Below are 55,317 nucleotides of genomic sequence, written 5' to 3' on the forward strand. Positions count from 1 at the left end.
TTTTAACCCTGAAGACTCAAAAAACATAACCATAGCTGTATGTTGTGCCATCGTCCTTTTTCCACCTTAGAATAAGCAAATATGAAAGATAAAAATACTCCTAGTGAGCTTGTAACTCAAAAACTTTGAAGAGCAAACACCTCATAGAAAACTGATTCGCTGGAGAGTGATTTGCTTCTATAGTTCTTTTCTCTAATTATTGCGGACATTTATACAGAAAAATGATTGTTACTTAGATGTTCATCTGTTGGCTGCTGTTTATGCCACTCTTCAAGTGAATCCTTGGGTTATAACTGTACTATTAGTCATAATGGATGTTGTATTGTCACAACAACTTTGGACTTTGTGTGAGAAAAACAGCAGGAGCAGATGAAGCAAACAGCAAGATCAATGTTTTCATATAAATATCCCTAGAAACAAAAGCAAAGGCAACCCAAAAGTAAAAAAAATAGGTTAGAGACAGAATGAGCTAAAGATAGTGTTTCAGAGAAACACAAGCAAGTCTTTAACGGAAGTTATTAAAGCACCATGAGAAATATTACCAAGTCTTTAGTTTGAATTAAGAGGATAGTCAATGCTATTTAGGAATAGCTCTGAAATGAAGTTACCCTGCTTTACTGAAAGCAAAGCTAAGATCTTTTTTCTCAGGTCAGAAGTGAACCAGCTTTCATTGTACATATGTTCAAAGAGAAGGCACAAGCTTGGAGTATAAAAGACTGATAATCATTTTATAAAAACATATGTAATTGTTTATGGTTATAACTTACATATACACTGGCGCTTACAGGGATGAAATGCCTGACCATTTCAAACAGATTCTGAAAAACATCTCTAATGCATACTAAACTTTTATACTGATTGTAAAAGGGACCACAATTGAAAGTAGTTTTATTTATATATAAATAAAAATGCAACATTGCACTGCAAACTAATCAAAGTACAAAAATAGATTGTTTAAACAAAAAATACACACACTTATATAAAATACTGTACATAACTGTAAAGCCACATAACCACAGTAAACAAAAGCCTACACTGATATTTCAAGTAATTTTATATGATTGTTTTTTCATGTAACAGTCTCAAGTCACATAACATTGAGAGAGCACAAAATGGATAAAACCCACAATTTTCTAGAATAATAGGTTTTTCGCATGCCCCAAGTTTGCATTGAAATACATTAGTTTCTTCTAAACTAATGTTTGAAGAATTATTGATGTTAATTCAAGTTAGAAAGTGGGCTATCAAAGCCACTATCTTGCTGAAAAGATTTGGCATCCAGTATCAGTTTCCTTGAATGTTGGTTATAGCCTTTTCCTATATTCGAATATGGGGTTGCATTGCGTTGTTGAGAGACATCCGAATTTGATTTCTCAGCATTCCTGTATGAATTGTGTCCTGGGTTTACGTTCAGTTGCTCATTACTGTAAAGTATGGCTTCACTTTTTGCACCAAGAATCTTGGCTTTGCTGGTAAGTTGCCTACAAAATGTACCAACATTTTCATCTGCATTAGGAAACAAGTTGGTCATAGGAAACTGTTCACAGGCCATATGTTGTGCTTCTGCATTGGAACTTGCTTTTTGCACAGGATACAAGAAGGGCATATCACCACTATCCAAATGTAGACTCCCACTAACTGAACTCCAGTCAGCAGAGCTTCCATCTTCCCTTACTGGAGTTTCTTGAATATCAAACCCCTGAGTTCTCTCAGATGTTGCCTCCCCATACATATTTGGCTGGTTACAGTTAAACTTGTTTAAGACTGGTCTTTGAATCTGGTTTTCAAACATTACATGAGCTGGCCCAGAGTCGGAAAAGCTATTTATAGAGCTGGGTGTATGCGTGTTTCCAAACTTCACCTGAGGAACACAGGAGGATGCCTTTTGAAGTGCTGTAGTGCTAGCAGTATTTGTCAGACCTTGGTCTGTATTTGAGACATAGCCATTTCTATGCCTTCCTCCATCTTCAGCAGGACAAAATTCTAACATAGTGTCTCTTGAATTATCAGCTGGCTGTTTAGAAGTGCTCCCGCTACTTTGGATATTTGAAGTCACTCTTTCATAAAGCCCAAACTGTGTTTCAGCCTCTACTGCATCAAGCTGCTGTCTTAAGTTATAAGGTACACGTTTCTGAACAACTTGATCGCTGGCTTTTTTGGCAATACTTTCACCACATGATTTGCTTTCCATATGGGCTAGCCTAGTTTGATGAATGTGATTTCTTTTTGATTGCTCAACTCCAGTTGGCAGTTCAGAATTTAGTGGCAGGGCTAAGAGAAGAAGGGGGGAGAAAAAAAAAAAAGATTAATTTAAGGAAGCATTAATGTTGGAAAAGTCAGTTTATATAAAGAGAGTTGTCAATACTAGTGCTGTTAAATCAAGTGGTTCACATTTTTAAGTTACCGTCTATGCAAATGATGGCAAAGCAAAGCAAAGCAAAGCAAAGCAAAAAAAAAAATATTTCCTCCCACTGTCCACCTGCATTTTCACTACTAAATGGATTAAACCTATAAGAGGGGGAAGGAAGGGAACCAACTTGTCACTCCAACTTACTTGAGTGGGCATTTTTGTTCTGCGGTGTGCTCCGAACAGGTGTTTCAAGCACTTTTGCCATTGTAGCAAGCTTGCTAGCAGCATTCATTATTTTCTTTTCAGCCCTGTTGAGAACCCCAGAATATTTAAAATCAGTAAGTTTTTGAAGCTAACTAGCTTTTCCTAGGCCGTTTTGCCAGTCTCACTGACAGCTCTTGTAGTACAAAATTTTATACCCTTTCCCCTTTAACTAATTGGCCATTTATTAAAAAACACCTATAAAAAGGGAGGAAAAAAAAAAATGAGTACATGCCCATTTTGAATCCATGTTCTGTAAAGGACTGAAATGTTGACCCCTGAACCCCCATTACTGCAAAATGTTATAAAACTTTGGCGCTTTTTCTTCTTTTAACAATAGAAATCCAGCACTAGTTTACCCTGGGAGACTATGAATTGGTAGGATTATGGCATCAAGAGTTTAAAGGAAATGAAACCTGATGAAGATGGGAGGTGTTTTTTAATTCAGACTGTCAGTCACTTGGTATTTCTCAATTCCTATTTACCTCACTTGCCACACAAACACTCCAGAGGAAAAAAAAAATGTGTTAGAATTTCAAATTACCCTGTCCCTTCAATTAAACCTGAGAAAAGTAACCGAATCTGTGACCCCCTCAGACAAGTCTTCCAGAAAAGCCAGAGGGGGGAAAAATTAAACAAAATTTCTATTTTTGGTTTTTGTTTAAACATTCCACAACCTTTTAATACTTCAAGCAAGAAAGAAAAGGTACAAGCTCATTTCCCATCCTTTTACAGGTCACATTTAAAGCCTGATTTAATTTTTGTAAAGCTGCACAATTGCTGTGAAGTCACAATATGAGGTTTGCCTGTTCACCTGTTTACTTGACAGAAACTTTCTGGAGAATCAAGGGTACTTGTTGAGAAGGTATTAAGAAAGGCTGCTCAGCTAGTCTCAGTCACAAAGTTCACTGAAGAGGATGCCAGTTGGATTGAGGGACCCACACCAAAGTATGTATTTGATGGAGTTTAAAGCAGACTGAGCTGGGTTTGCAGACCAGCACAACCTCAGAACAAACAAACAATGGGCAACTGACTGGGGGCTTAATATACTACTTTTTAATATTCTTGTATATGTCCATTTTCTTCAAGTATATGTGCTATACAATAATTTCGAATGTATTCGTTTGGGACTCACCCTTCGTGTTTCCCATCATCAATGAGAAGTTGCTGAAGACAAATCAAGTAGTATTTGCGCATTTTCCGGGCAGTCTCTTGACGTTCCCTTAAAACCTCTGCTTTAATCATTTCAGCTGCCCTCTCTTTGCTTTCATGGATATAACGAAGCATATCACCTACATAAATGAAATTTCATTAGTATGGAGTCTCAAAAGGAAAAAAGGATTTGAGACAGCCTGGCCAAGGGATAGGGAGATTGAGGGTAGAAGTCTCACAATGGCAGCATGGCACTCAACACTAACCCCTAAAGTCAAATAAGGAATGGCATTTGATCTAGTCCTCTTCAGCCAAAAAGAGCGTGGTTAAAACACAGGGCCTGGAATATGGTGATATAAAACAAGGGACAATGAAATGTCCCCGAGGACAAATTCTTTGGTGGGGAAGGTTGTCATCTGCTGAAAGTTATAGTGCAGAAGAAACAATAGAGCCCAGTTATTCAATGACACAAAGTAGCGCTTGCTATTTATGACAACAACAGCTTAAAACAATTTGTACGAGGCTAGATTCTGCCAGCTTCCCTCACGCTGAGTAGTATTGTACAAGAAGAGTAGCCTCATTGCCATGCAATCATGTACTACAAAGTAAGTAAGGCTGACAGAATCAGGCCCATACTTGTTGCAATGAGTTTTTAAAGAATTAAATGATGAGAGAATGCAAGAAGTTGAATTAAGGAAACTAATATCTACCAGGAGAGCACACAATGTGAGGTATGAGAGGGTGATCTTAAAAGACACTTGAGTGCAAGAAGAGAACACAGATGTCTTTCATATTGTATTATATACACATTACATACATACACACACACATGCAATACACACATACAATACACACACACACACACACACACACGTACGTGTTATTTAGGAAGGGAAAGGTGAAAAGAAGCAAATAACTCCAATGAAATATTTCACTAGGCAGCAAATTTCACTCCTCAGCAGACGGTCAGAAATCTGACACTGGTTTGGATTCTTGCATGAACTGGCTGATGAGGAGAGTGTGATTTGCATTTGTGTATGTGAACTTACTCTCATTAGCACTTACCCTTAATTTTGCCCACAGCTTTAATATACTGTGAGCGCATTTCTTCCAAGCCTTTTACACCATCACAGGAGGTACAAGGTTTTGAAATAGCCCCCTCTGACAATGACCTGAAAGCACACAAAACATGCAGTACTTTATAACTACAAGACAGGTAGGATGACTTCTATGGAAGCCAGTTTGTTCAGGTTTTTTAAAAATACCTGGGTGGTGCATTGCACGTTTTCAGATCATTGAGTTTCATCTTCATCTCACAGTTTTCTTCCATTAGAGCCTCTAGAACTCTCTCATTTTCTACAAAAACCAAGACAGATAATTGATCTGTATGTTTTTAATCCATTTAAACATCTTCATAGGTTATGTAAAATTACTGCCTCTGTGATAAGAGGTCAGTGTTTCAAAGGCAGCTACAACATGCCATGTCATGCCATCAAAATGACATCATCGTTAGAAACTAACTAGACCACAGGTTGTTTGAATACAAAAGCAGTTTGACAGACTCAGTGGTGGTTTAGATAGATTTTTGTAAGTAATTTTTTATTCTTAGCTACAGGCAGAAGCGCAGGGATGTTAGAAGGGAAACGCTGGGGAGGAAGAAAGGCTATTTATAGTGCAGTACAGTGAGACTTCTTTGGGATGGGAGAAGGAGAACATTTCACATATTTTACACTTCACACATGCATCACGGTATTTTTAACAACCACCAGCTGACATTCCAAAGGAAGAGGAGATTCGCTATGTATGTCTAATCTGACGGTATACTCAAAGTCATTTAAACACTGTCAGAGTTTGCACACTGAATGTATTGGTGGTCCACAGATCCTAATCTTGACCTCCGACTCAATCAGTGCACATTGGCTTGTGCAGTTAAATATTTCAGTGGGCCAGGCCCATAAAGTCTGCGATGGCACAAGCTATATGCACAGGAATCACTGGCTCTGTGAGTAAGGTCTGCAGTGAGAGGGCATGCCTCTTGCAGTAAGTGATGGAAGTGGTTGTCTTACTGGGGTAGACAGGACTGAGTATAAACATTTATAGTGACAAACATCTAGCATGCTTTTCTATAAAAAGGTGTTTAAGGCGACAACTGTGACACCAGGTGGGAAGGAAGGGTCAAGTGAAGCATGTTGAAAAAGAGTTTACTTATCTTACAGCAACTGGAGTTTAGAGATGCTCTTGTCCATAGGGATTCCACTGTAAGTGTGGCCATAAGCCCGGATCTTTTAGCTAGCAGCGTCCATGGGGGATGTGCATGCACCTTGTACAACCTCAAATTCCTTACAAGGGTATAAAGGAGGGTATAGAAGTTCTGCCTAAATCAAAACTGTACAACACGGATGTCAAGCTGAGCATCTGATCTAGAAGCTGCCACAATGGACTACTATCTTTGGGTTTCATCTTCATTTCACAGTTTTATTCCATTAGAGCATCTCTCATTGGTCCATCTTTGGCACCCTGAGCTCTAGAACCAACAGAGACTTAGATACCAGAGATGAAGAGACACGTATAGCAAAGGGGACTCCAGTTCCAGAGTGATGGTAGCATCTGCAGGAGATGTGAAAGTAGCTTTGGAGGACACAGCAAGCAATAGCAATATCGATGGTATCGTGACTGACGGTACAAGTGGAGGAGTCTCAGCAGGAGTCTTATCAGGATGAGGTACCAAATGAACCTGAAGTATATGGCACCGATGCCAATGGTGCTAAGGAAACAATATCTATCACCAAAGATAGAGGACAAAGTGCACAGCAGAAAAACATGATCCTATAGTCTTTGAAGTTTCATGTGGCAATGCAATTTTCAAAGGAGCGGGTTTAGGTAAGCCAGGGGGTGATGACTTTTAGAGAAGGCAACTGATCCAAGCTCCATTGAGAGATTTTTGCTCCTTCCTACCTTGAGTATCATGAGCTGTTTGTGTTCACTTAGAAAGAGTTCTGACTGGCACACTTGCTAGGGGCAAGCAACTCCCCTAAACAAAGCAGACATTGTATGTGCATCTTGGGCAGGCATAACTGTTTCTAAAGCAGGGAAGATTCTAAAGCCGGTCCTCTGCCATTGGGACCTACTCCTTTCCACCAAATGCATCCGATGAAGTGAGCTGTAGCTCACGAAAGCTTATGCTCTAATAAATTTGTTAGTCTCTAAGGTGCCACAAGTACTCCTTTTCTTTTTGCAAATACAGACTAACACGGCTGCTACTCTGAAATCGGTAGCAAGGTTAGCTTCTAAAAAGAAAGTGAAAAAATGGTGTGGATTTCCCCACCCCTTTCTTTATTATTATTTAAGTCACTGGCTCTTTAAAGCTTATTAAAACTACACTAAGACTAAAACTAAGCTATTAACTCTAAAACAATCTAAGGACTACAGCAAAGGAGGAAAATAGTGGGGTCTGACTCGCTACCACAGGCTGTGAGAAGGAACTGTGTGACAGTTGGGACGGCTCAGCTGTTTATACCCTGCAGAGCACACATGCAGCCGCAGTGGACACTGCTGCTAAAAGATTATGGGCTCGTGCACACAGGGCATATACGCCTATAGTGGGATCCATGTGGACAACTGCCTGAAGAACATCCGTTGTCAGTTAATTTTCCTAGAACAGTTCCATTCAGAGACCACAGAATGCACTGAAATGCTGATCTCTGCTTGTCCCCAGGATATAAAGGTTCAGAAGAAAGTGCTGTGATGAAGGATTACTATTAGAAAGTGAATTTATTAGGGCTGAGAGTTATTTAGATATGCATCATTACAGCAGCTGCACTCTACAGCTCAAAAGATGAAGGACAGATTCATACAACCAGCACGAAATGAAACCATTCAGAATTCTATGTAGGTGAGCAGAGATACTCACCTTGGATTTGCTCTACTTTAGCTTTGTGTTCCCTTACTGCAAGCTGGAGGTGCCTGCAGGCTTTCTCCAGCTTTCTTTTTAGATCCTGGCATTCTCTCTCCTTTGTTTCAAGCTGTTGGCAACAGTGGTCACGGCAAAAATCTTCATGAGACCAAAGGTTCCTTTTCTTACATTTCTGATCTGCAATAGTAATTACTACAAGTTACACATCAGCCATAGAATCAAGAGAACCAAAATCAAGCATATTATTTCTAGGGTTTTAATTAGATATTCCTTTACACCCTAGGAAAATGTACATTATTTATCTAACTAAAACTCTCATAAGAGGCTATAGACACAATCCAAATGTAGTATTTGTCACAGGGTCTATAAACTGTGTGTCTTTTTGCGCATTGCAGCCACAACATACCTATCCCAGCAGCACCATTAGTGTAAAGGGAGGTCCCACTGATGCAGACAGTGGCATGGATTTGGGGACTGTATTTTTTTTTAAACTAAATTCTAGCAGAGCTCTTGGAGCATCTCAGGGAGGCACTCCCAGCTGGAAAGGATCAGATGCAGCTGAGACTAGTTAGGTTAAGAAACTTAAAAACAGGCTGGGCTACTTCCCGGAGAGGGAAAAGGGCTGCTTTCTACAGCCAGGAGAGGGAGCTCCAGAAGAAGAAGAGCTGCACTGGTTATACTATGTGTGTTTAATAGATCGTTTATTTTGGTGGTGAAGAAATTTAAGCCGCACTATGGGCATAGGGCCAGAGACTCTCATGTGTTTTGTTGCTTTATGTTTCTTTGGTAGCATAAGAACTCTAAAAGCAAACATGAAACCCCAGAGAGGGCTTTGTGCATAACCTGAGGGCCTCCTGTAAAGTTTCTCTCCAGTGTGGAAGGGTCAGGGCCTGTGCAGCTGTATACAAGACTTGGATGCAAGCTACATCATTTCTGTTTAATTTAAAATACTATAAAGTCAGATTATTCTAGAGCACTAATTCCATGATTTTCAAAATAAAATCTGAACTTTAATGTCACAAATCAGGATTCACCCAGGACGACAAAATATATTTAACACGAATGTGGAATTCCTTGACTCATTCCGCTACAGTCATACCTCCAAAGCATTTGTTTTTGCACTATCCATACCTGAAGTCAGAGGTTTTGGTTTAGGAAGTATCATGTTCAAACACAGCCCTATACAACCTACCCTACAGGGACTTAGATGCAAAACATGGAAGTTCTTTTGTCCACCTCTGCCCCCTTTGACTTATTATTTGGATTCAGAGCCAAAGATGGCACTTATTTGCTCACATCCTGAAGACTGGCTTTAAAACCAGAAGACATACAACATTTTATTAAAAATAAACACTTAAATTATGTCACTGGATCAGTAAACTAGCAACCAAGTGTCATACAGTCACTGCAGCTTTTCTGTTTCTAATGAAATAGAAGTTTATGCAGTATTAAGACACTTAGTTTAAAGTGGAAAAAAAAATCAAGGTACATATTAAATGTGCTACATCGTCCATGTATTCACTAATTATAGTAGAGTGTTTTCCCTTTGATTTCATAAGTCATTAAGGACTAGATTCACAAAAGGACTTAGGCATCTAAAGTGGCAGTAGTTGTCTAAGTCCCAGAATCAGGCTCCCCTGGGATTCACAAACCTCACACGCAGCAGCCACCAAACCCCATAGGCACCTAAACTAACTCAGCTTTTACATTTTTACAGCTTTCAGAGTAGCAGCCATGTTAGTCTGTATTCGCAAAAAGAAAAGGAGTACTTGTGGCACCATAGAGACTAACAAATTTATTTGAGCATAAGCTTTCGTGAGCTACAGCTCACTTCATCGGATGCATTTGTTGGAAAAAAACAGAGGGGAGATTGATATAGACACACAGAGAACATGAAACAATGGGTTTATCATACACACTGTAAGGAGAGTGATCACTTAAGATAAGCCATCACCAGCAGCGGGGGGGGGGGGGGGGGAAGGAGGAAAATCTTTCATGGTGACAAGCAAGGTAGGCTATTTCCAGCAGTTAACGAGAATATCTGAGGAACAGTGGGGGGTGGGGTGGGGCGGGGGGGGAGAAATAACATGGGGAAATAGTTTTACTTTGTGTAATGACTCATCCATTCCCAGTCTCTATTCAAGCCTAAGTAAATTTTTACAGTAACACTTCCCTAGGTGGCTATATTTCTATCTCTGAGCATACGCACTGCAGGTCCACATCAGGCATCCAGACACCTAAGCCCCAGGGCGAGCCACAAACCAGGGGAAGATAGTTTTTCATTCGCCTAACTCACCTGAGCCAGTAGGAATGTTCAGACTTTGCCTCCTGGATTAGGCCCCCATTAGTGAGTTTAAACAAAACAGCTGGGGAGGAGGAGAAGAATGTCCCTTGTTACCCTAGCCACAGAGCTAAAAGTTCTCACCTGGGACTGGAGAGTGCCCTGGTTCCACTTGAGAAGCAGAAGGTATTTGAACAGGGATCTGTGACTGCCCTAACCATTAGGTTATGGGATATTCTAATCTGCGGCTCCCTCAGTCTCTCCTATTAAAGCTGTTCCATTGTAGATAAATAATTTTTGAAAAAAGTCAGTGGATCAGAGGGACTGAATCCTGGGTCTCCTGGGTGACTGCTTGCATCACCAGGCCACAGAGTCGGTCTCTCATGCTTGCCGTCTCTCTCTGGCCCAATAGCTAATTATTTATCCAAACTGGGACCGCTTCAGCAACAGAAATTGAGGGAGTCTGTAGCCTATTTTAAATAGAAATTATGTTTTGGCCTAAATTGGTCTAAGCATAGAGGAGACTGGGAAATTGATGTTGCTAATGTGAGAAAGTTAGAGATCAGTTGGAGACAATAAGATGGGAAAATTACCATAAGCAAAGACGTGACCTAAGATTATGCTGTGGCTATATTTTCATTAGCTGGTTTTAGCATGGTTTTTAATAAAAAGTTTCAAAAAATTGTGAATGTTTTATTAAAACGCTATCTATATTGATATATTTCCGTAGAAGTTAATTTAAATTAATGTGTAAAGAATCAATAAGAAGGCGTGGAAACATGACTATAGTAATGGTTAGGCTAAATGTTAACTAGTATTATAACAGATTATAAAAGGAGTAGTTTTGTTAAAACTGAGGAGAGCTCCAATGAACATTAAAAGAGTACCATTAGGTTCCAGGACTAACTAATCATTTTTCTTTTAAATAAAATTTGATTTGACCAAAGTGTCACATAGAGGTCCTCTACTAAATTAATTTTCTATAACCGACCTAGAGGCTCGAACCGAAAACCAAGTTGGGTTTTATTGTACCCTTATGTTTTTAAAACAACTTTATATTAATTGGAAACATTTCAACATAAAGGCTACAAAAGGTTACAAACCCCAATCAGAGTATCCCATAACCTGGTGGTTAGGGCACCCACCTGAGAGGTGGAGGGAAGACTTGAACCAGGGGCCTCCCAAATCCAAGGTGAGTATCCTAACCACTGGGCTAAATGTTATCAAGGAGCTACTCCTACTCCTCCTCTTCCCATCCCCTGCCCCCAGCTTCTGGCTAAAATGTCATAGGAACCTAACACCAAGGGTTTATTTGCAGCAGACCCCCCCAAGCAGAGGGAGGTACCTCCCTGCAGCCTGGACTTAGCCAGCTATCCAAGAGAGGTGCTGGGCATAGCACATACCTTGTCAGCTTGGCATCTCCCATTGGCTAGTTTAGGCGAGGAGCTATCTATCATGCTGGCTTTTTGTGAATCCCATTCTGAGGTGTCTACCTCTCCCCATTCATTGTATAATGAGCCTAGGCACCTCATCCAGGTTTTGTAGATCCCAGTAATTTTCTAGGATCCTGAAATTTAGGCGTACTGACACTCAGCATCATGACACCTATGTTCCTTTGTGAGTCTAGTTACGAGTGACAAGTGTTATTACAGAAGACTGATACTAGCTAAAAATACATTTTATATACTGCACAATGCAATTTACAAGATTTAACTGAAAAGCGAAACCAAGAATACCATTATCCATTTCTGTGTCTTGCAAAGGTGGCTGCCTTCTTAATATTCTTTGTATTTCTACTTGGAGTCCAACATCATACATAGGTGGTCTTGCCTGGTCCCCAGTTTCTCCTTCACCGTTTTGCTTACAAGAATGCTCGGTTTCTTTTAAACTGAAGACTAGTTCTTCATGTTTCTGTAATTGAAACCAGATATTAGGAATACTCAGTAAGTAGTATAAAACAATGTTCATGGATACTTAGAAATAGCCACACCCAGAAACAGTCTGGGAAGCAAATACAAATGGCTCATCCCACAATGCCTCCATTAGCTTTGGATAATTTTATTCTAGGGACCTATCAAGATGGGAAAACCTTTATTGTAGTTCTAAAACTGCACATTCAAGGTAGAAGGAGAAAGGCTACTCTACCACCAGTTTACTACAGTGTTCTCTTATTCATAGCTGCAGCTTTATTAGTACGTTGTCATCCTGATGGTATTTTTGGTATGCTTCAATTAGTTTCTGAATAAGACAGAAATAAGCAGAGCCTAAAACAAGCTGAAACTATTCAAGGATGTGTCCAATATAAAGGAATTGGATCCTATCTATAAAGTTTCTGCTTGACTAGGGGTAGTGAAAGGGCAGAAAAAGATAATTTCACTTTCTTGTTCGTAGTTGTGGCAAATGTAGTAGAAGAAATTGCTAAGGAATCCCAAGAAACTCATTGGATAGTAAGTGGTTCAAATAATCAGAAGTTTAGAAGTTTAATTGAATATTAATAATGCTGATTATTTGCCAAGGGCTTTCACCAAGGCTTTTGTCTCTCAAGGCTTGTCTTCGTGGCTCTGCAGTAAGACTAACTGTAGGGATGTGAAGCATCCACTAAACTGTTGCACTGTAACTGCCCCTATAGAACCGGCTAGCTTGAACTAAAAGTTACCTAGCGCATGTTAACATAGTCCTGTTTGAAATGAGATTCATTGTTTAGGCCAGATGTACCAGGCATAAGTAAATGCATAGAATCAGGAGCTTTATCAGTGAGACTATTTTATGGCTACATCAGAAAAAAAAAAAGTACATATTATTCATTTGATTGAGAATGGGGTGAGCTTTAAGCAGAAATTGGTTGCCCCACCACATACTGGTAGCAGCCTTATAACAAGTAGTTCCTTACTCACATTCCTTTTCTTTCTGAAGGGATAAGATAAATGGCAAGATGCTATGTGCTTTTGCCATGTTCTTAGATGATTCCCTAACTGATTAATGAGGTAGTCTACATAACGTTGGATGGTTATGCAAGTTCCATTGGTCTGTTCCCCGTAATCAAAAGTGACAGCTATGATGAGCAATGCAGGAGAGGCATTTTCCAAATAAAGAATAGAAACACAAATAAAAAAGGAAGATTGATAGAGCATTGAGAGTTCTACTTCTAGTTTTGTGTGAGCCATGTAAATTCTGCCTATTCCCTTTTAGAGAAGAGGGTAAGATGATGTTCAGGGTGGAGACAGGCAAGACAAGATTTTTTTACTATCTTGATAAAGTCAAGCAAGACTATTTTAAATCTGTGACAGTATATTTTCAACAATTTTTCAAGCCTGTAGTAGGTTCTTTGTATGACTAATTTAAAATTGCCTTCTCTAATTTTTAAATATCTGAGCAAGAAGCAGAAATGGGAGATATATGTTGAGATATAAGGTCTCAACAAAGCTAACAGAAGTAGAAGTAAAAAGAAAAGGCATACTTGTGGCACCTTAGAGGCTAACTAATTTATTTGAGCATAAGCTTTCGTGAGCTACAACTCACTTCATCGGATGCATTTGGTGGTGAGCTGTAGCTCACGAAAGCTTATGCTTAAATAAATTTGTTAGTCTCTAAGGTGCCACAAGTATTCCTTTCTTTTTGCGAATACAGACTAACATGGCTGCTACTCTGAAAGAAGTAGAAGTGTTACACAGGTGTCATTACTACAAACAAGCTTGGAGAATTCGTCCCTTTGGCACACACAATATAGATCAGAAAAGTAGGAGAATTACTGGCTACTGACTAATCAGCCTGGTTTGTCCATTTGGTAATAGTCATATCTGGTATGCAAGACTGTATTCCAGGATAAAATTTCTTGATGAAACATTGCAATCAGCACAAACATGACAAACCAGGACCCTTAGCAACGATGAGATGTTCAAATTAACAGTGTAGAATACATCCATTGTCAAATGGATGGAATTCAGTAACATTAAGACGACAACCTGGTTTTGTGGAAGACATTGGATCCAATACTGCTCATAGTAGTTTTACACCAGTATAATTCCACTGAAGTCAGTGGAATTACTCCAGGTTTACAATGATGTGAGACCAGAATCAGGACAAGAAGCTGTTGTCTGTGTGAAAGCAGTGTTATCTGGACATTTAATCTTCTGGTTGAGAGCCCAATCCAGCTGCAGTTTATTTTCTTTGTAATTATGTCGCAATCCTCATACTTAAGGCTGCGAGTCTGTCACGGAGGTCTCAGAAGTCAAAGATTCTGTGACTTTCCAGGACCTCCATGACTTGTGGGCCCCCCACAACCCAGCATTGCTATCAGTCCCGGCTGCTCCCTGCCCCAGAGCACCCAAGATTTAGTCAGGGGTATACAGTACAAGTCACGGACAGGTCATGCGCCATGAATTTTTGTTTACTGCCCTTGACCTGGCCATTGATTTTACTAAAAATACCTGCGATTAAAACATAGCCTTCCTCATACTATATGTTAGAACAAGAGAGCAAGAATAAGTATTGTGCTTTGCGGTTTGAAGTGTTTTGGGTGAAATCAGCAACATGTGCTTCCAGTATACCTTTTGTATACAGTTAGGGTAGGGTAGGCAGTTTTCTGGGTTCATTCTTTTAAACCTCTATTCAAAAGAGAACACCAAGTCTATATCAGTAGTTTATAGAATATAATGCATAAGAGTTTGACAGCCTATAAAATAGGCAAACTGTTGTTAAAGGGGATATTTGATCCTGTAGAACACAGAATCCATTTCTTTGGCTTTGGAAGACAATTTTTGGAATTCCTCCAGGTAACCATTCTAAACAAACTTAAAATCTATGAATGAATTTCTTGAGTTAAGATCAGAAGGCCAGTCTGACCTCCTGATAACACAGGCTACAAAATTTCACCCGATTACCCTTATACTGAGCTGAATAACTTGTTTTTCACTAAAGTATATCTTCCAGAAGGGAGTCCAGTCTTGATACCAAGGCATCGAGAGGTGGAGATTCCACCACTTCCCTTGGGAGTTTGTTCCAATAGCTAATCACGCTCTGTTAAAAATGTGTGCTTATTTCTAATTTGAATTTGTCTGGCTTAAATATTTAAAATGTCACCAAAGCTATACTTGTAGTCATCTTTATTAACTTATTTATTTAAGAGGGAATCTTCCATCTCTCTTCTAAAGTTTTAGAAATAGATTAGTAAGAAACTCAATCATTTTACTTTTTTGATCCACAATATCATATATAATTTCTTGGGATTTAGGCAAAGTCCTATGACAGTTATCAGACAAGTCCCTTCTCATGGTTGGCAAAGTTATATTTTTAAATTTAATTTATAGAACCGTTACCTCTCTCCATTCTTGCCTGGCTTTTTCTAGAATTGTGTGCACTGTGCATCTATAAGCCTTCTGTAGGGAAGCCTTTAGCTTTTCCTTGTATTGGTGATTTAACTGAAGGGCACTACTGGAACACGTATTCTGCCAAGTATGCTCATTATTTCTGTTCTTGACTAGTTCTTCATGAATTTCTCCTAACAGGAACTCAAGTTCAATTAGAATCTTCTCCTCATATTGGTGAATTTCCTCTTGGAGTCTCTTTGTTTCCTGAGCTGCCCATTCTCGTTGCTTTTGGTCCAGACACATCTTAAGTTCTGCCTCTTTCTGAATCAGCAATTCATTTTTCTGCTTCACAAGATCTTCCTTGGCTGTTACAAGCACCTCATTTATTTTATTTCTGTGGTCATCTAAGAATGAACGGTAGTCTCGCTCATTTTGTTCCTGTAGCTGGAGGATTTCTTCTTGCTTTTCTTTGTTCCACTGAGTACGAGCCTGTGCTAGCTCTGCTTTGACAGTTGCAGGGATTTCTTCTTTCTTTAGTTCCAGTTCCCTTCTAAGGGAAAGGATCTTCTCTTCAAGCTCTTTGGTTCTGGCTCCAGATTTCTCTGTGTTCTCAAGTTGTTTCTTCCATTTCTCTTCAGCTGCTGAAAGAACTAGCGATAGCTAAAGAATGCAAAATATATTTTAAAACAGTCGGTCAGCAAACCCTTAAGGATTTTCATGTTAGGTATATTTGGCTATAACTCCATAAACTTTAACAAACAGATGAATACGGATTGAAAATATTGCTGCACACACTGTACTGTATTGCTCATTAAGTATATATACAGTATCCCCCCTACCTAATCAATGTGATATCCAGCTTTACTATACATTAAACATCTTGCAGAAATCTAAGGAAAACAACAACAAAAAACCCTCCAATTAAGATGAAATCTTAATGGAGTCATTTTAGAAAGAACAATTACAGGGGTTTCTCCATTGTGCTCAGAAGAGTCTTATAAGTCAGTCTAGATATCCTATTACGGATTTCAGTAACAAATGATTTAGCTCCGGCTTCCAGAAATTGGTTTCATCATTCAAATTCTGCTTATTTCTACCAATGGAGAAATCTACCCACAATTTTAAACAGAGTAATTTACTTCCCTAAGACCTCAGTTTAGCAAAGCACTTAAGCATAGGCTTTGCTGAATCAGGGCTCAATTTTTTTTTGCTGGAAAATTGAGTTGTTTTGAATTAAGTTTTTTTTTCAAATTATATAAAAATAAGCCAGTGAACTACCAAGCATCCTAATAAGTATTCTTTGCTACCTGTTTTGCTGCATTGATTTCATATTCTTTCTCCCATTTCTCTCGTTCTGCCTTTAGATTTGCTTTGTATTCTTCAAGTTCTGTTAATTCTTTCAGCCACCCAGCATGAGCTTTGGTCAAAGCTGTTTCTACCTTCAAAAGAGGAATGGAGAAAGAAGAGGTTATTTTAACCATTGTGAAGTAGTACATTAATACAAGACAAACCAAATTTCTGTTTGAATTGCCAGTGTTTAGAGAGTGTAGAGTACCAGGGTTACTACATCTTTTTGTTTTTAAAACAGTAAATCCTACTGCAATATAGCTTGAGATTCCTTCACCCAAAAAAGGGAAATTAAGCAGGATTAATTTATTTTAAACTAGTTAATTAAAAATAAATAAAATAAAATAAAAAATACAAGTGTTTTTGCTCAAAAGTTCAGGAACTTATATTGACTCATTCTATTGAGTTATGTTACAGAGTTTATAAAACATGTTAAAGTTAGGATAGCTAGAAAACAACTGGCCTATTAGATCCTTCATAGATTTTTGTTGGGACTTGGAAAAAAAGTTATCAACTTCTATAACATTAAGCAGAGAAGATTAATATTTTTAGAATTTTTGAGGCTAGCAAATACAGGAATTTGAATTACTCAGGTATAGTGTGATTAAACCTGCTTTGTAATAATTTCCTCTGCTTAAAACATATTAGGGTCAGATTCTCTACTGCTTTGCACCTTATGTTGTCATTTACTGAGAGCAAGTAACAAGTAACCATAAAACATTACTATTCTGATTTGGTAGCACCCACTTTGCATATGTTTGAACGCTGTAAAAAAATAAATAGGGTGAAATGTATATATTACTTGATTGGCAATATTTTCATGATGTTTCCTGTCCAGTTCTGTTTCAAGTTCTTTCAAGGCCTCTCTAACAGCCTTCTCTTTTTCTTTCAGTGCCTCCTCCAGTTGCAATTTTTGCTCCTCAATCATCATTGCAATCTCCTTACTTGAGGTTTCATCTGTTATGGTTACTTGGTCAGTTTGGCTGCCGCAATCTTGGAGTTCAACTAAAGTTTTCTTAGTTTCTTCTAGAGTTCGATCCAGTCTGCCTTGCCACTCTCTTTCTATTTTCTGGATAGCTTGTTCTTTGATCTATAGAAGAGTATTTTTTAGAAGAAAAAAATATCACTGAAATTCCTAAAAACTAGAATTACTACTGGTCAAATATGTAGTCTTAGTTGATGTGCATACCCTTCCCTGCGAAAAGAGCAACACCCATGCTCAGAGGACATAAGAAAGTTGTTTCTGTAGAGACAAGACTACCTCCATTTCTTCAGACACTTTTTACCAAGTCTCATTAGAGCACTCAAGGTAAATGTAACAAATCATTACTTCAAACAAGTTACAAATCATTACAAACAAATACTTAGGAGCATATGATTAGTAACAAAGGCAGAGTGCTTTTGATTTCCCGTGCCACAGTTTTAGAGAAGGTGATAGAAGATGTACAAATAGTTTGCATGGCTATTAAAGCAAATGGCAAGTAGAAATGTTGAATCACCCATTCCAGGTTTCAAGTGAAATATTTAGATGTGCTTATGGGTGCAGTTATTGTGAATTTTACATGTTAATTTTAAATTAAAGCCTGATCAAGATATACTGAGTATCTGCAACTCCCACTGATTTCAGCAACTCAGTATTTCTCACAATTAGGCTTAAAAGGGGCAGATCCTCAACTGGTTTAAGCTATTGTAGTTTCACTGACTTTAAATTGAGCGATGACAGCTGAGGATCTGCCCCTAAGTGTCCATTAAAAGAAATTTATGAACTTCTTTGTGTTTATTAGTACAAGCCCCACACCTCTTTCTGTTCCTTATCCCACTGGACTTTGGCTAATGCCACTTCATTTTCCACTTGCTGCTTAATATTGACTTCTTTTTCTTTCACCCATTGGCTTTTTGCTGTTATAATAGAATTCCTGTGCTTTTCTTCTAGTTCAGTCCTCAGATGGTTAAGAGATTCTTCTTTTTCTTCTAATAACTGTTTCTTGAACTAGGCAAAATTCAAGCATACAACTGAACAAACTTTAGCCAATAGTAACGTACACCAGAAAGAAGAGATTGGAATGTGAAAAGAGACCTAATTAAGACTATAAAGTCTGTGCACTTTATCATTGACCTCTTGATGACAGATTTTCTTGATTAATATTTTAAGATAAAGTGTGATCATCATAAGTGATAATTGTAAAAGTGAATTTTCTGAGTCAACATATCTGCTCCCAGTGTGTTTTGAGTTGCATCCATTTATGCTGCATTGCTAAAGAAGACAGTTTACACACCAATAGCTCCTTCAGAGTTAATACACCTATAGAAAAACAAAATAGATTTAAAGCTACCCACTTTTTTTTTAAATCATGAGGTAGAATACATTCACTGTCATTATAGATAAGAGAACACTTTTTAGATCCCAGATGGAGCTTGCAGTGTACGCAGTTAGAAAAGTAACTAGTCTGTACGCTGAACAAGTCTGACATAGAATCAACTTGTACAGAGTCCATTTTCAGATCATAACAATATTAAATAGGATTGATGTATGCAAATGAGCAGGTAGTGGGAGGAGCCACATCTGACATCACAATTCTAACCATCCGCTACATTTTTCATAGGACAGCTATGAGGAGGAAGAGAGAAAGCTACACTGATCGTGGACCTTTTCATGTGTGCTATCAGCTAGTGAACACAGCATTTTTTGATAGCTACATTCGTTAAATTTCTGATATAGTTGCGCAGACAAACCACCATAATGCACAGTAAAACAAAACAAAAAGAAGCCCAACACAAATTACTTTCTTCTTCATGTGCACCTCAAAACACAAAGGAACTAAATTCATATTAATGAAAAACCTCAGGTCAACAGAAGTGAATTTCCATTAGCTGTATTAAGCTACACAATTGCTTAAATAACTGTATATAGTTATAGCGTACCCTCCTATGTAGCAAAAAGATGCATCAAATAGAGTGTAAGGACTCTATTCAGCTGTAAATCAACATGTTTTAATGGTTATATCAACCAATGAAAATGCATCTTTCTTTAGCAAATAACTGAAGTACAAATGGAAAAGTTGATTAAAATCAATTATTAAAATTGAAGCTTTCCATTTGGCGATTTAAATCAGTTCACCCCTATGCTGGCAAAAACCCCAGTGTAGACATAACTATGCCAACATACGAGTGCTTCTGTTGGCATAGCTAAATGTCATTCAAGGAGGTGGTGTAGACATGCCAGCAGAATTCCTTCTCTTCATTTACAGTGCTGCTTCACTATGAAGCTATGCTGGCATAGCTATAGTGTAAAGGCTCTGTAGTGCAGACAAGACTTGAGTATAAGCTAGGGTGACCCGATGTCCCAATTTTATAGGGACAGTCCTGATTTTTGGGTCTCTTTCTTATATAGGCTCCTATTACCACCCCCCCACGCTGTCCCGATTTTTCACATTTGCTGTCTGGTCACCCTAGTATCCCTGTGTAGGCTTATGTCTGCCCTAAGTGTGCAGACAGCTTCAGAACAAGGACTCAAAAAGCGTGAACTCCCCTGTAGTCTTTCTGAAACATCAACTTTAAAGTCTAACCATGGCAATTCAGTGTCAGCATTAACTATTTAACTACTGATCCTTTTAGCAGATGGAATGGGAAAGGGGTATAAGCAAAGCCCACAAGCAGGTTGGACTTGGAAACTGTTGCAGGGAGAGAAATGCAGAACAGAACATAGATGCAAAGAAAGATGAGGGAGATAAACAGAAAGGAGGATTCACAATAGCAGCTGTGTTAGTCTGTATTCGCAAAAAGAAAAGGAGTAATTGTGGCACCTTAGAGACTAACAAATTTATTAGAGCATAAGCTTTCGTGAGCATCCAATTAAGTGAGCTGTAGCTCACGAAAGCTTATGCTCAAATAAATTTGCTAGTCTCTAAGGTGCCACAAGTACTCCTTTTCTTTTTGAGAAAGGAGGATGTGAAGGAAAAGGAAATAAAGGCCAGAAATAGCAGTGGTCCTAAATGGGAGCCGTCAAGGTTCCTTCCCCACTCTGAACTCTAGGGTACAGATGTGGAGACCTGCATGAAAACCTCCTAAGCTTACTTTTACCAGCTTAGGTTAAAACTTCCCAAAGGTACAAACTATTTTACCCTTTGCCCTTGGACTTCCACTGCCACCACCAAACGTTTGACTGGGTTTATTGGGAAAATTTCTCAGCCATTTAAAGAAGTCATAATCTAATGCATATCTAGCTAGGTTACTTACTAAGTTCTAAGACTCCATTCCTGTTCTGTCCCTGGCAAAAGCACCACACAGACAGTCCCTTTGTTTCTCCCTCCCTCCAGCTTTGAAAGTATCTTGTCTCCTCATTGTGGTCAGGTGCCAGCGAGGTTATCCTAGCTTCTTAACCCTTTACAGGTGAAAGGATTTTTCCTCTGGCCAGGAGGGATTTTAAAGGTGTTTACCCTTCCCTTTATATTTATGACAGGAGCATAACTTTTCCATGGAACAATTTTAAATGTGACAATAAGGTATGAGCATACAAACAAGAATAACCTAAGTTTAGGTACTATATAAAGGCTGTATTCTATCATTTCTCTCTGTGGCAACTTCCCATTGACAGCAAATATTCTGCTATAGCTCAAAGTTTATACATAGACTTAGATTTATACCCTGACCCATGGACAAAAACCAGAAGTGGAACTCAGCCCTTCACTCCCGATGTAATGCATCAACCAAAAGGGAAAAGTATTTCCCATACTTTTAGTTTAGATACAAAGCATTCTCCATTGTTAATCAAGGATATTTTCTCTTGTACCTTCTCTTCCTTTGACTGCTGCTCTTGTTCAAGTTTCTTCCTCAAAGTGGTTTCCAGTGCGTCTTTCTCTCCACAGACTGCTATGTAACATTCCTTTACTGCAGTCATCTCCTTGTTCAACTCATCCATGTCAGCCCTTACATAAGTCATTTTTAATTGTTATTCTTTAAATTCACAAACACGATCACAATTTTAAAAGGAAGTTATTTCAAGTGTGACTGAAAAAGAGCCACTTCACAGTAGACCCTCAGTCTAATTAAGAATGTCAAAATTGATAAGAGTCTTACTTTAACCGTGAGATGGTCTCTTCATAAGCCTGAATGAGTTGTTCTTTTTCTGCAGCAAGCCTCTCCATGAAGTCTTCCCGAAGCTGGGCTATTGTATCTTCATGGTGTTGCTGATAGGTTCTTTCACACCTAGGATGGAGAAAGGTTAAAGCTTCATTCAACTGTTTTTGTACAAGTGCAGCTAATTTTTTTTTTTTTATTTTGGTAAGAAACAAGATCTAAAGCTGCAATCTCTGTAGAAAGGTGGTACAAAAGGACCACATAGGCCATGTGGTAAAAGTTGGAGATGGGTTTAACAAAGTTACCTGTCAACAGCTTCCTGTTTATCCCGATCCAAGTCCTGAATCATTTGTCTCATTTGACTACACAGATCTTGGTTTGCAATTTTCAATTTTTCCTCACTTGCTTTAAGTTCTTGAATACATAAACTATAGTTCTATACAAATGAAAGTCAAAATCATGAAAAGACAATTTTAAAGAATGCATTCTAATTTACATTTTGGACAATTTGGCTGGTCTTTAATCTTTTTCCCTTAGGGCAAATGTGACAAACTCACCTCAGCTTCTTGTTGTAAATCCTGATTCACCTTTCTAAGTCTCAGAAGCTCTTTTTGAAGATAATTATCAGAAGCAGATGGAGTGGACCACAAGGTTTCAGTCAGATTTTCTACACTACTTATTTTAGGCTATCAAGAAAACATAAAACTAAGTTGGAACAACTCTTCAGAAATACATGTAGACATACTTGCTTTAGAAATTAACATGTTCAGCAAATATTTTTCCTTGATACAAAAAAAAAAAAAAAAAAAAGCAGTAAAAGGCAATGGCTTCACTGCAAAATACAGGACACTATGATTGTAAGCATTCAGCCTGTATGACAATCTTTATGATTTTTTGTAAGCTCTTCTGGGTTCGTTCAAGATGTATATGCTCAATGCCCTGTACCAGAGTTGAACGCCAACTACCATTTAATTGGGACATCAGGCCTTTGCAGGGTATAATTTCATTCCCCACCATTGAAGCCACAGTTTGCACATGTAATATGTTGGGTAGTAATGCCTTTCTTCATATTACAACAAGTTTGTCTGATTTATAAAAGCCACTTTAAAGATTAACATTCAAGATGGGGAAAAAGGTAGTATGGGAGAAATACTACATTTACTCAAATGATTGCTCCTTCCTTGTACAGTTTGCAGTTTTCAGCTAAAGGCTGTGATTTGCTTTCCTCCAAGAAAACAGAACTCAAGAGAAGCTTAAAGTAAATCATTCAATCAATAAAGCTTGCAACTATTTGTAAGCAAGTCCTCATACCAGAAACTTAACTGGAAGGCAGCACAAACTATCCAAGTTCTGGTGGTAGTTTAAAGACATCTGCCAGTTATTTCCAATTTCTCGGATGCTACTTATTTTATTTCTGCAAAATAGTAATCCCTTCCTTAAGGTTAAGAACAGCTTCATTTACTTGTTGTAAATGTAGTTCAAAGAAATTACTTGTAACTGCTTTTCTCAAGAGAAAAATGGGAGATCACGTATAGGTTTTGCTTGGTTTACTTTAAATCCAGTGAATTTTTGCCTTGTTCTATTAAGTCCAAATGCTCAGTGGTATATTTAAATGAACAAACCTCATTCTCGTTTGCGGTTTTATCTGTTTTCAACAGCTGCTTGAGTTCTTCTGTTGTCCTCTGACAGTCTTTAAGATCATTTTGTAACTGAGAAATCTGATTTCTTTTCATTTTGTTACTGCCCAATAAACGTTCCATTTCAGTTTTCAACTCTAGGATGAGCTCATCTTTAGAAAATTCTTTATCCAAATCTCTATTCTGCACAGTACTGTTAGAGAAAATATAGCCAGTCCAATATTTTATTAAAACCTGTAGACATCCAAAAGCTTAGAATAAAACAAGCAGCAACTCTCCTTTAATTTACTAAATCTACCAAAAATAGAACAGTTAAAAGAAGTGTAAGAAGACCACTCACCAGGAGCAAGTACCTCAAGCAATGCTAGAAACTATGTTTGCTTTGTTATTATGTTACCTGGAAAGGACTTCAATTATACATTTAATGTAATACCATTATAAATATCTTTCAGCAACTTGTCTATGCAACTGATTAGAAAACAAGTAGCTGATTAAGCAGGATTAAGAAGTCATTTCCTAAAACTGCTTCACCCTTGCACAAATTGAGCTATTGTGAGCTATAACTAGTGATTAGTTGGTTAAAATATCTTAAACAAGTAAATAAGTAGTGCCATTTTGAGTGTCCAAGTGCATTTGTACATATTTCTGTAGGCTGTTCTTGAAGACCAAGCATTTCAACAGGTAAGAAATGGCTGTCTTATCTGCCATAATACACTACGCTCAGTGTACAGATTTATCATCCAAATATTTTCATGTACTCCTAATCTTCATACTACAGAGTCTGCAGACCACTTCTATAGGCCAAGATCAGAAAGAAAGATCTGTAGGTAAGCTTGTTTCATTCAAACTGAACAGAAGGTGGGCACTGTTTCCCACATTAGAATAATCTATGGTAATTTATTAAATATGCTGAGGAGACCAAAGAATTCCATATTTGTTATAAGTACTCTGTTGCTAATTTACTGAGTTTTTAAAAAAATTACATATAATAATTTTGTACAGACTGCATCTTCTACTGTAGACTGATCTGATGCATCATTTGCTAGAATGATATTCACCCACCTGTGAAATCTTGCTTTTTTCCAGTTGACTTTTTTAATACCCAAATCCACATAAGAATCAGTCATGTCCACATGAAGTTCTCCACTTGCGTCATTCAGAAACACCCCAAGCTTGGCAGCAGATTCATATAAAGCAATTTCTTCCTTTAGTTCGGTTAGCTCTTCCTAAAAAAGGCAAAATAGTAGTATTATAGACAGCAGGTCAACTAAGTCAAAGCAAACCAGGAAATCAAGCCTTTTAGGCCAACAAGAATTTCCCCAGATAAGTCACTAAAAGTAAAACAAATTTCTTAAGTTACTAAACTAATTTCTGTATTTATGGGCCACACACATTTGAACCACCAAACATTGCTTTAATTCTAGAAACGTACAGTTTGTTTTGCTAATACCAGTTATTACTCAATCACTTATGTGATAGCCTCTCTACTATACTATAAGTTACATTAAAAACCAAGTGGGGAATATTTCTTACACTCTCGCTATATGTCCAGTATATACAGAGTTCTTAGTATCACAGCTAGCATTCAGGTAAGGGATGGTTTCAGACTCTTATGTCCTTACCTCTTCTTTTTCTTCTCCCAGTTATCATCATGATGGGGATCTCTCTGTATAGGGGAGTGCAGTTTAGCTGCAGTAGCAGCTAGAGCAGCGAGAAGATTCATCGTTTCAAAGATGGCAGGATTTTACAAGTTAAATATCTGAACTACAATGAGAACATGGACTTCCAGATATAATTGGTAGAGGCATTCTCCCCCTTCGCTCATGATGATAATTCTTGCTCATGAAGATAAGCTTCAGAACCATATTATACTTCCAATAGTCATAGAATCACAGAATATCAGGGTTGGAAGGAACCTCAGGAGGTCATCTAGTCCAACCCCCTGCTCAAAGCAGGGCCAATCCCCAATTTTTGCCCCAGATCCCTAAATGGCCCCCTCAAGGATTGAACTCACAACTCTGGGTTTAGCAGGTCAATGCTCAAACCACTGAGCTATCCCTCCCTACTTATCCAATTAAATTAGATTTTTCTACTCCCTCTGGAAACAGGATTTGAATTTTAAATACTGTACTTTCCATTCTTCTCCCACCAGCACACTAGTTAAACACATTACATAAAGTTTGCCCTACTGAGATACATGTATCCCTGTGTTTTAATGAGCAAGTCTGGCATGGAATATTCACTGACACTCCGGAGAACCATTCTCCTTTCAGTAATGGAGTACCAACTGATACATTCAAAAGGGATGCCATGCCAGGGCCATGTCCATAAAGTGCTTCAGCCTAGCAGATGCTTACCCTTTATGCCCCCTCCCTTTTCTAACAAAATATTTTTTCCATAAAATAAATTAACCTGCAAAGTCTTGTTCATGTTGTTGCTTATCAGCTGTGCAGACTGGGCTTGCTGCAGTTGTAATCGTAACTGATTTGTCTCCTGTATTGAGCCTGTAGAGAAAGAGAACCTTACCGTAAGGAAAATTACTACTGAAAATTCACCATTAAAAGTAAATATATTGACAATGGCAGTAGCCCTTACTCCATTTACTATGCTCATGAACTCCTCTATTTTAAAATACAAGTTATAAAGCTGGAAAAAAGGTTTTTTGGCTTCTTGGAAAAGAAGGTTATTACAGTTCTTAGATTTAAACAGCAGCTTGTTCAAGGCTCAGAAACCCTTATTTCCTCAGGGTTTTTTTGTTTTTTTGTTTGTTTTAACTGGTAGTTTTAAAATAAAAGTTAGGAGGAATAAGACATGTCAAATGTTTGCTTTTCTTGTAACTAACCAGGAGTAAAAAGGAAATTGCGTGACTATACCAAAAAACAGCAGGAATAAGGCTACCTTGGAAAAGAGGTTCAAAAAATTCAAAAATAAAGACCAATGTTATGAAGTTGCCAATTACTTTTAAGGGCATTCCACAGTATTCTATCACTCTTTGGCTGGCCAACTGCATTCCACTTAATACTGCCCGTTACATTCATAATTACTTATTGCTTCATTATAGAGAATTAAACAAAAAGATTTTCCCCCTCCATTTGGACTTCTTCTACCATCTCCTCAAGATGGCCTCTTGTACATATATACATGAGAATCCTCATTTTCAGCAGGTTCTTAAAATGGGATCCACAGGAAAAGGAGAGGCATGTATCTAATAGTATATTATTTTACTTAAATAAATAAATTCATTATGAGAATGCTGGTCAAAAGATGGAGAATTTCAAGGCTATCCACAAATCACTTACAAGCATGGAAGCAATAGTGCAAGCTTCCTAATATGTCTGGCAAATGCTCCTCAATGTGGCTCTTAAGGGACTGCCTGGAACTGAAAAGTTGGTGTGTTTTTTCTTTAGTTTCAAATCCTTAATTGTTCTATGGAGATTGCCAAAAAGAGTGCTATTGAATGCTAACTACAACAGGGATATGTTGACACCAGTCCAGTAAGAACTGAACTAAGGCTGTTTACACATAACTGGCATTGTTTTGGCATTTGTTTATGTTGTGTTTGCTTAATTAGTTTAGTTAAACCAGTGCAAGTCTGTGGGAAGGCACTCTTATTTTGGTTTAAGAGAGGCTTATTTTGACTTAGCGTCATTCACACATTTTTATTTTTAAATAAACAGTATTAACAAACCCAAAATAAGCCACCCAAACCAAAACCTGCACACAAACTTAGAGGTTTAATGAAGCCTGTTTGAAAACACATCTAGCTAAACCACTGAAAGTTTGTGTGTAGACAAGGTCTGAAACCACCAGCCACCAATTAAATACTCATGGCTTTGAGTCATTATTTATCTGGGCCAAGTGACAACACTATTTCATCACTAATCCCCTCAACCATTCAGTGCCCTGAGGCACAGTTTTTAAGAAACTGGACACAGCCATATTGCTAACTGTTTATCAACAGTCAACTGTAGAGTAGTACAGGGGACAAGTTTTACACATTCGTGCTACGTATCTTGCACTAGAAGTTGTTCATCCTAACATGTCACTTTAAATCTAGAATTATTTAATGAATTTCAAATATATGGTTAACTTATTTCTTCCCAAAAAGTCTAACACGTGTTTATTAATCACAGTGCACCTGTTATGCAATTCCATCCTTATTGGAAATTGTTTCTGCCATAGCAGATAAGGTGTATATACGAGACTAACCTGTTTGCAGTAAGTTTGCACATTGCTTTTGGCTTTCTTCTAGGCTCCTTGTCAGTCGATTGATTATCTCCGTTTTTTCTAGTTTGCTTTCTTCTAGCATTCTTTCGAGTTGCTTCACATGTTCCCTTAGATTACAGCAAAGATCCTTCTAATGAGATATTTTTCAAGTTACATATCCATTACTCTCACAGGCAGTAGTCTAAAAAGTCATCCAGTAAAATTTAAAATACAATTAAATTAAGCATATATCAGAAATATTGAGATCATACGGATCGTGGTTTTCTCTACTGTGTTTATGAACTAAGGAAAGTATGATCTAAATGTTTTTAAGCTACAAAGTCTACCAGAATCTTTTAGAAAGGTATCATTCAAGTCATTAAGTGCGAAATATCAGCCTCATATCACATCCTAAACAGTATCTTGACTGGAAAAAAAGTTTGCCTTATCAAGAAACCTACTTTGATGTAAATGTTAAGACAAGTAGTTTTTACCTCATCTAGCTACATCAAGGTAAGCCCGAGGCAGGGATCATAGGGTTGACCTCAACTAGCTACACTGAGGTAAAAACTACAGCACCTTGTTTCTGCTAAAAATTTTACACTGAAATAGCTATCTTGATGTAAAAATACACCTTTTTATTTTGCAGTGAAGACAAAGCCTTAGCAGCAGAATGCTTGTTGGAGGAAAGAACGGTGACACTAATGTATGCCTTTCAGTTCACAATCAATTAATCCTCAAAACACCCCAAATGAAATATGTTTTTCAGTATTATTTTTACAATTTAATTTTGTTTCCCACCTGCAAAATAGTTTAAGCGAAGGAAACCAGTCAGTTCCTGATTTCCTGGGGCGTGCTCAGATCACACCTCAATTTAAAAATTATACATCAATAAGAGCCAATTCCTTAAAAGTGTAACAATGCAAAGAGTTGATTACGGTGTGATCCTATCATGTGCTATAACCGAAAGAAATTAGAGAAGTCTTAGGTGTTACTTGTAGCAATAATAGTTTAAATCTTCTCATGTAGAAGTATTGGGTGCTTTTTTTTGTCAAGTATCTAACTAAATCACACTCAAACGGCTTTGTGGACATGCACGGCAACGTTTATAAATGTATCATATATTGTGTTTGTTTAAAAATGTTGTGACTTTTGTGTCTACTTCTCTCTATTCTGTTACCATCTTCTGGAAGATGGGATTGAGATTTACAGGCTATTTGGAAAAATGGTTTCAGAAGGGACTGGATAGGGAAAAGAGTGCAGCTCTACAGTTTTCTACGATTTAGGCAAATATTCAGTGTTCTAAATTCCATCCTAACCTGCTCCTGCAGTGCAGAGTTTGTAGCATCAAGTTTCTGTTCTAATGACAATACTTGCTCTTCATACTTCTGCTTCAGGGCTGCAACTATGGTCTCATGCTGTTCTCTGGCTCGCTGAAGAGAGTCAGAACGCCGAAGCTCTAACAGCTGCTGCTGCATGCTTTCCATGGCTAACTCTGCCACTTTGGATTGTTTGAATAGCTGCAAAAACCCACGATATAGAATACTTGAGTTCAATTACAAAAAACTATGAACATATAAAGGCTTCAAGAGAAGTGACTGCACAGTTAAGAATGTCCAAAGTTAAAAATATGTTTTCATAGCTTCATAAATTCCAAGGCCAGAACAGACTACTGTGATAATCTAGTCTGACCTCCTGTGTAACTTTCCCCAAAACAGTTCCTAGAGCATATCTTTTAGAAAAATATCCAATCTTGATTTAAATATTGCCAGTGATGGAGACTCCACCATGACACTTGGTAAATTGTTCCAATTGTTAATTACCCTTATTGTAAAAAGGTACACCTTATTTCCAGTGTGAACTGGTCTAGCTTCAAATTCCAGTCATTGGATTGTGTTATACTTTTCCTCTGGTACACTGAAGAGCCTACTATCAAATCATTGTTTCCCATGAAGGTACTTATTAGATGGTAATCAAGTCAACTCTTAACACTCTTTTTGTTAAACTAAATAGAGTGAACTCCTTGAGTCTATCACAGGGATCAGCAACCTTTCAGAAGTAGTGTGCCAAGTCTTCATTTATTAACTTTAATTTAAGGTTTTGCGTGCCAGTAATACATTTTAACATTTTTTAGAAGGTCTCTCTCTCTAAGTCTATATATTATATAACTAAACTATTGTCGTATGTAAAGTAAACAAGGTTTTCAAAATGTTTAAGAAGCTTCATTTAAAATTAAATTAAAATGCTGATCTTATGCCACCAGCCCGCTCAGCCCACTGCCAGCCTGGGGTTCTGTTCACCTAGGCCAGCTGCAGGCTGAGCAGGGCCTCTGGCTGGGACCCTGGCTGGCAAAGGGCTGGCAGCCAGAACCCCAGACCAACAGCGGGCTGAGCGGGGCTGGCGGCCGGGACCCCAGACTGGCAGTGGGCTGAGCGGCTCAGCCTGCTGCCGGTCTGGGGTTCAGTCCGCCGGCTCCTGCCAGTCAGGGTCCCGGCTGCCGGCCCCGCTCAGCCCGCTGCTGGTCTGGGATCCCAGCCCTGCCCACATAGAGTGGGTACCTATCTTCTCCCTGGTTCTAGCCCATTCTCTTCCTATCTCTCTACACTGAGCTGAGGGTGGGAGTGCACTGAGCACAGGGCAGGGGGTGAAGGATCAGGCTGGGGGTTGGTGTGTATCGTCTGGCCAGGAGCTAGAATGAAGGAGGGGGCTCAGGGTGGAGTGTGGAGTGCTTACTTGGGCAGCTCCCATTTGGTCCGAGGGGTGCAGGTGGGAATGTGGGGGGGATGCAGGAGCTCCCGTTTGGTGCTCAGGGTGGGGTGGAAGAGTCAGGGCAGGAGGCTGGGGGCATGTGAGGGGGGCTCAGGCCAAGGGGCTGGGGTGTGTGTGGGGGTGTAAAGGTCAGGGCAGAGGGCTGGGGGTGTGGACTGGGGTTGTTGGGGTGCTTCCAGCCCCTTGCCCAGAGCGGCTCATGGCAGGCAGCTGGAGGGGATATGCCCTGATTCCACCCACTCTACCCCAAGGCCTCATTCCAACCTCTTCTCCGCCTCCTCCTCAGAGCAGCCAGTGCACCGCGGCTCTGCTTCTCCCCCTCTGGCTCAATGGCCATCAGCTGATCCGCGGCAGGGAGGGAGGGAGGAGGAGGAGGAATGCAGCATGCTGAGGGAAGGGGGGGGGAGTTTGCCAGCTCTGCAGCAACAGCTGGTGGGGGGGCAGAGAAGAGCGGGCTGGGGCAGGCAGGATTTTTAATGGCACCCTGCCGCCTGCCGGGGTCCTGGCCTGGGTTTGGCAGCGGGCTGAGCGGGGCCGGTGGCTGGGACTCTGCAGGCAGCAGTGTGCCATTAAAAATCGACTCACATGCCGCCTTTGGTATGCGTGCCATAGGTTGCCGACCCCTGGTCTATCAAGTATCACTATACTTGAGTCTATCACTATGTTGTCTATCTTTTAATCATTCTCGTGGCTCTTCTCTGAACCCTCTCCAATTGATCAGCATCCTTCTTGAACTGTGGACACGAGAACTGGACACAGTATTCCAGCAGCAGTTACACCAGTGCCAAACACAGAGGTAAAATTACCTCTCTACTCCTACCTGAGCAGATTATTCACCATGACTCCCAAATCTTTTTTCAGATTCACTGTTTCCCAGGATAGAATCCCCCATCCTGTAAGTATGGCCTACATTCATTCTTCCTACATCTATAGTTACATTTAGCTGTATTAAAATGCATATTGTTTGCTTGCGCCCATCTTAACAAGTGATCCAGATTGCTCTGTTTCAGTGACCTGTCTTCTTTATTATTGGTTAGAATTGGGGGGAGTGGTAAATTACACCCACCTTTAATGTGGGGAAACCAGTACGCTGACAGAATGGGTGCTCTGACGGAACTCTGCGTTGTATAATTCAAAAGAAGCTAGTGCTAAAACATAATGCCATTTAGTTAATAGGATATAATCAAGGTCCCGGCACATCAGCCTTTGTCAGCAGAACTTGTACGGAGTCCCAGATACTTTAAAGAACCCTAGAGACTTTGCAAGGGGAAGGTAAGTTGCAAACACTGCCTCCTGTGGGGGATGTAGGAACAGCCCCCAAAGAAGCATTGCACACACATCTGAGAATGTAATCACAAGAAGTTAAAGTCACTAATTTATCTTACAACACAAGTCAAAGTAAATAAGATTCTTGAGTCAGCTGGGACTGCATCTTCTTCTAAGAAGAGATCAGCCCCACTGAAAATCCTGTGTGCACACACACAAGTGTGCATTATAAATAAGCTCTTGCCAACTCCATTTCCAGCCAGAAGTATATGTTTGTTACTAAAAACGCAATATTGTAGGATCCATCCCTAACAGGATGAGTTAGCAGGAACCAACAGCAAGTTGGAGCACAAGTTTGTCTCCTTGGATATGTTCTAATTAGTGGTTGAAGTACTCGGGCTGTTAGAAAGATCTCCATTTCTTAAATATTGTTTGCATATTATGCTTATATATCTTTTTGATAAAAAGAGTTTAGCAGGTGAGAATTTTATGAAGAAACTTTAAAATTCTCCTAGGTTGTCCCAATTACATATATTTTGTAATCTGTATAGGAGTCAAAGTACACTAGACAAGTGAGACAACAATAAACCAAACATTTTATAAACTACCACTATTGTTTCTGCAATCCTCACACAAGCATAACTCCCACTGACTTCGTGAAGTCACATTCCAGACTCACAGGGCCTGATTCACAGTCATCCTTCCCTTTACACCAAGTATGTCAGAGCAGTAGGGAAGCAATGCAACTATAAGAGCCCTCCAAGAGAATACCTCCAATGCAGGGGGCCTTCCGTATCCTTACACAAGAGCTCTCAACGAAGGGGGCTTTCTTGATTGTGCTCTGGGAAGAAGGGGACTTTCCAACAGCAGAAAAGGACATGACCAGCAAAGTCCTGTTCCCTGTTTATTTCCTGGTTGCCGCAAGGCTGGGGGAAGATAAGGTACCTCTGAAGGCTGTCCTAACTATATTGTGGGATCAACAGCCCCAGCAGCTTTAGTATTATGGGGGACTTAGGGTGCAAGCCACCTCCTCTCCATCCCTTAGCCTGGCTCTGCATGGTACAGTGATGACATATCCATTTAGCCAAATCAGTTTTGCCTTGTGTAGGATTTGACCACTTATGTTTAAGTAAATCCCTCCACCAAAAAGGAGTAAATTGGAAGCCAACTTCAAGCTTTCAAGTGACTTGTCAATGACTTATTTGGTCTAGAAGTATCTGTACAGTTCACTTTCTTAAGGGATAGGAATATTAGGGAAAACTCCTGTCCTTTTAGAAAGCTTGGGCTACATTCCACTTAAGTTGCTTCTACCCACCATCCACCAAAACTGAACTAAACTAAATGACTTTGGTTTATGAGTAGATTGTTACACTCTTGTTCCTGGATTGGATGACACGAAATGAGTGGAGGAAAAGGAGACCAGCATCATATGATACATAAGAAAGTTGCTATACTTCCTAAAACCATTCTTTAGTCATTTTTGACGTTGGGGAGTTGTGAAATCCTCAGACTCTGCATATGTTCTATGAGGTAGTAGACATATGCCACACACAAAAAATAAAATAAAGCTCACTGGATTATCTGTAAACTTTTTTATGATCCAAAATCACAGCAATGTTCTTCCCACTTCAATAGCTGGGAGGCACTTAAAGACCATTACAATCTAGTTAATGATATCCAAGTGCATCACAACTAGTACAAAATTCAGAATTTCCAATGTATTTATCTTTGGGAAAGTAAAAACATCCTGTTTTGAGTCATGGAGACAGAGCGGTAACAGAGAAGGCCTTGTAAAGCATCCAGAGAGGTATGCCAGAAGGGAAAAACACAAAAACAAACAAAGTGCTCTAATGAATCCTTATAAGAGATGCTATTGACATTTTTTTTAAAAGGTTCTGATAAATCAAAATAGTTTTTTTCCTTGAGGTCTGACTTCCATCAGCTAATGTGACTCATTTAAGACCAAGAATATTGGGGATCTGAAAACAAGATGTTAAACTATTATTTTTTTCATTATAGAAGCTTCATCTTGAACATGCAGCAGTTAAAGAGTAACACTCCATCTTAGCCACTGCAACCCACATATATATAAATAAATATCAGGGTTAGCAGAGAGGACGACTTTGGATATTCAAAGTAAATGATGCATCACCAGAAGAACCAAGACATCTGAGAAACTATGGATTTTATACTTCCAGATTGCAATTACAAAACTACAGAATAAATAACTATGTAAATTAGTGAGGTCATATTTACCTTTCTGTCAACAGTCGATAAGAGCGGGGAAATTTAGCTAATTCCAGTCTGGAAATAGATTATAATCTATAATTTTTACACTAGAAGTTCCAAATCATATACTCTGGGTCTTAAATAATCCTGCCAGCATGTCCATAAGAATATATTAAATCTTTGTTAAACTTAAGATTCACTTTTGCATCCCAAGTACAACTACAGAAATTTCCCACAGTTACAGATAACAGTTACAGTACCTGCTCCTCATTGGCAGTAAGAGTTTGAATTTGGGTTTCAAGTGCTTTAATTTGACCTTCAAGATGTACCTCCCGTTCTTTTCCATTTTGATACAGTTTCTGGGATTCCTGGAGGCTGAGTGCCAAGCCATCCTTTTCATCTTACAAGAGAAATAAATAATTAAGCATCCTGGGAGCTATGAGAGGAGTTCTGCAACAAGTCTTTCTGGAGGAATTTTCATTTGGCACCTGGGTCTGGGAGTATAACACCTTAGTGGGCCTTCTCCCTCAACAAAATGGGTTGGAGGAAGCAGAGCAGACTCTCCAAGAGTAAAGCCAGCAACAACCAGACCAGCAGAGGGACAGGGAGAGGCCCAGCCAGGACCCCCTGCACCCTCAATATCCTAGCATAAAGAAATACCACTCTGCTTGCACAAGCAACCAGCACCATTGCATGCGGCAGGGGACGGGATGGAGGAAACAAAATAGGACCTCCCAGAAGATGAACAACAGTGACTTGCCAAGAGACAACCAAGGATGTCAGCAGACTGGTTTCTGTTTGAACTTTGGCCATTATTTTCTGTCTTTTTTTGCCTGCTTTTTTTGCCCAACTTTCTTCCCACCCTTTCCCCCTCCCTACCCAAACTCCTCTCTTCTTTCTTTCCCTCCCATCTTGCTACAATTCCCCCTTACCTCACTCCTGCCCCCACACAAAGAAATTAAGGCAACAAAGCTTGTACCCATCATCACTGAACACCGTCTCAGTTGTGTCTCTGTCTCTTACCCTTTGTCCATTTTTTTTTATTTTTAGACCGTTTGAACTCTCTGGGGCAGGGACCACATTGTCCTGTATGCTTCTACAGGGTCTAACATAGTGCAGCTCCAGATCCTGATGGAAGCCTTTGGGTAATACTGCATCCATTCTCTCCAGGATGCTCATATTAGGTATCACCATGAAGTTTAAAGAATTTCACTCTAGGGCCATAAATAAAAGTTTAAAAGTTAAATAAAAAAAACCAAAGAGGTATTGAGTTAGGCCCCAATTTGAGAAAGCACTTAAAGTTAAGAATGGTCCTGAACACAACACTTTCCTGACTCTAGACCTTAATATAGTAATAACGGGCACAAGTAGTTCAGCAATCATTGCTCACTGCACCCAAGTTAACAGATCTCTTTGGAACCAGCGGGTGCACTATCAGATCTAGAGGAAGCACTTGGTTACTATCCAGCTGAAAGTAAAGGTACTACAAAAGCAGCAATTTAGCAAGAAAGAGAGAGGATTCTTTCTTCCTTTCTACACATACCCTTCCTTCCCCCCTCCCCCGGGCTCTACTATTATTAAAATGACGGGGGCTATTTAAGTAGATCAATAATAAACCAATATTTTAGAATTGGGATCCAGATTAGTGTAGTGTAATTTATTTAATAATCAGAGATTAGACATGGTAGGTAATGTGTGTCAAACAGATGGAAAAGTACAGTAGTATTTGATTTGAATTTATACTTGTTTGGCTCTTGTTTACTTGTTCTCTTTTTCTTTAGTCATCTATTTATTAGTTTCTTGCACTTTCCTCTGAAATAGCTGGTATTGGCCATTGTCGGAGATCACTGCTCTGATCGAACGTGGCCATTCCTATTTTATTTTAAAAAGTACTATAAAGAGTGAAAAAGTTTCAGAGTAACTGTAAGCCTTCAGCTATACGCAAGGGGCCAAGTCTCCGCAGCGTTACACCTGTTTTGAGCGAGTGCACAGGGGGTTTAAAAGGCCAGCAAAATAGAATTCTATTGTTTGAACCGCTGATAATGTTTTTACACCCCCATTGTGTAAATGACTATAAAAGGTGCAAAGAGGGTGGGGAAGGGGGAGGGGAATCAGGCTCAGACTCTGAACCCAAATCAAGTTTGCAAGTACAATCAATGTATGTTGGAGTGAGTTAAACAGAAATAGATGAGCACATTAAAAGTTGTCAGATCTCAGTAAATTCTAGAAATTAAAAGTCCATATAAACTTTTGTTTTACCTTTGACCATTGCAAGCTGATGATTCAGATACCTAATCTGCTGTGCACTCTTTTCCATCTTTTCAGTAAGTTCTTCCAGTTGTCTCTCTCTTGCTTTATTAAGAACCTGAAGTTGAAGAATCTGCATATTGTCCGCCAAATCTGTCGAAGTTTAAAATATAACTAACTTTCAAACAAGCTAGCTTCTGAAGAGTGCATAACATTCTTACAGTACAATTAACTAGTCTGAAATAGATTATAAGGTCTTAGGGGCAGGAATCATCTACCTCCTGAACAGTGCCAAATTCATTGTTGGTGCACAAGATGTAACTCCGAAACGGAAAAAATTATACAACTTGCTTACTAAATAAAAGTGCACCAGCTCACAGTCCCACCATTAGGCCTGAATTACAATGTCAGCTAAAACTCCACACAACAGTCACCAACTAACAGAGTGTTAACATTAGCATACTTACTGTAAATTCTCAGAGTTCCATTCCTAGTCATCTAGAGACTTTTGACATTTCTCCACTAAGCCTACAGATTTGACATTATAAACATTTATTGGACAAGGCGGCGAAACATTCAAAGCCCAGTCTTGTAAGCAGCAGGGTGACTCCAAACAGATGCTGAGCACCATTAGGCCACATCTACACTACGAGTGCTATAGCTGCATAGCTACAGTATCGTAGCTATGCTGCTGTAACCCCATAGTGTAGACACAGACTACAATGATGAAAGAGGTTTTTCCCATCACTGTAGGAACACCACCTTCCCCAGCAACAGTAACTAGGTAGACTGAAGCATTTTTCCGTTGATTGTGTCTGCACTGGGGGTTAGGTCAGCAGAGCCACAGTACTCAGGGGTGTGGATTTTTCACATCCTTGAGCATGATGTCAACCTAATTTTCAAGTACAGATCAGGCCTTAGCTCCTCCCAATGAAATCAATAGTACAAGAGCCATCAGCAGAATAAAAGAATTCAGCCTTTACTCAGGCAAAATCCTACTGGCCTACAGTGAATATTATGAAGCATTTAAAACTGAATATACTGATCAAAAGAAATGGTCTATTCTTATTTTCATTGTAATAGGAAGAAACTAGTATCACCTCAATGAGCTGTCACTTAATAAAAATTTACAGTAAAGATTAGGACATATCCAAGATATTGCTGTATTTTCCCTTTGTTTAACAAAGCCTAGGATAAAATCCTGCCTCCACTGAAGTCTTCAGAGGGACCAGGATTTCACCCCAGAACACTTATCAAAGCTTGAACTAGATAACACTTACTCTCCTCAGTACCCAAAAACTCCCGTTGCAGCTCTTCAAGCACTTCATTTCTTCCTGTTGCATCTTGGGTTATTGGGATTTTTTGCTGAATGGCATTTTGATATGGTTTATACGTCACTTTGTAATGTTCCACAGTTTGGCCGTTAGCAACTTCAGATGCACCAAATTGCTGTTGTGACAACAGATTAAAAGTAAGGACAACTGTTTTAAACCTACCCTCATCTTGCACAGCAAAAGAATTTCCCTTTGTGGATTTACAAGGTTTGGTATTTAAAAAAAAAAAAAAAAAAAAGTTGCAGAGGCTCATTATTTAGACTCCAATCCAGCAAAGCACTTAACTATGTTTGTGTTGTCCCACTGAAATCAGGACTACACACATGCTTTAGTGCTTTGTTGAATGGGGCCTTATTGGCAAAGTTTACACAGTCAATACGAAATCAGCACATCTAGTACTACTTTTTGCTAATTATTCTATAAATAAAACCAAACACTACATTTTTATGCTTGAAAGTTCAACTAGTTAACTCTGAGTTACTTTAATACGATAAACTGATTGCAGAAGCATATCATGTTGTATCAACTGGAGATAGAATCAAAGAAATGTAGGACTGGAAGGGACCTCAAGAAACCATCTAGTCCACGGGTCCCCAATGCAGTGCCCGCGGGTGCCATGACACTCACTGGGGCATTTTTATGCGTCCACAGGACACCCCGGCACCGAAAAGCGTTGCTGTCAGTTGGCGGCGATGCTTCTTGCCGCTGCCGCTTCCCAACAGCAACATTTCAGCGGCGACGAGTCTGGTGCCCGCCACAGTCTTCTGGGAATAGCAATATGCTATTCCCACAAGAAAGGTTGGGGACCACTGATCTAGTCCATCCCATTGCACCAAGGCAGAACTAAGTATACCTAGACCATCCCGACACACATTTGTTTAATCTGCTTTTAAAAATCTCCAATGAAGAAGATTCAATAAGTAATGGAATAGGTTACCAAGGGAGGTTAACTGTCCTTATAGTTAAGCCACTCTAAAAACTATCCTTACAGTTAGAAAGTTTTTCCCCATTACTAACCTAAATCTCCCTTGCTACAGATTAAGTCCATTACATCTTGTCCTATCATCAGTGGACATAGAGAGGACAGTGATCAATTGTCCTCCATAACAGCCCTTAACATATTTGAAGACCTCTCTCTCACCAACAGAAGCTAGTCCAATAAAATATATTACCTCATCTACTTTGTCTCTCTAATATTCTGGGACTGACACGGCTACAACTACTCTGTATACATCACGCCCCCCACTCAGTCTTCTTTTCTCAAGACTAAACATGCCCAGTTTTCTTTTAACCTTTCCTCTTAGGTCAGGTTTTCTAATCCTTTTACCATTTTTGTTGCTCTCCTTTGGACTCTTCCCAGTTTATCAGCACCTTTTCCAAAGTATGCTAGCCAGAATTGGACATAGTACTCCAGCGGAAGTCTCACCAGTGCAAAGTAAAGCAGAACAATTACCTCCCATGTTTTAGATACAACTCTTCTGTTAATACCCCATAATATTAGCCTTTTTCACAACTGCATCACGTTATTGGCTCATCTTCAATTTGTGATCCACTATAACCCACAGATTCTTTTCAGCAGTATTCCCCAGTTATTCCCCATTTTGTGATTGTCCATTTGATTTTTTTCCTCTAAATGCAATACTTCGCACTAAATCCAGATCTTCTAAACTGAAAGCAGCTAAAATAATACTCTAGCACCAACACTTAAATCATTAAAATACTTACAAACAAGATAAAGAAATACATCAATATTTTAAATACCTTCAGATGTTCCTTCGGAGCATCTGGAAACTTTACTATTTTGTTTTGTTGGTTATTTAATTCCTGTGTATCGCCATTTGTGTATGGTCTAAAATTTTCTGGGAGATGATATACATTGTTCTGTTGGCAATGACTTGGTGCTTTATACCCATCTCTGCCGAGATACACATCATCAGAATCCTCTTCACTCTGTCTATCAGAATAGTCCTCTTTAATTTCGTAAATGCATCTTTCCTTGTCTGTATTGTGCTGGTCAGTCCAATTACTGGCATGTGTTTCACCATGATTATTTCCTTGGTCATACAGGAACTGTTCAGGATACAAATTCTGTCCCTGTTCATAGCCCTATGAACAGATTAGAGATTTGATATTCTTCCTTACCTGAACTGTTGTCTCCCGTTTTTCCTCTTTGATTACAAGCTTGTCAGGATAGGCAACGTGCATTACTATTTGTTTGTAAAGGACCATATCAATTAATATTGTACCCTATAAATTACTAGATCAAAAACAAATTATTCTTAATGAGAAGACCCTTTTATTGGGTCACAATTTTGTGAAAGTCGGGAACTTACACTTTGGGGATTAGTTATCAGCAGATGATCATTCCACCTGGCCTCATGTTCCCAGGGTTCATGTGCTCTATATATAGAGAGAAAGAAAATATTCATGAAACACTAGTAACTATACTGTGTGTGTGTGTATATATATATAGTTATGTCCATGTTCTCAGAAAGAGAACTAGATTAAACTATTTAGCATCTACTCAATCTATTGTGGAACCTAAGGCCTAATTAAAGTTGTGGTATATTCCCATTGTTCATAAAAGTTAAGCTAAAGTTGTTTGTACACCATTTGCCCATAGATAGAGCTTCAGCTTCACTACACTTTTTTAAAGCATGCAAAATGACTACCAAGAAAATTAACTTTCTTACTGCTCTGCATCCTCTTGTATGCTACAATCAGAGTAATTAGAGAGCTGGTCTCCACTATCATCCAGCATGTCATGGGGAAGGTCTGTTAATAGTTGTTGCAACTGAAATCAGACAAATAATACACGTTACCTTTGCAAACATTAATACAGTACAATTTACTCATGTTCTTTTGAAAACATATGCTTAAACTAAAAAAGTCATATACATCTTAGAGACTGAGGAAATATCAAACACACGTGAAACACAGTTTTCCCTCCATTGAGAAGATGCCACTCAGTTACAACAGGGCTACCATGGCAAATCAGGGACACAGTTAAGGATGCTTATTTGTTGGTGGAGTTACTACCCTAGGATTTCTCTGGTAGGTACTTGCAGTAAGTGACTTGTGCTGAAGAGTCATTGGATCGAGTGTCACAGAACAGAGCCTCTTTCTGGAGGGCTAACTTGCTGGAACCTCTTCCTCCATGCTAAGATGCACTCCTTGGGTGCTGCTACCTTAGCAGGATTAGTTAGCTGATAATAGGGGAGGATTTAGCAGTCCTTCACTTGCAGCTATGAAGCATATAGAGTGGAGTGCTGATTACAGAGTGTTCCACCCAATGCTAGTATATACAGGAGATCAGAGTGCTGCAGTAATCAAAGATGTTCAAGTAGAACAGGGGGCAGGGTAGTCAGGCCTTAACTGAGAAAATCCAACACACTCAAAGAAAAAGAGAAAGTTGTGTTGCCCTTGCCTAGTGACAGCCCAGAAGGAGAATAAAAGTGGTGATGATTAATGTTTTCAGTTACTGTATATCAAGAATATACAATGAAATCAAAATTGTAACATGTAAATGTGTCACTTTCCCCACCTAATACGCAGTTTACCAGAGTACACTCAGCCTCAGAGCTTCTATTTCACAAGACAGATTTCAAGGTGAGCTGACTGCTGGTAAGAAACCATCAGTTAGATGGCTGAATACGTCGACAAGTCTTCCAGGGAGGAAAGTAGTACAGCAACAAAAATATTGGCCAGTGATTTTACTGGCAATAACTAATCTTGAAGGTCAAGTATACGATCTCTTCCACCGGGTGGAGGCTGCTGATAGAACAGTGGCGGGCTAGGTATACAATATATCTGGGAAAATACCTGTGTATAAATTGTACATAATGGCACATAAGGTGAACTTTAGGAAAAAGATTTATCCTTATTTCTGGGGAAGACATCTCTTATGAGAGTCAAAAAGGGTTATTCCTGTGTGTTTAGAAGGGCATCGCTGACGTGGGCCCAAGAGTTGCAGTTGCTTGTCAAAGGCAGTTATTGCTCCCCAGATTACAGCTGGAAGGTGCAGTAGCCAGAGTATGCCATGCATGCTGTTTATTCACAAGTCAAGGCTATTTTATTTAGAAAGTTGACTGTTTAGATTAGGGCATGGGGAGGTTATAATTTATTCTATACGTAAATAGACACCAGTCAAACCAAGAACGACTGTAAGCTAAAAAATTAGACTACTACTTATATTGAGTTTTACACTTCCAAAGTACTGTACAAACATTAACTAAGCTTCTCAACTCTCCCCTGAGGAAGGAGTTGTTTATACTGCTGCAGTCAGTGCAATGACTGAAATAATATAGTATAAATAGACAGCACTCCTCTAAACAGTACGTCTTTAAAAAATATATATCCTGAGATCTCATTTGGCATGTTATTTAGCTAAGCTTCAACAAGCTAAATCACCTCAAAGTTTTTAGGAGAAAGGCACAAAAAAGCATTTTAAAATATTCACTGCTAAGTTATCTTCCCCAAAACAGTCTACCCTGACTTTCCCATATTTAGTCATTCCCTTTGCCCACATAAATTAATTCTAAAAAAAATAAATAAAAAAAAATCTTCTGTACTTACTTGGAGTAAGGAATCTTGTATAGAATGTACCTGTTCTTCCAAACCTTCAGAAAGGTTTCTGTATATAGCCATATATTGACCCTCAATTTGTTGATCTGGGCAGTACATTTTCTTTTTCTCAAAAGGATACTAGAAAGCTACATAACATATAATCAGTTATTGAATCTAGTGCCTGCACCCGAACTTTGTTCTTCTCTAAACTAGGAAAGTCTACACATGCTTGTTAATTAGAGCAGAAACATCAGCTGCTATACATGAAGTACCCCAAAAAAAAAAAAAAAAAAAAAAAAAAAGAGAAGAAACTCTCTCAGAGTAGCAGTTACTACTATGACAAAAGATTAAATTAGTATAACCTCCCCTACCCCCAAAAACATTTCAGATCAAACTCTCCCAAATTGCTAAATCTTTGTTTTAAAAAAATCATACTCATAATCATAACATACTCAGCTGCTCCCTAAGACTTCACACATACAAAGAGGAAGGCTAGAAATGGGGGAAAACATCTTTCTAAACACCACTACCTCTTCACTTAAAGCGTTGCTTGTTTCCAGACATTCAACAATGCTATGGACTAGTTATATGAATCAAACACCTTTTAGTCTTTCAATCTGAGACAATACAATGTAAAATTATAAGTAATAACTCTGAAGCCTACAGCAAAATACCAAAGAAAAGGAAGAGAGAAGAAATGCCTTCTGCAGAGTTCTCCTGTATTCAGATTGAAAGGACAAACTTTTACTTCTCTTCAAAACCTTGCTGGACTTTAGATATTTCTCTAGCTTTATTGTTTCCAGCAGGAGATCAGAAACAGCAAGACTTTCCTTTTCCTTAACTACAACTGGGAAGTACTACATCATCAGCAATTTTGCTGGCCTCACCTCGGGGTGGGGACTTGAAGGCCGGCAGAAGGAACTGAAGCGCAGTGAGCGTATGATCTGGTATACTGATAGCCTGCAGCAGAAAACTGAGTACTCATCAAGAGTTAGTATAATGAGGATCTCTGGTAACTCTTATAAATTAGAAACTCATGGGACTCCAAGTAGGCTGAGGCCATGTAGCATGGCAGTGAGAGCAGCAAGAGCAGTAATTTGATGTTAATAATGGACCTGCCTCAAGACAAAAATCACTCAAAGATAAAGATGACTTTATAGAGCAAAAGAAAGCAGGTAAAATAGAAGGGTTGTTTGTCTCCTTGTGAGCCTGGTTTTAATACTGACTGGGACTCTTCATGACAAAAAATGACTGCCCAAAGTTTTGAGAGTCCACCCTTGTTTGCTGCACTGAAAAAGAGAGCAGCTGCCTTTTTCCATTTTAGCTACCACATATGCTAGACAGAGCATGCGACTTAACAAGATACTCAAGGCAGTAAAAAGAAAAGGAGTACTTGTGGCACCTTAGAGACTAACAAATTTATTAGAGCATAAGCTTTCGTGAGCTACAGCTCACTTCATCGGATGCATTTGGTGGAAAATCCACCAAATGCATCCGATGAAGTGAGCTGTAGCTCACGAAAGCTTATGCTCTAATAAATTTGTTAGTCTTTAAGGTGCCACAAGTACTCCTTTTCTTTTTGCGAATACAGACTAACACGGCTGCTACTCTGAAACCTGTCAGGGCAGTAAGTAATCTTAGCAGGGCAGGGAGGTATATTTTTTGCTAGAAGTATTGTTTTTTTAAGCTTACTTCAGAAAACTTGTTAAAAAGAGGTGTCAGGACATGATTTATGCCCAATTATGAGGAGTGCCATGTCTTTGTGTCCCCTTACCCCCCCACACCCACACCCTTTTTTTGATAGGGGGAGAGCACCACCATACTCAGTTAACAGTTAAGGTAGAAGAAAATCACATTCCACATGCAATAAAGTCACAGAAAATAATACTAATTACCTTTAAAAAGTCCTGTTTGCCCAATCCTAGAATAAGCAAAGCCATTCAGGGGGATGGGAAGACCCTCACTTATAACTATGTCTGAAGAAATAACAACATGGGCAATTACTTTGGTCTGGTAAATTTACAAGTTTTCTTGTTGACGTGTTCTCCAATGCACAAGGAAAGAGAACTGGGCTTATAAAACAAATGTTATAGCATTAAATAACTAGATTAAAGAGATGTCAAAGCATCATAAGAAATACCTAACACCTAGTGGGAAATGAAGGAAATAATTCTGGAGTATCTGGAGTTAAAACAGAAGGAACCAATAAACTATGCTTATCTTTTCAGGCCTATAAAAAACTGGGTCCCATTGCTCCAACAGCCTCTTCTCCCAGCTCCAGTAGAGGAGCTGCTCACCAGCAAGTGCTGGAAGAAACTTTTGGGTTAGTGTGACCTCACAGCAACAAAGACATTTCAACAGTCTAGATCAGAGGCTACATCACCACAATCACCCTTCTCTATCAATATCTACAGCAGCAGAAAGCTCTCAGGATGTAAACACCAAACACAAGAAGAAAACAAGCTCTAAATAGCCTCAATACAAGGAAAAGGTCATCTACCAGCAGCTCTTCTGTACACTATTCATGAAGAAGGCTTTGCCAGCTCTGCCCCTTCCCACATCACAACACTAATGCAGCATCCTGGAGAATCCCACACACACCTGCCACACTCTAAGTAACAACAGTATTGATAGATTACCACAACCAAAACACAATCCCCCCCCCACCGCCCAATATCACCTTCAACCCAATCCTACTCCTTCCCAATGCAAGTTTTATCTAGAAGAAACATCCACAAGAATTGCAAGCAGTGTCTCATTGGATACTACAGCCAATCCAGAGCAATTGCACATGTATATGTATAGATAAGATCAATTCCAGAACTTAAGTTCCTCTTAACCAATGCAAGCCCACATCACATTTATGATATCATCACCTGTGAGCACCCTAACCGGATATGATTTACCAGAATTTGGTTGCCTAACACTATGGGCCCAGTGGTAGCTCCCCTCATTTCCTCAGGCTAAATGAGTACATCACAGATTCTAGTGTACTAAAATGAATAAGTAGCCATTCTATTCCAAACTGGCCTCAGATACAAGAGTCTAATCAGAGTCTTTCAAATGCGCCTAGTTACATCTGCAGTTCTGGAGATAAGACCAATGTGGGTATCTTGCTAACATACAAGTCTTTAACCAGAAGAGGTTTCTTCTGGAAGCTGGCTGAAATGCTGTCTAACCGTACTAAAGTTCCCAAGACTCATACTTCTGCAACATCTCACTGCTAACACCTCCAACACAATGGCCCCAAACCAGCTCTCTCTCTCTCAGATGATTTCCAGCTTACGCACAGCCATTCATACCACAAACCTGACCTTATATACAGTTCCAGTCCAATAGGTGCTTCCAGTCCTAGACAGATCACCATATCACACAAGTAAAGATCATAACTGTCCCCAGTTTCAGGAAAGAAGCAATAATCAGTCAACTTCCAAAAGCTCATGGGTACAGAGAAATTCCAGATCATTAAAGAAGGCCACTTTGCTGAGTGGAGCTAAGTAATAAAACTTGTAGTGAGATACTACAAATACTCTGACCTCTGCCTTCAACCCTCTGGCACCAAAGCTCCTTCTTGCCACATAGATCCCTGCCGTTCTAAGGCAGATGCAGCAAGTAGTAAAAAAAAAATTAAGTGTCAGTGGAAGCAAACATAAGCTGACACAGAAGGAATGACACACAAGGAGTTCTTTCAGATAATACACCTTAACCATAGTATACGAGAGCATACATCATAATAGACACCTCTAAAAAAGATCACCCTCCACTGAAGTATATGGAACATTAATTGCTTTGTTGATCTCAGAATGTCTTCTCTCAGTTCAGGAACACAGCATCTCTCACGGTAAAGAGCTATCACTATTCTTATCTAAGGAGAGTGGCATAGAAGCTACCGCTACGAAGAGAAGCAAAATAATTGTGTGTATCAAGAGGTCATTAATTGTTTCCAAGTCTATTCTTTATTATCAACGTTTACATAAAGCATAGAACATTTCACCATGGGACAAATACTGCCTCAATGTCTGCAGATGCAAGAAGTTCCCCCACACAGCAAAACAAGTGTGACCAACACTCTCAGACGCTGTCCCTTCTCATTAAAGGATAAAGATGAACTTTGAGAATAGTTCAACTGCTACACAACGATAACTGCTGTCATAAATTCTCTTCTCATAACCCAACCACACACACATCAATCTTTAAATGGCACAGTTCACAATTCTCCTAAAACAACTGACCTTGGGAAGTCAAGAAACATGCCTTCAGCTAGAACAAGAATCCCCCCCCAAAAATAAAATAGAATAAAATAAAATAAAATGGAACTAAAAACCCATCAGCTGTTTCTAGTGAGATCATAAGATACAAAAGTAAACTCAAGCAGATTATGATGTCACCATAACCTTATCTCCCCTGACAACATTAAATGTTATTTTAAAAAGTAGCTGGTGATGCTTCCACAAAGAAATAGAAAGTAATTTATAACTAAAACAGTAAAATGTAAATTCCCTAAATAAACATTTGGCTAGGATACTGAAATTAATGCTCCTAATTCTTGTGAAAAGTGTTGCGGTGATCAAAGGACCAGACATCAATTAAGTAGTATTATTACAGAAATGTTGCAACTGTAAAGGTCAGTCTGTGCTAGGGAACTTTGGCATTCACTATAAAACATTATTAGTGTCCACACACAAGTGCTTGTAATACCTCATAAGGTATCACAAGAGCCCATCATGTCTTTAGATAGCAGAGTGGACCCCAAAAGGGAGTGGATGACACAGCAAGAGACCCGCACAGGGATCAGGGAATATTCCCTGATTCTCAAGACACTGTATGCAAGCTATATTGCTATTGTCTGTGCTGTGTGTGCTTGGGCAATGAGATTTCTAGACATTTATACTGTACTCCTCTCCGTGGGATCCAAGTCCTAAACTTCCACCAGTTCAAGATCTGCCTTTTTTTTTTTTTTTTTAAACCTGGCAGCAAAGATTTGCTTAATATTTTTTATATTTAATGTAAATCATTTTAATGAATTAGACGTTTACAACTTAGATTGTCAATTTCAAATTTAATTTTTTTTAAAATATAAACCTGTATTTAAATTTAAAAACAGTCTGATGATTTTGATTTAAAAAAAATCAAAAAAAAAATCAGTTTTTAGCCACCTTGAAAGCATCCAGCATAATCAGACAAGGGAGCGCCTCAACTACAAAATGAAAATATTAAAACATATTTTGTGTCACACAATCAAGCTGGTGCCCAGAGTAGAAAATATTCCCCCAACTCCAACCAAAACTTTAGCCTCCTAAGTAAGTAATCCTAACCAGGGGAAGAGGTTGCTGAGAAATAATCACAGTTCTCAGGTGATGGAGGCCTTTAGCTTTGTCTTGTCATGTATTGAAGGCGTGCAGTTCTCACAAATATTGCACACTCTGTTGAGAGCTTCCTTCTTTAAAAAGTAGGCTCTCACCTCTTCTTGAGATTTGGCATAATTCTTTTAAAAACAATATACTGTAGTATTGAATGCTGTGCTTTCATGAGAGCCTTGGGAATTAAAAAAATCAAATTTATAATCCTTCAGAATAATTACAACTATGCATAAAAGAAATGAAAAGGAAAGAGTTAAACAAGCCTTCAGATTTATGCCATTTCTTTGCTTTCACCTCTTGCTCTCTTGCGTAGTCCTCCTGGTCATATTCATCTTCTTCTTCATGTTGAGTTTGCAGAGCTCCACTGTCAAAGTCAAGTGACATTGTTTTCTAACAAGGTAAAGTTTTTGCTGTCCAACTTGTTTAAAACCTATCACAGGAGGAAAAAAAGGGACATATGAGCCACAACAAAAATCAAGTGGACATGCAACACAATGTTTACTTTGGAACAAATACTGCAACTATCAGTGCATTAACTCGATCTTCCACTGTAGCATCTCAATGTATTAGCAAGACTTTTTAATTTCTAAGAATTCTGTGTTTTAGCAATTAAACATTTAATAAACAACATTTAGATGTTAAAGTGTTTAACCTTTAATCATTACATGAATATTAAAATAAACAGTTTACTTAAGATAAATTATATTCTGAAGAAGTATTTCAAAACTTTGGGCTCTAGGGAGTTAGTATGTATTCACTCAGTATACGTGGATAAATTCTACCTTCTATTAGTCCTGGGGTTTTGGGCTTCTTTGTTTGCTTTATAGTTCATGTAACTGATGTAGAAAATGCTGGAAGTGTGCTATTGCCAGAGCACCGATACAAACCATAATAGAAGCAAAAAAAGTCCCCAGTCAATTAAAGACTTCTGACCAGCCTTAATTAGCTGTTTAGGATTTAAGTCTTTTCTGATCAACTGTAAGTGGCAATACCAGAACTATTACAGCAGCTTTTACAGCACTTTTACACCTAGCTTCCCCTCTGTTTTTTTGGAGATATAATTGTAGTACATAAAAAGAAAAGGAGTACTTGTGGCACCTTAGAGACTAACAAATTTATTTGAGCATAAGCTTTCGTGAGCTACATCATTCATCCGATGAAGTGAGCTGTAGCTCACGAAAGCTTACGCTCAAATAAATGTGTTAGTCTCTAAGGTGCCACAAGTCCTCCTTTTCTTTTTGCGAATACAGACTAAGACGGCTGCTACTCTGAAACCTGTAATTGTAGTACATGTTGCTATTCCCACCCCACCCCCAAACAATAGGTTTAGTAAATATGTCATTCCCAAATTAAGGAAAGCAGATGACATCCAATTGGAATCAACAATATAATGTTTTGTAAATAATTACTTTAAAAGTGTTTGCCTATTTATAATCTGAGTATTTCCTACAGCATAAAGAGCACACATCCCAAAATTTCCTTCAAAATATGCGTAAGGTTACTTGAGCTTATTGGTTGCAGCAGTCCTCATCTACTCCTCCCTTCAGCCTGTTTTTAAATCATTTCTACTAAATAGCTCTTGCAGCTGCATCTACTGATAATTTTCCCAAGCAGCAGCAGTGAAATTGATCCAATTCTTGTCAGTTTTCAATGCAGCTATTCAGAACCCTGCTGATAGCAGTAACATTGACCAAAAAAAAGTGGGTGAGGTAATACAGTATCTTTTATTGGACCAGCTTCTGTTGGTGAGAGAGAGAAGTTTTTGAGCTACACACTCTTCTTCAGGTGGTCAGTTTTCATTTTACTGCAGCTTGACAAAAGCAATAAGCAGTAAATAAGGCACTGAAGCAGTCTTTAGAATTAGGAAGACAGCAATGCATTAGTTTAGCTTGATTTCAGGAAAGTGATCTGTGTAAAACAATAGGCTTTTAGAGAAAAATATTGTACTACATTTAGGTTCTAATACCTTCCACACCATAGCATCTGGGCAGCTTCCAACAATACATAAATGACAGGACTAACATCTGTCATGTGTGGTTCAATTCCTCTCTCCCCCTCTCCGCAGAGGGAGAACTGGGTGCAGGATGGTGTTTTGGTAAAGATGTTTTATTTACATTAATGTGTACATGCACATAGAACAATGGTTCTCAAACTTCTGTACTGGTGACCCTATTCACACAGCAAGCCTCTGAGTTCGACCCCCCTTATAAACTGAAATCACTTTTTTATATAGTTAGCACCATCATAAATGCTGGAGACAAAGCAGGGTTTGGGTTGGAAGGTGACAGCTTGCGACCTCCCAGGTAATAACCTCAGGACCCCCTGAGGGGTCCCGACCCCCCACTTTGAGAACCCCTGATATAGAACAAAAGGTAACGAAGTTTGTGATGGTCAGTCCAAGCTCAAATCCTGCATAATTTGCTTGCACCTACTCACTATAAATACATGTATTTTTTGAAGTCCTGTGCACATAATCAGAGTGCACACACTCATATCTTTTAATCAAACACAAATGTAACAGCATCTCATCACACACATAGTACCAGATTCATTGGCAAGCCTTCCTTTTCTAAAGCTACTTCAGGGTTGGCAGTACTAGTGAAGGGAAAAAAAACAGCAGCTTGAAAATTACAGCTGGGATTTTCAAGGAGACCTAGGGGTGGCACCCACCACATATTCAATTTCAGAGACATATAGATGAACTCTGAAATCCCCAGCATACATTTCTAACTGAAGATCTCTTTCCCTACTATATAGTTACAAACAACAGTGAAGATGACTACAACTGAAAGGAAAATTCTTTGTTTTCAGTTTCTTTATTTTGTGAATTTTTCAGTACTCTGTGTATAATCGGATCACTCTTTTGATGATGATCAGCTGTGATTCCTTCCCGATGCAAAGTTCATAGGAATTTGCTGTTGTTCTAACTTGCTAAAGAGATGCTCATAAACCAGTGTGACAACAGAGTGAAATTTCGTTTCTTCTTTTTTTAAAGACTCAAAGTATCGTACCCAGAAGTTGATTTGAAGAACAATTGAGATTTTTTTTTTAAACCAACTAAAGTAGAGCTGTTTCAGAGTAGCAGCCGTGTTAGTCTGTATTCGCAAAAAGAAAAGGAGGACTTGTGGCACCTTAGAGACTAACAAATTTATTAGAGCATAAGCTTCCGTGAGCTACAGCTCAAAATGCATCCGATGAAGTGAGCTGTAGCTCGCGAAAGCTTATGCTCGAATAAATTTGTTAGTCTCTAAGGTGCCACAAGTCCTCCTTTTCTTTTTGCTAAAGTAGAGCGAATCCCTTTTGCTTCTGCCAGAGCAGCTCCCGCTACCCAGCAAGGAGAAGCCATCCACTGCAGCCATCAGTGGCACGCTACACTGGCTGCAAGGTCACGACTGTGTTTCATTAGCCATTGGCCCTAAACATGAGTAGGGTTTAAAAAAGTCTTTAGATGCCAGCGGCCGGGGATCCCGCGACAGGGCGGTGGGCGCGCCCCATCCCCACCCTCTATTGACTGAGGGCTCCGCCCACGCGAGGGGGAGCCACGCGCAGGATCAGTACCGCCCCCCGCGCAGCCGGAGGCACTAGCATGCGCGGGCTGCCAGAAGGCCCCACGGCAGCAGAACGGTGGGACCGGAAGGCTACAGGAGACAAGCCCGTGGGCGGAGTTGACTGCCCGGTCGCGCATCCCTCTCCGCGTTCCCACGGAAGCGCCAGCGCTGAGGAAGGCGACAGGGGGCGGCCCCCGAAAAGGACAAGGCCCCACGCGCTGGGGCCACCAGCTAGGGACCGTACCGAGCCCCCCGGGCGGGCGTGGGAAAGGGGCTCGCGAGCCCCCCCCCCAGGGGGGGAAGGGAAGAGGCAGGGCCCGCGCTCGGGGGCGGGAACCTCCCACTCCCGATGGGTCTCCAGGAGAGGAGCAGCGCGGAGCCCGCACCGATACTTACCAGCGGCCGCGGGACGCTACTGTTACTCGCCGGCCATCAAACCCCACCGGTAGCCTTCCGCGTGACACAGCCTAACCCCCCGTTGAGTGATAGCCGAATCCTCCAACCAGCGGCCAGGCCGCTCTTCTGTGCCCGGCTCTAGGGGCGGGACTTACTTGTCCCTCCTCATTCAGGTTCCGTTGCGCCGCAAACGCCAGGGTTAGCAGTTTGAAAGCAGGCGCGGGAGGCCGCGGGAAGCGCTGCCGCTCGCTGATTGGCTGGGGCTCTTAGCCAATGGCTGGTAGGGGCGGGTTTTAGCGGACCTCTGCACCTGGCCACTCCCTTATCCCCCTTTTTGTACCCACTGTGCGTCCCAGGCCTACAGCTGCGAGGGACCCCAACAGGAGGGGGACGTGGGACATGCACACACCCCGGAGTCTGCCCTGTACGGTTATGACAGCAACAGGCGATGCAATAGCAACACGATGGCATCCTGACCTGGCATCACAGCACGAACCCATGACCATGTTGGGCTGAAATGTGCAGGCATCATATAGATGCCATGGGATGAGAGTTCTGAAACTGATTTTAAGATGAGCTGTTTGAGTGCAGCTTGCGGTTGACTATTTAATTGATTATTGCTTGATTTCTTAATAAATCGCTGTGGGAGGCAGGGGTATTTGAATAATGCTGCGTATCACATGCTTGTATTGTAACATTTCCCCATTCACTGATATCACTAGCTGATTCAGATATCCATGTTGTCCCTTTGCCAAAAGGTAGCAGTGGCTGGAGTCTTACAGGTTGGCTTCCCCGTGGAGGACACAGCAGTCAACACATATCGAGCCTGAAAATAAGTGGCACCAATTCAGATATTTTGGGGTCGGGAAACCAAATTCCAGTCCTTCCCCTGCAGAGACCACATCCTGGTCCCCTATCATTGCAATCTTCCTTCCACAGGGACCTACGGTCTCCCTTAGGCATAGAGTCTCACTTCTCTCTTATCCATACAACGCATGTGCCAGCACTTCCAGGAGCTGTGGTCTGAGTGGAGTTCTCTGCATTCGAACACACTCCCCATGTGCCAAGTCACCCCACCCTTTGGCCTGGCTTGCCCTCTATCTGGACAGAGGGGCACCTAGCCAAATCTGAGTGTATTTTGATCCCTTGGGCCTGATCACAATCCCCCTCATGTAAATTTCCTCTGTTTTTTGGGGTGGCTGGATCAAATTCCTATGATGTTGCAGCTAAAAGGACACTCCGGGCTGCGCCAGCAGCAGTCATATTGATTTAGCTCAAATCCACTGCTTAAGAATGGTCAAGCCATGGCTCCCTGGTGCCATATGAAATTTTGAGGAAGTACAAAAATCTTGTGGGGGAAGGGGAACATTTGCTTCCCCAAATGGTGTAAAGTACTGGGCATATTTTAAGTGTAGCTGGTTTTATTAACACACATATACTAGATGAAGTGGTAAAACAACATTCAAAGCAATCCCCTTTTTCAGGTCTTTCAGCCCACGACCATTACTCAAGTCTCAGAGAACTACTCCGCCTCAAGAATTGATTATAATCAGAAACACATGGCAAAAGCCACACTCTTCTGCTGCTCAAAGAACTACACAGGCACAGCCTGTACCATATATTTGCATAATAATTAAGACAGAGGGTCTTCCCAGCTATCAATCATTTGCTCATCTGCTAAGAAAAAGAATTTGACCCATTGACATCTTCCATAAACAGTATAATTCCACTGCTTAAATCAGCATTAAATCATATAAACTTTGGAAGTCCTGATAGAGACATACTAAGGCAGATAAGAGCACACAGATATTTGTGTGCATGTGTTATAACATTTTATTTATTGAAATTATCCAAATACAAATTTTAATTTGTTCAAGGAAATTTCTGTTATTTCAGTGGAATCTGCATGCACTTCGATAAAGGGACTGAAATGCTCAGCATTTTCAATATGGTTTCCCTAAGTAATCTGTATCCTTCCTAGTGGGGCTTAGTAACATCTTAATACTTAACACAGATAGAGCTTTACATTCATTAACCAATTCTTACATCTTCAGTTGCAAAGTAATATCCCCATGGGCACAGAAAGGTAAAGTGACTTGCATACGGATGCTTGCCAATCAATGACTTTTCTCAGAGGCTTTAACATGGTTTTCAGGGAAACTTTCTAGAATTCTGCCACTGTGCACAGGATAACGTACTTTGTAAGCAGTAGCTAGCCCCCAGAAAGGGTCAGGGACTTATTAATACGCAAATGATAGAGGCCTCTTTTTTGGAGAAGACGAACTGGAGTTCTAGTGATTTAATCTAGAAAGTATGTCTTTTGTCAATAGAATATGGGTGTGTTACAGCAGCACCTGAGTTGTATCAGTAGTCTTCAGGATTCTTTCATTTTCTCCCTTCCACAGCAACAGATTCTTGGTATCACTTGATTAGTCTATCAATATACATTTTAGCCAGCTTCTTTTTCCTTTTTTCTCTCACAATTTTGCTTCAATGACACCCAAGAGAAGCCCAAGCCATAAAGTTTGGGCCCTAAGCCAAATTTTCCTACAGGCTAGGGATGTTCAATTTCAGGGAGGCGGTTTCAGACTAGTTCTTGTCAAGCTATAAATACCATACCCACATGCTAGATATTTTCTGCATACATCTGTCCATGAAAGAAAAATGAAAGTCCTAGGACAGTTGTTCTCAATATCAAATTCAGACAACTCTTCTCCCATGGCCCCACAACCCCAAACACTTTGTTTTTCAAGTCTTGGGAGACTTTCAATTAATTCTGGCAGAAGTGGAGTTCTACATGCTCTCGCTTTCTACCTCCCTCCTGGGAGCAGAAGAGCACCATTCTTCTCCCCTTCCCCACCTCCAACTTTGAAGAGAAAGAAGAGCAACTGCATGCCGTTTTCTTTCACAGACAAATAGCCAAAGTGTTCTCTCTCCCTTCGGCTAAATGCACTTGTATTGAGTAAGTTACACGGTGGTGCTCTAGTTAAAAGAGAGAGAGTGTGCAGAGCACCAGTCCAGAACCTGACACCACTTTGCCAGCAACTCTACAGAACTCTTCAGTGACTCTCTTTGCAGCTTTGATCCACGGATTAGAGCCTTTGCTGTGAGCAAATAGAAATAACATAGTTTTTCAGTGCTGAAGGCACAAAATAGGAACCATGCCAGACAGTTATCAAGGCAATCAACTACAGGGACATTTCAAAGTTTCTCCTTGCTTCAAGGTGAGTATGTGAGCTTAATATTCTAATGATGTTACACAAGATGAAAGATTATAGCTTTTTCAGGCCTAGAAACTGATGAAAAAATAGGGGAAGTCATTTCACACTGCTTAAAAATGGCTCTTCAAATAATCCGATATTCCCTTCAATGGAAGACAATGCCCTCAGTTACCAGACCTTTTATCCTATATATGAGCCTTTTTTCTTTCAAGAAGCAAGAATCTCTCTCTGTAACATCCTATAGCATGTTCATATTGAATGGAGGACACAGATTTCCTGTTTTTAGTGAAGCCCATTTACCACAGGATAATGGAATTGAATTTGGCAAGGGGTGGGTGCGGTTGATTGTGCCAAAAGGCATCACTTATATTAAAACCAAGCAAGGATGCCCTTACCAGAGCTGGGCTAATTATTTTTCACAAGTAATTTATTCACCTAAAAATGCAGTTTTGGTTGACTCAGAGCTATTTGTGAATTTATGTAGTTTTTTTTTCTACCCCAAAACAAAACTTTGTTTCGATTTTTCAGAATTTCCAGCAAACAGAAAAATCCATTATTTGGACAGCTCTAACCCTTAGATAACTTCCTACAAGGGCCTTCAGTTCCACTTCCACCTCCTCTCTCCTATTACTCATTGAATGGAAAACTTGTCTTATGAAAGGAGACTTAAGGAGCTTGGCTTGTTTAGCCTAACTAAAAGAAGGTTGAGGGGAGATATGACTGCTCTCTATAAATATATCAGAGGGATAAATACAGGAGAGGGAGAGGCATTATTTCAGCTCAGCACCAATGTGGACACAAGAACAAATGGGTATAAACTGGCCACCAGGAAGTTTAGACTTGAAATTAGAT

General features: G+C 39.6%; 1 protein-coding gene across 10 annotated transcripts; it reads right to left on the bottom strand.

Moving 5' to 3' along the window:
• Nucleotides 1-871: 871 nt before the first annotated feature.
• On the bottom strand, nt 872-51,647 carry CEP152 (centrosomal protein 152). Of its 10 annotated transcripts, none has more exons than XM_038420156.2 (28): nt 51,245-51,647; nt 47,595-47,730; nt 40,068-40,168; nt 39,708-39,774; nt 39,136-39,480; nt 37,321-37,489; nt 36,053-36,193; nt 34,054-34,193; nt 28,849-29,049; nt 27,533-27,680; nt 25,736-25,827; nt 24,386-24,549; nt 23,309-23,516; nt 22,244-22,372; nt 21,992-22,122; nt 21,687-21,815; nt 21,400-21,535; nt 18,409-18,600; nt 17,413-17,700; nt 16,571-16,702; nt 15,273-15,923; nt 11,694-11,868; nt 7,674-7,853; nt 5,029-5,119; nt 4,829-4,935; nt 3,747-3,903; nt 2,555-2,658; nt 872-2,271 (listed from the first exon to the last, which is right to left on the bottom strand). In XM_038420156.2, exons 2-28 carry the CDS (start codon nt 47,682-47,684, stop codon nt 1,220-1,222), a joined length of 5,520 nt encoding a protein of 1,839 aa, XP_038276084.1. In that variant the 5' UTR covers nt 47,685-47,730; nt 51,245-51,647; the 3' UTR covers nt 872-1,219. The 10 variants fall into 10 exon arrangements, with proteins under 10 accessions (XP_038276084.1, XP_043349953.1, XP_038276087.1 ...); XM_043494018.1 differs by lacking the exon at nt 51,245-51,647 and adding an exon at nt 41,950-42,086 and having other exon boundaries at nt 47,595-47,710; XM_038420159.2 differs by lacking the exon at nt 18,409-18,600 and having other exon boundaries at nt 51,245-51,452.
• Nucleotides 51,648-55,317: the final 3,670 nt, after the last annotated feature.

The sequence above is a fragment of the Dermochelys coriacea genome, chromosome 10, assembly GCF_009764565.3.
Source record: "Dermochelys coriacea isolate rDerCor1 chromosome 10, rDerCor1.pri.v4, whole genome shotgun sequence".
In the NCBI taxonomy this organism is placed as follows: domain Eukaryota; kingdom Metazoa; phylum Chordata; order Testudines; family Dermochelyidae; genus Dermochelys; species Dermochelys coriacea.

Bases quoted from the DNA above. Each gene is read 5' to 3' on its own strand.
- CEP152 (XM_043494018.1), bottom strand. From the start codon at position 42,057: ATGTACTGCCCAGATCAACAAATTGAGGGTCAATATATGGCTATATAC. The intron at 22,123-22,243 runs GTGAGTTTGTCA...TCATTTGTATAG, and splicing joins ATTTACAACAAGAAGCTGAG to AACTATAGTTTATGTATTCA. The intron at 16,703-17,412 runs GTAATATATACA...CCTCTTTTGAAG, and splicing joins ATGAAAATATTGCCAATCAA to GTAGAAACAGCTTTGACCAA.